Genomic DNA, 72,089 nt, shown 5'->3' on the forward strand with positions numbered 1-72,089 from the left:
TGGTTGACAAGCTGACACTGTTTACTTGCCTTTCTCAGCTTGTGGTATCTCTCTTCAGGAGTATCAAATGATCCAATTGACTCAGCATCCTTAGCATGAAGTCCTGATAATAAAATAATATAATAATCTGTACATACTAAATAATATTTGTTCAACACACGGGATCTTTTGTCTTTTCCACCCCAACAGATGTTACACATGATAACATTCAAAGTTGGTTTGATCAAACATTCTTTGTCTTTGAACACACTCAGTACCTGTAAGAATTATTTATCATAATTCATCTCAAATCCCTGTCATACAATGGATATAACATTTACCCTAATGATCAAATCCAGTTTTTCTCTTAATGAGAATTTCCTCACATAACTGTATTCCCAAACAGACTGATCATGCTGATACTTTTAAGAAAGTAAATATCCAGAACAGATATATTACCTCAAACTGCCAAAATGATTGACATGCTTGAGTACATAAATATCAAGCTGCACTTTTCAATTAAATATTGTACTGGTCAATGTTTTATTTTGCTAAATGAAACACTGTATCAAGATCATATTATCCCATCTATGCTCTTGCAAATATTCTAAAGTTATTCATTTCTGAGTAAATGCACTCTGTTCTGATGTCCCTGTATTAAGAATACAATGTAGAACTACACTTACAGTACTGGTTAGTGACTAGTTATTGCCGTACACCAGTTATCGCCAATACATGGCTGAAACGTTTGCGCAGAAAACTTAACCTGTACTTCCATAGTATTTCACACATTGACATATCCAAAAGAACAAAGGTTACAAAAGTTAGAATTACTGTGAGTATTTCACATTGTATCCGTTACAAATATGAATGCTAATGAAGGAGAGACCCAAACACGTCTGTGGTATGTCACATGACCATTAGTGTGTTGACATGAAATTTCATAAACTATGAGAATTGAATGAAAATCATCCTGGCTGTGTTGTGAATCTATGACTTGACAATTCAGTCTACAAAAAGTGCAGATTTTACTTTGTCTGAACATACCCATAATGCCAACAGTCAATGAATTGACCCAAATTTCCATCTCCATTTTATGGACTCGACAGATACCATGCAGATGATACTGACAAAATATAACTGTCAATTTTCACTTTTATCTTTACATTTTTCCTCGAGAAAACAAACATTGTAAATTGTAAAAATCGCAAACAACTACTCAAAATGTCAAGTTTGACAAGTTCAACCCCGTGTTGACATTTCCATATTCCCCTCAGCTTAGATCAGCATCCGTCAACATTCACAGTGAGAGCGAGATTTGTTCTTTTAAACTTCCTTTTTTTAAACAAATTCCAATTATGAAATTTCTTCAATATGTCAAGGTTTGAAACAGAATAGTTTTATTACCAAGTTTATGTCAAATTAGGTCAATAACATAAAAACTTCAGAAATGGCGATAATTGGTCTTGTTAGTTGTAGGCAAAGCACAATCTACACTACCGCGCTTCCTGTTGACCGTGTTTAGGACAAACACGATCATCAACTGTAAACAAGCAGAAAACATCGGTGAATAGCTGATCTATCACCAAGATAAATTTTTATTTCATTCTGTTAAGAAATAATGGAGCAAATTGTTAAAAACTGCTTAAAAATGGCGATAACTGGTTGCTAGCCAGTTCACTTACAAAGAATGAAAAATAATAAGGGCAGAACAAATGCTGAGAGAATGTACACTTTTGCAGTTTGTGTTGACTATCTGTGGATATTACATATGACATTCCCTACCTGTAAATTCTCCATCAATAGCAAGGAAATCTGCTTCACTGATAGCTTCTTCTATTTGACTTAAGCACTCCTTAAAGTCTGAAATTAGCCAATTTAGAATAAAATTATACATGAACACATAATAAATAACAACAATCACCCAGAAGAGCGTTTCCCCTTGGCAGTTTTAGCAGGATGCAGCACCCTGTCCTTTGATTCCTAAGGCACCTTGCCCTTCTGACAAAAATGTTGCAAAATTCCTGTCCTGAGAGAACAGGAGAATATGAGACTCAGCTCTTTCGGCGCGTTCTTCAAAAAGTTCCACTGTTAAGTATTCCTGTAGCGCAGGTGATTAATTTTTGTAATGGATGATTACAATGCAACGCATTGATGTGATAGCTAAAGCAGAGCTCTGTAATAGCAGGATGCTAACATGATGTGCCCAAATGTACAATTGCATTCGAAATTACATGCCGCGAAATTTGATTTCTCTTTTGAAAATGAGGGTGATTCACAGATGTCGGAGACTGACACGAAATAAATCACGAACAAAGCTATAAAATAGTTGAAAATGACACTAGCGAACGAAAGATGATGAACATAGTGTACTTTGAAGAAAATTTATTAAAAGCGAAAGTAACACTACAGTTCTTACTCGCTTTGGTGACCTCCATCTTGTTTTGATTTAAACACTTACAACAAGCACAAATGTTGAATTCGCAATCATCATAATTTTTGAGACATTATGTTATATACTACAATATATCCCACAATATAAATATATTTGAATCAAGTAAGTTGTTGAGCTGTCTTGTGATCTTAATGTTCGTTTTGTTGCAAGGGGTAAATTAACGATACTACTTCATAACAACACATTTCAATGAACGTAAGTCTTCATGCAATTGTCCACTTAAATGGATGTCTTTAGATCAAACATATTTAATACACATGAACATTTTGGGGAGTACAGCTTTTGTTCAGAATTGCAAGAATAAAATGAAAAGTGTACTCAAGAACGTTTGCTCAAAATGTTTACTGGCTGTAAGTGCATTGTTTTGGTCAACCAGAGACCATATAATATGGTCTTTGGGTCAACCAATGGCGATGTATAATCACAACAAGTATGGTATGATAATAGTGCAAAGATCAAGGTATTTTGTCATTTAATGAACTTGAAAACTTACAAAATCAAAGGCACAGTTCTTGATTATTATCAGGTTCTTACAAGTACCATGAAAATGGAAAGATACCATTAGAAATAATTCATTGATTGTCCATAATCATTACGTTAACACATCACTGTTAGCGGGGCTCCAGATAATTTTTCAACACGAGGAGTACGTACGCTTTATTTTTTCAATATGAAAGTATTGGGAAAAGTTAGAGTACTGAATGGAATTTAATGGCGTGTAAGTAATCTTGTGTTTTGTTTCGTATATGCACCACATCATTGCTGCTCTTGTGCAAACAGGTCAATTAACAATAAAGCAATACTTTTTCAGTAAATGATACTAAGACCGTACACAATTGCTGTGATGCGTATGTGCTACGTTTTTTTCTGCTTTTTTCCCTACCGTATCGTGAACATTTCTTATCCGTACGTACGCTGATACGGGTCCTATGTGGAGCCCCGACTGATAGGTCTACATGTAAAAAATGACAACTCTTTGACACTGTAGTCCCATGGGAGCATATTTTAAAAAATATAGAAGATGCACATAAGATACTAAATTTATTTAAATGCTTGAGTTTAAATGTATTTGTAATATTATATATACCAAAAAAAAAAAAAAAAGAAAAATTGCTGAAAATGAAATTAGTTGATGATGGACTTTGCTCATTTTGTAACTTAATGTTTGAAAATCCGATAAATATTTATTGGGAATGTGAATATGAAAACATTCTGGCTGAAGCTGTAAGAATATATCGAAGATAAAACAACAGAATAATATACCCTGATAAAATATACAGTCTTAACTGGCGCAAACAATACCGGACTAATGAAATATACTTCTTGCCGGTAACAAAATACATCCATGCATCCAAAACACCAAGTTATCATTGAATACTTTTCTAAAATATTAGGTGATATTTTCAAAACTGAAAAGTTTATTGCTAACAAGAATAACAAAATAGTACAATTTGACCGAAAATGGGCATCCACTGTTGCCGTATTTTCAGCATGTGTAATGTCTACCCATGTGAACTGATGTCTTATTATTTACTGGTACTTTTGCATTATGTATTTTGTGTATTTGTGTCTACTGATTTGAATGAATAAAAGAGTGTGGTACAATACTTATCAAAGCAATCTACCGCTTTGTCAACTGGGATGACATAATCTTCATATAGCAGTTATTAGGAAATCACGAGTATTTCTTTCAGTTTTAACTTTTAATTTCCTGATGTATGTCGGGATAGTCTATGAATGTGGTTCACTTTTGACAGAAGCTTTTGAGCTGTAACTGAACATATTTGTACAGAAAAAAAACAGTTCACAGTTAAAAAATCAAATATAATGAAAAAGAGATTCTGAGACTTTCGTCATTTGAAGCTGTGGAAATGTAGGCTTGTCACTCTTCTGCTTCAGCAAGAGGATCTTGAGAAAAGGGATGCCTCTCATTTCAGGGTTTGATCACCAGTAGGTCAGTGGTATACATTGTCCAGCTGTTGCTCGACTTGAGCATTCAGGCTTCTACGAACATACATTTCCATCAGTTGTTAATCTTGTCAGTTGAATTACTTACCCTGAGTCCAAAATAATCAATTTATACAAGAAATGTAAATGTTCATATGTTCACACTGCTGTAATTGCACAGAGCCTCAACACTTCTTCAACATATAATAGCATTGATGGTCAGTTAGTGAACATGTTTTGTATTGTCTGAAATGCTTATATATTCACGCTGCTCTAGCTGACCAGAGCCTCAACATTTTCACAACACAACACTGAATGTCAGATAGTGAACATGTTTTATAGACATTTTATTTTCAGTCTAACTTTTTGACAAGATTAATTAACAACAGCTCCAAATTATACAAACATTTCATTTTATTCTTGTAATTCATACAAAAGCATGAATAACAAATAACTGGTATTACAGTGTTATCTATACATAAATATTATTGTTCCTTTTATAACTTTACTAGCAGAACATATATCAGATATATTACAATAGCTAATAGATGGATAAAAAATATCGAAGTTGACAAAGACTAAGCATTTATTGCATATATTTAATCAGTTTAAATAAACTGAGCCTATAGACTACCACGAGGGCAATCTGGCAAAAAATACGGGACATTTTGACAGTGTATGAAATAGTGTCTGCACGGAGGCCTGGTACTTGAAAGTGTCATGACACGCTTACAACTTTATTTTATAGGCGGCACTGTGCGCCAATGCATTTTCCAATAGTATATATTTGACCATGTCATTGACTACAGCAAATATTTTGAAAATAGTTAACATTTGTCGTAGCTAAATGATGTCTGTATAGTACACGATCAATCAAACCGTAACTTCCACAGATCAGCCTACTCATTTATCTAACACCAAATGTGACTGGTATAGAGAATGCTTTCAGCAAGTAATTCATTAAATACTTTATTTCAACACCATATCTCAATTTCCTATTTTTAATACAGGGCTGGTTACATGTTAACAGGTCCGGCATCATTTTTTAACAATCAGCCCTGTGTGCTTCCTGGCATTTGTTAGGAGTTTCATACACTGATTTTGACCAATTTCCCACGGCAGTTTGTAGCTTGGGCTCTATGACTGACATCCATACGAAGCGTGTTTCCCTCATCGCATACATTGATTGTCGTCGGTATGTATTATTACCAGGGATGGCCTGTTCGATCGGATCAACGGAGGGAACGGTTAACTATTAACTGTGTGTCACTTGCGACTTATACAAATATCAGCTAGGAGAATTTACGGTATTTTGTGGCAAAAAAAAATACAGCGTCATAATTAATGGCGGCGATAGCCACAACTTAGTTTGGTGAAAATAATGTAAGAAAAAAACTTATATTTTTGTCGTTGTAGCATGCGACCAATCATGGGAAAGAAAACAACTGATATTCACGTCACAGGTTATATACTGAGATCTTTCAGGGGCTTGACAGGATGGTGAAACAAGGTACATTGTCGTCCTACTTTAAAGATAACGAACTGTTGGTATCAAATCTACTAGACAGACATATTGTCAGTGAGAATTTAAGATCAGCTACATCGGAATTCAAACAGGGGACGTTGTTTTAAAGTGGTAATATGCGTCCAAATATGCTAGTACCAAAACATAAGTTAGTCACGGTCACGTTCTACACCTCGTACCGGTTATGATATTGTATTGATGAGAATTTGTCGGCTAACTGTTCATAGGTTATCATGATGCTGTGGCGTATATTGTACGATGCTGTCAGTGCCAGGAACCCGAGTAACTACTTATGATAGTGCTCACGCCAGTAAAGAATAATAATACATCGTCAGATTGTCACATTAATTTACTATGCATATAAATGCCATATGATTTTAGTCCACATTTATTGGTAATGGCTTTGAGGGTAATTGTATACTGGTCATGAAGCCTATTTCCTTTATGTAATGATTGTGCCAACAAACTGAAAGTAGGGTTTTTATACGCAGTTGCATTCTGCAACCAGTGATTTGACCATGTTTGTTGCAGTTAAAAGCAATAACCAACTTGTATAACTCAAGGATTCCAATAAGTTGTCGAAAAAAGTGCTCTGTTCAACTGTGTAGTTACAGTCAAGTTATTCCTTTACTTAGTAACAGTTTGAAGTAGGTGGTTAACGCAGTATAGATATGCTTGCTTTGAAAGGCCTTATATATTGGTGAGCTCAGACTGTGTATGTTTTTGCCTAATTTTGGTGATTAATGAACTTTTGTATCAAGTGACTGTGAATGGAAGGAAGTGCACGTCTGAAGTCGATGTCAGCTGCTAGAAGCTCCGACCAGCACTGACCACCACTCATCAGTGTTAGACCCACAAGTCAAGTTTCCTGTTATTCTTGAGCCTCCAAACAATGAATATGCTGAACCCGTCTGATTCGGATTGTGACTTCATGTGTAGTTGTTGTTATGAGCTGATGGTTGATCCTACCACGCTGGTATGTGGACACAATTTATGCCGTGTGTGCCTGGCCCGCTGGTTCCTCACCTCCAACAAAAAAGAGTGCCCTACATGTCGCCAGGAGTGGCAGGGACACCCAAAGATAAATACAGCACTCCGGTATGTGACAGGACATTGTCCCTTGTATATCATGTGTGTTGGCATTGATGTTTGCTTTCAGTCAGTGTTTCGCCAGGGTCAAACTTATTATGTACAACATACAGTGTGCAAAAATACCCACTGGCTTGCTAGTCTGTGGCTTGTAAAAATCCAGTAGGGCCATTAAATCTTCACAATATCTGGTCCAACTGGCTAGTGATTTTTCATTAGGTCATTTTTTAAATATATACATGATACATATCACTCTCTCAGAAGTTATAGTACACTCAAGTATGTTCATCATACTGGCAGCTTAATTATGAAATCCTTATCATGTCGACAATACCTTATCCTCATCAATTTTTGTAATCTTATGCTTAGTTTCTACATTCAGATTTCAGACTAGTCAGTATTTTGGGGGGATAGTAACTTTCAAGGTAGCCCCTCTGGCTAGTAAAATATGGACACTATTTCGTTCACTGACAACATATGCTATGTCTTGGATAATACTTTCTTGTTTATTATTTAAAGTTTGCCATTATGTAAGTGAAATATTGCTGCTTGTGGCATGAGGCCATCTTTCACTCATTCATTGGGGTATGAGTTATCAGAGATGGTGTTTGTCATACCAAGGATAGTCTTGCTCAGATCTGAATGTTGCTAACTAGAGTGTAACATCATTCACAAACATGCTCATGATGAACCATTGACTGATGTCAGTTTATGATGAATTATCTAAACATATTTTATGACAATCATCTGGATGTTTTCAGAAACATGATGAAGAAGATATATCAAGAGAAAATGCTTGAACGAGAAGCAGAAGTTATGAATACAGAAAATATAGGCAAGGTTCAGGAATTTGACCGTCGTCTGGCTGGGACAGAGGGTCATCTACAGAGAGTAAACCCAGCAGAGTTCTGTAAGGGGATTGTCATAACCCTGGGTGTCATCCTGGTGAGGGCTGTTCATAGTACAAAACTACTTCATCTAGAGTAGCTTGTAGAACTTTTTAAGTAAGTTTTATCCCAAATAATTGTTGTAGAGATGAAATAAATTAGAGGAAATTGGGATTTGATCACACTATCAGCAGATCATGGTAGACATAAAGGACATTGAAAAGGAGACAAGAAAGAAATTTACAGTGATCAGTTAGGTTTATTAGATTATCCTGATTTCCTTTTCTGTTGGTCTAATATGATTTTCGTATCTTTCTGTATAGATGAGCAATGGTCAAATAGTGGCAGAAGATACTTATTCTTTGTACCTGTGTTCAGATAGCGTACTTGGTTTGGTTCTGGAGGCATTCTGATGATGACCTCCTCATCCACAAGCCGGTTGTGCGGTGGAAACCAGATGATGTTGCAACTTGGCTGACAAACATGGGCTGGGCAGAAGTATATGCTGATGCAGTCCACCAGAAAGACATCGGTAGGTTGGGGAGTCAACATCTACACGTCTGTGTGTCTTTGTCTGTTACTCTTAGACATGCATACTCTTGCAGGCAGACTGACATCCAGCCAAGTCCCAGGAATATGTATGTGAATGTCTTAAAATGACCAAACTGAATTTCATAGTCTAGGAATTGTTTTCACATTCTAGTAAAGTTGCAATTGCTGTTATTCAGTTAAGAAAACAAGGAGAAACGGGCCTGTATCAGTGTATATTTGTGTTTTTCTTATCCATGATTACAAGGTGATAGGTTCAAAGGTCTGGAGTCATCAAAACTCACACAATCAGTTTCAACATTGTACAGTCAGTATTTGTGTGAAGCTGTGTGTTGATCAGCAATAAATGATGAAAGGACAGAACAATTTATATGTTTGTTAGCTTCACAATAATGGTGAGAAAGTCTTAGAGAGGTATATAATTCAAGACTCAACATACTCCAGTTTTTCATTTTGTTAGTTACTCCAAAAAATATCACAGCAATCATTTTGTAAGTATTATGTGAAGGGTAAACAAAATCCTCTCTCCTCACAGATGGCGCAGTGCTTCTCTCACTGGATGAGGAGAATATTGGTGAAGTGCTGAACGTGACGAATCCTCTCCATGAGCGGGCGCTGATCATTGCTATAGATGATGTCAGACTGAAAGGAGTCAAGATGCCATCTACACTGTGGGAATATAAGGTATGGAGAAGACATTACCTAGCACATATGAAGACACTTGACACAGTACACAGCTGTTTGCCTCATGTTAGGTTGCTGGTAACTGCTGATCAATGTCATGCTCATGGGGTTCTGGTTTAAGCTAGCTTCCCAATAGGCATATGTGTTTTTGGAAGTTAGTTACATGGTAAAGTGGCAGTCAGACTAGTACTTGTAGCCTGATAGAATGGGTCATTGTTCCTACTCTCATTCACTGATTTCTGGCAGTGTTTCAACTAATGTTGGCTGGTTGGTACACTAAATTACTGAGCTGTAACACAATCTCACAAGTAAGATTGGTGAATACTAAATATTTATGCAATAGCTAAGTTCAGTGAACTCTGAAATAAAAATACTGTGCATACAAGCACAAATGAATGAAGCATATATCATGTAACGAAGAGAAGTCCTGTTAATATGGGGACTGTTGACAGGCGCTGTACCCTGGTCGCTGTTTGTTCCTGTTGTACGGCATGAAAGACTTCCCTCGGACAACACTGCTTTATCTATTCCTTTTCTACCATGAAGAAACCTTCCTGCCCTTCCTCCATCTCACTACCCCAGCACAGGTTGAGGACATGCCCTTCAGGTGGTCTCAGGTACGTCTTCCTGCCATAGTAGAAAATGAGAGCAACCCTTTATGCTTTTTCTTTGTACACACAGCTCTTTAAATGACTGATGTGTTTCCTTTTGGTAAAAAGCTGGTCATTTGTTTTTCAGATTCCTCCCCCAACTAAACAACAATGGGTGGTATTTCTGAGCAATGCCGTCCTCCTCCCCTATTGGCTAATTGCAAAACTGACATGGTCACTTTTCAGTGGTCAGTTCTGGACATCTTTCTTCATACTCTTCAGCTGTGCCTTTCTCTCCATGCAAGAGGCGTCGTTACTGAAACGGTATATCCTGCTCCGGCAGTTTGGGTGAGTTGATCAATGACAAAGCCTTGGCTGCAAGCTAATAAAATGGACGAAAATACTGAGCATCCTTCCTTTTCCATATTTTGGGTTCTGTAATTCTCTGGGCATGGAGAGACATGGAGATTAGTAGCTAGAAAAGCCCCACATGTGTCTTGCTTGGAGAGATGAGTTGTTTGGAGAGATGAGTTGCTTAGAGTGATGAGATGCTTGGAGGGATGAGTTGCTTAGAGTGATGAGATGCTTGGAGGGATGAGATGCTTGGAGGGATGAGTTGCTTAGAGAAATGAGATGCTTGGAAGGATGAGATGCCTGGAGAGATGAGATGCTTGGAGAGATGAGTTGCTTAGAGAGATGAGATGCTTGGAGGGATGAGTTGCTTAGAGAGATGAGATGCTTGGAGGGATGAGTTGCTTAGAGAGATGAGATGCTTGGAAGGATGAGTTGCTTAGAGTAATGAGATCATTGGAGAGATGAGTTGCTTAGAGAGATGAGTTGCTTAGAGAGATGAGATGCTTGGGGGGATGAGATGCTTGGAGGGATGAGATGCTTGGAGGGATAAGTTGCTTAGAGAGATGAGATGCTTGGAAGGATGAGATGCTTGGAGGGATGAGTTGCTTAGAGAAATGAGATGCTTGGAGGGATGAGTTGCTTAGAGAAATGAGATGCTTGGAAGGATGAGATGCTTGGAGAGATGACTTGCTTAGAGAAATGAGATGCTTGGAGGGATGAGATGCTTGGAGGGATGAGATGCTTGGAGGGATGAGTTGCTTAGAGTGATGAGTTGCTTGGAGAGATGAGTTGCTTGGAGAGATGAGATGCTTGGAAGGATAAATTGCTTGGAGGGATGAGTTGCTTAGAGTGATGAGATGCTTGGAGAAATGAGTTGCTTGGAGAGATGAGATGCTTGGAAGGATGAGTTGCTTGGAGAGACACATGTGTTGTTCATAGAGACATTTGGGCCACTTCCTTGGAGAGACATGTTTGTGTCCTGCTTGAAGTTCGAATATGGTGGTCTTGCTTGAAGCGACATGTGTATCATGGTAGGAGAGACATGTGGGTGTCTTGTTTTAAGTGGAACATGGATTTCTTGCTTAAGTGGAACATGGGTGTCTTGCTTGAGGGGGAACATGGGTGTTTTGCTTGACAGGCAACATAGATGTCTTTCTACGAGAGGTATGGGTGTCTTGCTTGATGTAGAACGTGTGTCTTTCTTGATGGGGAACACGATTGTCTTGCTTGATGGGGAACATAGATGTCATGCTAGAAGAGACATGTGAGGATCTTGCTTGAAGTAGAACATGTGTGTCTTGATTGAGGATATAATGAGCATCCATTCAGCTACATAAGAACCTATTTGACTATTGCCAAAGGTATTGCATTTTGTTTCGCAACTTCATCAGAATTCTGCATGCTTTGTCACTATAGTAACATTGTGACACAGAAGAGGTGCAGCAGTACTGCAGCAATATAAAAATGTTTTATTTTAATGATCTTATCACAGTCTTCTTTTCAACTCTTTGACAGTGAGCTTGTGAGTGTCCATATATTGGTGAAAACTCATCAACAGTCATGAATCAGTTTCTACAGATAGGTAATGTTGTCCTTATCCAGACTCATGCTTGTTTTACATGTCTCTTTCTTCTATCTGAACATCCTAGTGGAACACTTGAATCCTTTGAAGTTCCCTTTACTGAAGAAGATGTAAAATCAGCACTCACTCACAAGTAGCCTCCCTTTAGTCCATGCATTGGCGCGCAAATCGGTCACATTACCATGCTTGTCATTCTCTCCCTCAATGCCCTAGACAAGGGATGTGAGGGCACTTGCGTCCCGATACAGCACCGTATCATTTCAGTTTTTGACCTTATGTCATTAAATTTGACACCCAGCTGTGTCCAACTCTTGGTCTGTTATACATAGTTTGTGTCTTGTATTTCATCATTGTATGTTTGCTAACATTTGATGAAAACTTGCTTTAGTTGTAAATACCGGTTGTCTGCAGTTGTTCCGCATGTATATTGTCCTTCTTACACTACAGTTTGCTCTTCAGCTCCCGTTGTATCCTTTGAGAAAAATAACAAAAAAATTAACTATTATAGAGTTCAGTAGTTGTGTTTTTGTTGTTCCATGGCGTGCAAAGGAGCATATTAGAAGGCATAGCCAAGTTGTGTCAGTTAAAACACTGATGAAAGCACTAGTAATTGTGTGTTAACTGGTGCTCATATTCATCATTTTAGTAACTCGCCTAGCTGCTCCCAGGGGCAGTCCTCTGCTACAGTGGCTGTGGCAGAACTCAAGACCTACAGCCACCGCAGACACAATGGTCAAGACCCTATAGTAGTGTCAACTCCCCTTCATTGCAGTCACAAGAGCAGGATTCTTTGCAGAACTTGGACATGGGCCTTTGCCCCCTGAGAAGATGATGGAGCAAAACTTTGCCAAAGAGAAGGCCTCCGGAGTCTTCAACTCTGATGTGAGCGGCTCCACACAGCAGTGCTACAGCTACTTCGATGCACTTGTTTACAGTCTTCAAGAAAATCTTCGTGATGACCTGCATGAAGACTTGACGATGACTAGTTGAAGATGAAGACCTGCACTGAGATCTGTGTGCAGGTGCACAGTCCATGGTTTCACTGCATGCCAGCAGTCTGCCACAAACACTAGCTCGGCCATAGCTACCATCCATGAAGAGTTGACTCACCAGATGGCAACGCTGCAGGATTTCTCCATAACAGGTCACTCCCCAGTCCCATACATACATCGCAGACATGATAAACGTCACCGTTGGACCTAGAGGATCGTCATGACCATGAGTGCAGGGAGTATCACCAAGACTACTCATCACAAGGCCAACTTGCATGATGGCATCAGACGCTTTGAGGGAAATTTATCAAGATCATTCACCTGCAGAAGTCACCCTCTCGCAGAGGAGGACCTGCACGAACATTCACGTTTGTTATCCGTCTTAACTATTAGAAGTCTGAAGGATGCCTGGAACAGAGATTCCATGAATGCAGCAAGTTTAAATATGCAGGTTCCACGAAAGCAAGTGCAGTCATCGATGGAGGTTCCATGAAATTACAGCTTCAGGAAGGTCTAGACAGCACGTTTGCATTCTCAAAACGCTTCCATTATGTCATGTCAAGTTTTGGCTCACATCATAGAGCTTTGTCCCAGACATGTTCATGAAGCATGTTACAACGTAGATGTTGCCTATGTTGGATCACTGGATGGCTACCAGATCGTGTCAGGCCATATTTACTTTGGTGGATTCACAGGGATAACTTCTGCAAGGAAACCTACTTAATAGAGCGAGACTGTAATGTTCATCTATATGTAGATGCATCTTTGCAAGGATAGGGTGCTCGAAGTAGCTCTATATCAGTCTCTTAGAGATGACAGCAGTGATCAAAGCAATGCAACACTGGTCAAGCCTTCTCAAGAATGCCAAGCTCAGAGTTCACACAGACAGCTCCACAGTGGCACTGTACATCAACAAACGGGTCAGCTAGGTCACCAACTTTGCTACATCTCACATTTCAACTGTACAGCATCGATGACAGGCTGAACAGCTTCATGAAGGCATGCCACGTTCAAGGAGCAAAGAATGTCATTGCTGATGTACTATCACAACCACTACATCAGTTTCCAACAGGATGGTTGATACATCCAGAGGCGTTTTGGCTCATAGTACAGACATTAAGGTCCCTGATAATGGGCTAGTTTGCAACCAAGTTCAACAAACGTTTACAGACATTTCTGTGTCCAATACTGGATCCACAAGCCTGGGCTACAGACGCTCTCAGGATGTCATTGGAGGGACTCAATGCTTACGCGTTTCCGCCTCAAGTACCACTGCCTCAAGTATTACAGAAAATCAAGCATACAAAACCTTGGAAATTCTGCCTTAAAACTTCCAGAATGGTCAAATCTGTTCATTCATCCACTCACACAACAAGCTGGCAGAAGTCTGTCTTCATTCCAGTGACACACATGGACTGTATTAAAGCTTGTTTGAAGAAATGAGGATGTTCTACTCGAGTGGCGAGGGGTTGTCACGTTTGCCTTACATCTACTTGATCACTATACGATGATAAATGAAAGAGATACAAGTTATAAGCCAGGTGGACAGGCTTTACTACAAGTAAAGCATCTCATCCTCAAGTGGCTGACTGCTTGTGTCATTTATGACACCAGACATTTCGATGGTTGTATGTTATCAACTGACTTAGTACAGTCATCACTATGAAAACTGGCATAACGTACCAGGACTACTAGCATTGCTACATTCGTTCAAGTTGAAAGATCAACAAGGTCAATTTCAAAGCTCCCACATGGGATCTCAACATAGTACTACATCTCACAAGCGATGCTTCTGAGCCACTAGATCAGATATCCATAGACCTGCTATCGCAGAAAACTTTGATGCCTTAGCAACAGCTGTCTGGATGTCAAAAATACATGCGTGTGACAAATGAAAATCTACCTGCAAGGGACACAGAAAAGGAGAAAGAAATTTAAGCTCCTGCAGTAGTTACAAGGAATACTATATTGGTGTGGATGATACAAAGTAGCAGGCCTTGTGCCACCACAAGCCTCCAGTACACTTGAAGTAAGAGCCATAGTGTCCACTGCTCGATAACAGCAATTAAGGAGGGCTGCTTTTGGAAATCACAGTGTTTGCCAACCACTGAGATATTACCACAATGCCATTGCTGGAATTCACCAATTTGGTCCACTACAACAACTAACAGTTCCTCAAAGGCGCTAAGAAAAATCTCACCCTTTTTGTCATGTGACTTGCTGAAGCCAAACACTCTGCTGAGTAAAATGGTTGAGAGTCCATGCACATGTCTCAGAACAGATGAGTGATTGTATCCCTGTACATTTATGCTATACTTCTACCTGAAGAATTGCATCTTCACTTGAAGCATGTGTCAAACGTTGAACTAGTATATCTAAAATCACACGAAGATGTCACAAGACACTTTCATTGACAAGTTTGTCAAGTGGTGCCCCCCGCCCCAAAGATACAGAACAAAAGTTGAAAGTTTGCAAGTCTGCAGTGCCATTTTCAAATTCCCAGGGGGTTACAGGATGTGACAACCAGAGAACCCAGGAAGTGTTCTGACCCACCACTGATTCCGTCGGATTCTGTCAAGCATAATAAGCATGAGTCAGGATAAGGAAAAATATGTAATTCGCTGATTAAAACTGATATTTTATAATTATCCTGGCTCGTGAGGTCAGCCCTCTTATCCCCACCTCTCATGACACTCTGGATTTCACTGTTAATCCAGGTGTTGGGCTGTTTGATTTGAAGAGAATGACAAGCATGGTCGGTCATGTGGTTGATTTACATGCCAATGCACGGGCTAAAAGAAGGCTTCTCATGGGTGAGTGTTGATTTTATGTCCTCTTCAGTGAGGGAATTTCAAGGGATTCAAGTGTTATACTATTTTCGGAGAGAAGAAGGAGACAAGCATGATAAGCATGAGTCAGGATAAGTATAAAATATCGATTTTAATCAGAAAGTGACATTATTGCAGAATGTCCCTTTGTTTAAGAATTAGCTGTGGCATAATTAATCATTCATTTTATCTTGTTTCTTCCAGGTCAACATGGAAGAACTTAAAGGACTTTAGTAAGACATTATTGACTGTGTTTCTAACTTCCATCGCTTGGCCCATCATACCTAGAGTGGTGTGTGACTTCTTCTTCTACGCAACACTCTACTTCACCCCATTGCAACAAGCTAAACACCTCTATCTGTCCTGGAGGAACAACCAGCGCTTGTGAGAACCAATTCAGCACAAGTCTGGACAGAAATCTGAGGGTGTCAGCAGGAACCAACAAAAGATTAAATCATGTGCAGTGAATGTTTTTCTTGGCTGTTATTTGACCTGATCGACAGAATTATCGACTAATCCAGGATGAAAACAAAACACTAATCAATATTAACTCTTTTATATTTATTTTTATTCATTTATTGATATGTGTATTTCTCATTATTTGGTGTTTTGGTCGGCCTAGAGTACAACTATTGTGCCATGATGGCAGGATCAGCTGGGTTTGTCCTGGAAAAGCCCATCCAGTATTCAGTATGGTAACTACAGGTATTACTTTTAGTTACATCTGCACCATTAATGCCTATCAATAAGTCATTTCCCTTGTCTTTGGCAAGGGGAGTGGTGGTTTATAGGGTCTAACTCCGTTAATCATTTCTGTAAAGTTTGGTAGCGTTAGTATGTGGGCACCATGGGGATAGCAGAACAGCAGGTGTCAGCATGGTAAATGATCAGTTACAGCAGTACTTTTGGCATGTTTTGGCATGGACAACAGCTTTCATACATATTTACTAAACATATGGGTAAGAGGACACAGGGTAGTAAGTAGGGAGGTTACACCTTTTGGTGAACACGGATTGGCTGAAACTGCATCCCATGTGTAGGGATATAAGGAGCTGGTTTCCTATTAGAGGAACACTTGAGCATTTTTTCAGATCAGAAAGTGATATGGATAATGAAATCAAAACCCACCTTGTGACGGGGAATGACAGATTATCTTTCCTTCTTATATTAATTATGTAAATCTTTCACCAAGGTTTCAGAATTATGATGAGGGGAAGATAATCTGTCATTCCTTGTCCCTCGTTAGTAATTGTCCAAATCCCACCTTGGAAACATTTATGTATACAGCCTTCTTTTTTACCTCAAGTCTACCCAACCATTTCAGGTTCCATGTACATATTAAAGCTTGTTCTCCTCAGTATTCACCTACTGAGCCTTTGCTTGACTTGTAACATAGTTGAGTTCTACTCAGTATTCACCTGCTGAGCCTTTGCTTGACTTGTAACATAGTTGAGTTCTACTCAGTATTCACCTACTGAGCCTTTGCTTGACTTGTAACATAGTTGAGTTCTCCTCAGTATTCACCTGCTGAGCCTTTGCTTGACTTGTAACATAGTTGAGTTCTACTCAGTATTCACCTGCTGAGCCTTTGCTTGACTTGTAACATAGTTGAGTTCTCCTCAGTATTAACCTACTGACCCTTTGCTTGACTTGTAACATAGTTGAGTTCTACTCAGTATTCACCTGCTGAGACTTTAGGATCAGCCCCACCAAAGTGCTTTCAATACACTCAGGCAAAACATTTCCTGATTTTGCTAAAGTGATAAAATAATAATACATACGATTTGATTGAAAATGTTTCAGAAACCCCTTTTTACTCCTACTGTAATAAAAAGGAGTTAGGTTTAAGGACCCAAAGCTAGAATCAACGTTTCAAGTATAAAGTTATGTTGGAGCATACAGTGTCTGATGATGTGTATTTATCTGTAGAGAGGGTTGAGTGTTATATGTGGGTGTACACAGTGTCATTTAGTGTCTGATGCTTTTGTATAGGCTTGTTCTGTACGTTCCATTGCATCATATGAAGTTTGTGATATACACTGTTGTGTGATGTTGAAAGAAAGTGTCAGTAAAACTTCACAGTACGCTGGTTATGAATATAATTATTACCATTAATGTCATGTCATGTCATGTCATGGGATTGTGATGTGTGCAGATCTCCAGATAAGCTTCATATTTGCGTATAATACATGGATGAAAAGTTGATATACATAAGATAAATAAATGCCAGCATATGAAAAAAACACTAATTATTTACATGAACACTGTCAAAATAACATTACGTTTTTACCCACTACGTCAAGATCATGGTATGTGTGGTATCAGTTCTAGCCATTTGAAATAATCCTAAGTTTTTCTATCTCCAAATTTTCATGGTTGTAAGAATCAAGAATAATTCTAAAAGTAATTTAGATGCCCAATACAGATAGATTACCCGTCATGGTTTGTCAACCCTTTAGTGACTGGCCCATTTGTAAATAGCAAACAATCAAATAGCTGTTTTCTTTCTTCATGTGCTGTGAACAATTGATAATGTCGAGCAAACGTGATCAAAGGCTTAAACGGGGTGGTGGGGTAGCCTAGTGGTAGACCATGGTTTGATCCCCTACATGGGTACAATGTGTGAAGCCCATTTTCTGGTGTCCCCTGCGATGATATTGCTGGAATGTTGCTAAAAGTGGCGTAAAACTGAAACTCACTCACTCAAAAGCAAACACACTCAAAATATGATATCTAGTTATTTTACCCTACAATTAGAAAACCATTTGATTAGAGGAATGCTTGATAATTTTATAGGCAAGTTCTGTGTTTCACAATAAAATTCAATTGATGGTGATATCTTCAAAGAACTTGTAACATTAGCTGTTCACGGAATGAGGAGAGATTTAGGTGAAGGCCTGTTTGCCTGTTATTTCTTTAGAACAAGTAGATAAAACCATTTTAGCTATTAGCTATAATTTGTCTTTATTAATTAACCTGGAGGATTTGTCTTATTTGTATTATTAAATACCAAAATGATGCACCTCTTAAACATATTACTTGAAATAAATACCCAGATTTAAAAAATATTGTAGGTTACAAAAAGTATAGATACCCACTTGAAATTGGAAGTGCCCACTTAGTTTCAAATCTATGGGTATCATACCCACATAGGGGTATCATACCCACATAGGGGTATCATACCCACATAGGGGTATCATACCCACATAGTCAAAAGCTTATCTGGAGCTCTGTTGATGTTTTGGTATGATCCTCTTACATCATGAATTTCCTGATGAGGAATTAACTTATCCATAGTAGCTATGGCTGTTTGTTTGCTGTTTAGCTGGACATCAATGCCTGTCAGTGTGTAGACCCTCTGTAGAACTGTTTGTTTACAATGTAGGTAGTAAATTTTCATCAGTTGTTTTGTAAATATATCAGTCTCTTGGACCTGTTAAGTTATCACACACACTTTTAAATCATGCAAGATTATGGCCTGATAAATATGTTCATCATGTTAGCATGATGATGAAACCAGTGTCTTCACCCAGATTTCAGACTAGTAAATTATTTTATCTAGCCTCATGTCAGAATGCCGAGTTTTGATTGGTCCATGTGACTCTGATAAAATACCATGTACCTTCATCACGATCTACGAGCGGGAGTATAGAAGTCATGTAATCCCACTACGAAAGTCATATCTCCCCGCTACGCCTTGGTGACGATGCGAAGTGAGAAAAGCGTGCATCGACAAGCCTTTAGTAACGTGCGGTGCATTGAGGTCAAACGATCAGCTGGTGTAAACATGTCAGCAATGAAACATGTTGTGTTGCGTGTTGTTTTGTTTTGATTTAGTGAAAACATTCAGCTAGATAAATGCATTATCACATCCTGTCAAGGGAAATACAGGGTTTTATCAGTCCCGAGTAAGGTTGTATTCCCCGAGGCTTGGGGAATACAACCTTACTTGGGACTGATAAAACCCTGTATTTCCCTCGACACGATGTGATAACTTTTTATATTGTGGGCTACTAACTTGAAAGTATAGCTAACCTGATTGGCTTGCAAAAGTTAGAGACAATTTCGCACACTGGCCATCAGCCATGCACCCTGTATCATATTTTCGTCTGCCATCTTTGTATGGTAGCATTCAATATATATCAATGAAAGCTCAAACATATGCCGATATTTCCATTACCTGAGATTTGCACCTTGTCCATGTAGATAGCTTAAGTCAACGCTTTCCTCACTAATTTATACATGTTGTATTTTATCTGGTAGACATCATCACCAGTGTATATATGGAAACATATTATCTGAGTAAGTGATAGCATGTATTGTTCTGTATTTAAGTTGACTTGATCGTATGAGAGCAGTGTTTCACCCATTTCTCCATGAAGACATTCCAGTGTTGTTGATAATGACATTGTCTTGGATGACACTTGTTCATTTGCCTTCAATGATGGAAATTATGAGAGGAGATAAGCATATATATCTTCTTGGCAGATCAGAAATCCATTTCTATCAGAATTCATGAAAATATGTTATAAAATCTGAACAAGCAAACTGGAAATGAAATGATTTGTCTTTTATGGATAGAAAATTTCTTTATTGCAAATATGCTTGATTTCAATGCAGATCGTATCACTGTTATCAAGCAATGATCACGTTCATCATACCTGCTTCTAAATGCCACTTAAAGATGTTGATGTTTTGCTTACTAAAAATGTTGACTGACTGTCAAACAGTGTGAAACAATCCCGACTCTCTGTCAACACAGATGCAGAGGTGATCCTTAGGATTACAAATACATGTATGTTCAGAGGAGGATTTTATATATGTCTTTCACATGTTTCTCAAAGTGAATCACTTGATTTTAAGTTTATATTGATGTTGTATAAAGAAGAGAGCACAAAATCCTTTACATGATATCTGTTCATGTAGCCATGTCTGGTGTCATGTCTGTGGTGATGTCAAGAGGTTTGCAGCAGCTCGAAGCGTTTATCGCCCTTCCAAAAATGGCGGAGTAATTTTATGGTTTGCTTGTCTGGCGCTAATAAGGAACATGTTGACAGTGTTTAAAACTCCCAAAATTCCAAGCCAGACATCCTGATTGGTAACTTTAAAAAATTACCAGTCCGGACACAAACGTGCCTGTCCGGTTTTCAACAATAAACAACTACAAAGAAATCAGGTTTCTGAATATTTTACTGCAAGTATGAGTCATCATGGTCATTGTCATTTTTCTCAGCTGCAGGAACATTAACATCCTTCAGAGTTGTTAGGGGTAAAAAAAATCTACCAGACCACTGGATAGGCTACTCTTGAAGTTTGTCCTTCTGAGATGAAAACAGACTGTTCCTGTTGGGCAGGCAGGAAGTTTAAACGCTGGTGTAAGGAGAGTCTTGATGAGTGATGAATTTATGATTGTTGATGACTACATTGAACCTGTGGAACAAACTGTGGATGTTGGGATGTAAGCTGTATATTGCCAATTTGGCAGCTGAAATCCGAAGCCAAAAGCTGAAGCCGCCATATTGGTTTGACAACAAAGCAACCTCATCCAGCGATTGATGCGATTGCAAGCAGCTGAAAGTCAGCGCTCCTTTGTGAGGGGAATTGCTGTACATCGCTTGTAATCGATTGGTTGTTTGCAACACATCCTTAGTTTCAAATGTTAATAAAAGGGAATGTGTGCATGGGTAGTTCTGTCAACACAGGTAGTGTCCATGATGTCTTGTCTATGTCTGTTCATGTAAATGTATGCATGTAAATGTTTGTGATCCATCGTTAAACAGGGAAGTCTAGTCTACCTTCTCATCTCCTTCCCAGGTGTTCATCTTAAGATCTATTTGGGATATGATGTTCACAGTACATATGCTCATTATGTACAGATACATGTCTTGTCCAGTATGAGCGACTTCCTGTAACTGTTGTTGGTTTTGTAATTACAACTGTCCAGACTTGGCTATTTGATGTATTGTATCTTGTCATGTACAGGAAATATGTTGCTTCTGTTGAATGGATCCAAGGCCTACAGGCTGATGATTATTGTTGGGAACATCTTCACTACAAACCCTGCGATGTAGTCATATACTTTGATAATGATGGTCCATGAAACTACCTACCAATTTGCAAATAAATATGTTTATAACAAGCTTTGTGTATGATATTCAAAGTTACTTTTCATTGAATGTTGTGCTGTACTTCAGAGAGATCTGCAGATTCCTCTTCAGAACAAGTGCTGGCACCCAGCAGTATTCCAGTCATATGACATCTGTCTGTCAGTGATCAAGTTGAGGTCAAACAAACCAGTGATTAATAGCATGAGCATATATTCCCCGTAACTTAATGTGCACTCAATCTGTACAATCATCTGTCCTTGCACATTTCTGGAGCAGAATTTGAAAACTGTTCACTATTTCTTCACCAAACATGGCACATAGATAGGTCTGGTGGTGTACTGGTGCCTTTTGGCACTTTTGGATTTTCTGAATAAAATATGATTTTGCGTTTCTATGGCAACATGTTTGACTTTGACTGAAATTGGTGGCTGTGCTCTTTTTCCAAAGCAGAACTTAAAAACCTGGTCACTATTTCTTCACCAAACTTTCCACATAGGTAGGTCTTGTGTTCTACTGATGCCGTTTCTTAGTTTTGGAATTCTTAATAAAACATTTTGTTCTTTCCATGGCAACTTCGACTGAATTTAGTGGCGTGCTCCTTTCTGGAGCAAAACTTAAAAACGTTTCAGTACTCTCCTTCCACTTTTGTAATATACACACCAAAAATTTGACATAACTAGTAGATATATTCATGAGGAGTATTTTGCCATTGCTGGGGATTTTGGTGTCTTTGTGTCCTTATTATTCCCCCTAACACGTAATGAGGAGAGTGGGGGCGGGGGTATAGTCATCGCCTCATCCATCTGTCCACCCGTAATAATCATTTTGTTTCCAGAACAAAACATGTTCAATGTCTTTCATTTCAATGTCTTCCCAAGTTCATTTCAATTGGGTAAGGTAGATTTGAATATGGATTTAAACCCACACGCCACCAGAACATTTGTGCATTTATTAAGCATATAGATAGATATGCATTTTAGTCCTGACATGGACATTTTCTCATCAGGAAAAACAGATGCCTATTGCATGGCCTTGGGATCTGCCATGTTGCATAATTATGTTGTTTCATGACAATTGATGATAGCTGCAGTCAGTGAATAAGAGACACTTGCACAAGCTATTGAGGGCTGACCATGATGACGTCAAATCACACAGTCTGACCACTCTTGCCAGCTCTCTTGAGATATTAGGAGAAAGTTCTAACCCAGCATCCCTGCACAGCATAGGTATATGTATATGTATCTCCAAGTGATCAAACAGGTGTCCAGCCCAGCATCCCTGCGCGGCATAGGTATATGTATATGTATCTCCAAGTGCTCAAACAGGTGTCCAACCCAGCATCCCTGCACAGCATAGGTATATGTATATGTATCTCCAAGTGATCAAACAGGTGTCCAGCCCAGGATCCCTGCACAGCATAGGTATATGTATATGTATCTCCAAGTGATCAAACAGGTGTCCAGCCCAGCATCCCTGCACAGCATAGGTATATGTATATGTATCTCCAAGTGATCAAACAGGTGTCCAGCCCAGCATCCCTGCACAGCATAGGTATATGTATATGTATCTCCAAGTGATCAAACAGGTGTCCAGCCCAGCATCCCTGCACAGGATAGGCACATGTATATGTATCTCCAAGTGATCAAACAGGTGTCCAGCCCAGCATCCCTGCACAGGATAGGCACATGTATATGTATCTCCAAGTGATCAAACAGGTGTCCAACCCAGCATCCCTGCACAGCATAGGCACATGTATATGTATCTCCAAGTGATCAAACAGGTGTCCAGCCCAGCATCCCTGCACAGCATAGGTATATGTATATGTATCTCCAAGTGATCAAACAGGTGTCCAACCCAGCATCCCTGCACAGCATAGGTATATGTATATGTATCTCCAAGTGATCACACAGGTGTCCAGCCTAGCATCCCTGCACGGCATAGGTATATGTATATGTATCTCCAAGTGATCAAACAGGTGTCCAACCCAGCATCCCTGCACAGCATAGGTATATGTATATGTATCTCCAAGTGATCACACAGGTGTCCAGCCTAGCATCCCTGCACGGCATAGGTATATGTATATGTATCTCCAAGTGATCAAACAGGTGTCCAACCCAGCATCCCTGCACGGCATAGGTACATGTATATGTATCTCCAAGTGATCAAACAGGTGTCCAGCCTAGCATCCCTGCACGGCATAGGTATATGTATATGTATCTCCAAGTGATCAAACAGGTGTCCAACCCAGCATCCCTGCACAGCATAGGTATATGTATATGTATCTCCAAGTGATCAAACAGGTGTCCAGCCTAGCATCCCTGCACGGCATAGGTATATGTATATGTATCTCCAAGTGATCAAACAGGTGTCCAACCCAGCATCCCTGCACAGCATAGGTATATGTATGTGTATCTCCAAGTGATCAAACAGGTGTCCAGCCCAGCATCCCTGCACGGCATAGGTACATGTATATGTATCTCCAAGTGATCAAACAGGTGTCCAGCCCAGCATCCCTGCACAGCATAGGTATATGTATATGTATCTCCAAGTGATCAAACAGGTGTCCAGCCCAGCATCCCTGCACAGCATAGGTATATGTATATGTATCTCCAAGTGATCAAACAGGTGTCCAGCCCAGCATCCCTGCACAGCATAGGTATATGTATATGTATCTCCAAGTGATCAAACAGGTGTCCAACCCAGTATCCCTGCACGGCATAGGTACATGTATATGTATCTCCAAGTGATCAAACAGGTGTCCAGCCCAGCATCCCTGCACAGCATAGGTATATGTATATGTATCTCCAAGTGATCAAACAGGTGTCCAACCCAGTATCCCTGCACGGCATAGGTACATGTATATGTATCTCCAAGTGATCAAACAGGTGTCCAGCCCAGCATCCCTGCACAGCATAGGTACATGTATATGTATCTTCAGATGATCAAACAGGTTTTAGAATCCCTAAAACACACCTGACATATTACTCCTGAAGAATTGTTTACTGACTCGCTGGTTACTCACCCAAACTTCGAACAACTTTGTGTCTTCATGGGCCAGAATAGATAAAACACTCAACAATAATACCATTGAGGGCAAATTTAATTTTCTACAAATCAATGATGCAAACATAAATATCATGTATGTAAAACATTAGTATAAAATCCATTCAACTGAACAACACATGTGAGTGAGCTATGACAGTGACTGTAGTCCCTTCCTTGCCACTGTTACAGCCATTCATAAACTATCAACAATATAACAAAGTATGTACATAGTCTATAAGCAACTGTTTACATTAAAATACATTAAACAGTCAATAAAATTTTGAAAGGAATTCTTATCTTCAACCAAACCAATTTCTCTAAAACCTATGCAAATGAACTATTTACTTAAGGACAGAAACAAATTTCCGTACAAAATGATTTTGTCATAAATCTAGTTCATAATTGAAATAGGTTTCATAAAAATATTTAGACTAGATTCATTTGCAAAATAAAATAATGGTTTGTGATGTCATATTAAATTCATTAAAAAATAAAAATTTGAATATAATTATTTTTTTAACAGGCATTAAAATTCCATATGATAATTGTATTTCAAAATAAACATTTGCTGCAATGGTGTTTTGATTACAAAACTTTCACTATATACCACAATGGATCAGCAGTGAACTCAGTTGAAATGCATGAACAAAAACATTGCAGAGATCAAAGTACAAATGTACATCCTAATATAAAGCTACATTCAAGGTAAGGCTATTTGCCAGTACAAATAGTGGATATTTACAAAGTAAATTCAAAAGGTCTCGGCATGTACAAATGTCCACAGACATACTGGGTTCTGGTCTAGCCTTATAAACCGTCTGTCCAGCAGAGTGAAAGAAGGGGGTATTACAATGTACGAGGACAGGCTGAAGTCGTGCACATCTCAGCATTGTTTGGTAAAAGCTGTGAGTATAGGTGTGTTGCTGACCACAGGGGTGTGTCACGCTTAGAAACGGTGTTAGAAACATACACACATGTATAGTAATGGGGTTGTTCTATGTACCTATATGTCGTTCTAAAGCTGTTTCTCATCGTGTATTGGAGACCAGCCTAAAACACCAGGACAAACTGGGATTTAGACCAATGGTGATTGGGTTTTGTCATGTCCAGGACACTGAATTAGATTAAAACCAAGGCAGTGATCTTTATAATGAATTTTGAGTTTTAATTAAAGTTTCAAAATTTCTTAAGTCATTTTACACAACATATGCATTTCAAGCGGGGGAAAGTTATAATCAACAAATGTTGATTGTATGTGATAATTATTGAGCTTAACCTTGAGGTTCAAGTTAACTGGGCCATCTGAATATGTGTGAAATAGTTCCATCAGTCCAAACCTATTTAGCGTGTGCAATAAATACCTGTGCACAAGCAACTTCTATTGTAAGACAGGTGATACATGGATATAAATAGCTGTGACACACTTCCCTAAAGCCCCCAAACAGGAAATGGTGCTCCAAATATGACACTTCTGATAACCTGCAACAGGTGGACTTAAAGCATGAACAAAAGCACTAGGAACCCTCAGAATCCAGGCATGATTTGTTGCAGAGGTAAAACTGATCCAGCTCCTGAGTCACAAGTTGACAAATATTGCAGACTATTTCACAAGGCATATAAATAAATAATTCTTAATACCATGAAAAATAGTAATACTCTGTTTCTGCGGTTGTTCAGTAATTGATTGCCCTCTGAAAAATACTGAACAGAAAATTATGATAGATATTCACAACAATAACTGTATGAAAACCGAAACTTGAGATGTTCAGGTAGCAACATAATCTTCCATCTGTCATCAGCAGATGGACACACCCTACTGATTCTACAACCTGAGTCTGGTGTGAAATCAAAGTATACTGTATCAAAAGTGAACAAAATCGTGCACAGCACGACCAGTTTCCTACCTCCTCTGCTAATTTTTCATACTCTGCAGCAATACCCTACTGTCATCATGATACGAAAACCATCTTAGAAAAATATTTAAACCATTATGAAAAAAATCAAATTACAAAACGATCATGTCTTAATGAGGCATCAGAATCTGAGGCGACCATGTCAAAGGCACACAGGAGTGCTGTCAGTAAAACTTGTAAAACAGCCTGCATGAAGTGATAATGGTATATAAATAATAGACAGTCTCAAAAACTGAACGGAAACAGTCATTTGGTCTAAATTTACATCCCTTACTCTACTGATTTTCTTCTTTAGAGGTTTTTTTTATCATTGTTACAGACTTCTTCACCAGAACAAAATGCTACTGAGAGGGCACCTTTAGAATACAGCGCCACAACTTCTCATGAGGACGTTAGGGTTATGTGGACCTAACTAAACCTAACCTAACCTTAACCCACCCTAATCCTAACAACCTACAATTACGTAAAAGAGTATTATAACATGTTTTTAAAGTTTGTGGTGCTGTATTCTAAAGGTAGGGCCTACTTACAAACATTCATGTACATTATTGATTTTAAGCTAACAGACCCTAAATCTAAAATCACATAAATTAAAATGTCATGATAACTGTCCCAAATTTTAAGGCAAAACAATTTTTGAAGGGCTCATGACTGGCAAGAAGATATGGAGACATTAGATTCTATCCTACTTTGTAATCCGACTTGTCCATCAGTAATTTTACTAGTCCACTGGTGAGAGCGCAGTCTCTATGTGAATGACTCTCTAGTCCCAGTAGAAAGATAATTGGTTGAAGAAAAGGCACACTGTCTTCATGGTATCTTTCATTTATGATGCAAAACAAACAGAAACTTACATCTTTGCCATAGGTTGACAGCACAGATGTAGGGTAATGACGTTAATATGGAATGTGAATCAATTGAAAGAAGTGGACACATTTTACAAATACTTACAGGAGGAAAAGTCATACTTGTACATGTATAAAGACAATTTTACAATTTGATCAGCTAAAACATCCATTGCATGACAACACTGCTCCACAGAAATATCTTCCTCTAGGTAGTGTGTGTCTGAGCCATGTAGTGCTGCCTTAGATGAAACAATGTGGTTTGGTAATGTTTGTATGTACAGGTAACAGTGTTAACTTTCATTTCTGCAGCACAAGAAATAAAAGCATACTTTCCTCACAACTTGCCAACAATATGCGTTTATCATAATCCCCAACAAACGCTTTCCGAAACTGACTTAAATTAAATTGGAATAAAGAGTTCCTATTCATATTTTTTGTAAAACAAGGGCTGATCTTATTTCTTTTGTTGTCTTTACAAGCCTGGTAAATATCTGAAATAATAATGTAATAGTAAGCATGTATGATAATTACTTTGGATTTAAAGTTGTAAAAGTCTCATGACAGAAAATAATGTACCCTGGGCTCTGACTGAAAATAATTCTCTCCAATCTCACTACTTGTTCGACCATGATTTGCCTCCTTGAGGACCAACTACGTCCAGCCTAGAAACTAACACATACTATATTATGCACTATCAACAGTCGATACTGGTGACTATTGCCCGACATTCACACAATGATTTATCTGATCACAAAATGCTTTAGTATCTAAAACGTTTTTCACATTGAGCAAATAAAAATAGATTTTTCAATCAGCTTCAAATTCAAAGCAGACTATATGTAGAATTTCTCTTGATGGTGACGCCCATGTTTTTACAGAAATCAGCTGTGAAAGGAATACAATTGAAATACTGGCATCCTGGACAATTTGTGAGTGGGACAACATAAAATAAGATGACAAGAAGCACGAAGATTCCAACAGACAAGCATAGTGTGATCACAATAGTAATGATCTTCCGCCGCCGGTCTAGTTTACCAAAAGCCACATATGGCAGTAATGCAAATGCCAGGAGGAAGCCGAAGAAAAATCCGAATAAATGAGCCCAATTGTCAAACCATGGTAAAAGTCCTAGGAGGAACAGGATGATGATGGGAATCACAAGTTTGAGCACTGCCTTAGCCGGTTTCTTGTATCTCTGCCAACTCTGTAGCACCTCCACCAGCAGGCATGCCAGGATACCAAACTGGGAGCCAGATGGACCAGCCTGGAACATATTTTATTCTATCATTATTATTACATGGATATTCATAAAACACTATAGTGCATCCTCTATGCATGCTCAAAGCAATTCTTTGTGTCTCCCTCGATCATTGGATGTCAATCGTAACGGCACAACACATTATCAGTCTTTAACATGTGGCACTTCCACTTCCACAACCAGTATCAACCTTTATGTTGAACAGTCAAGAATTTTTTCAAACATGTTAGTCCATGTAATATGACTTAAAAAACATTTATGCTGGTCAATAGTTTGGAGAGTAGGGGTGGCTGTAGGTTGGGTGATTGAGTTAGTAGTCTTGCACCTCCTTCAGCAACAGTCCCAGTCATCATGGGAGCACATGAAACAGAGTTCACATATCATCCACATGTAGTAATGGAACCTGGGCATTTGGTGTGACAAGTGAACACTTAAACGCCTGCTCTGTATAGAGGGAAGCAATGTTTATAACAGTGCTTAATAGCACAATTTCACACATTTTCGACAATATTTTGGCCTATATCATATATTTTGGGGCATATGCACTCACTTTAGCTTCCTACTGATGCAATAAAACACTTATTATCCCTTAAGACTTGCCTGAACAGCTTCCAGAGACCGCTTTTATGAAATAGGCCATACATGAAATGCAAACAATTGCTCTTTACATCAAAAACTATCACACAGTGTGTTGTTGTGTTTGTCAAACTGGTTTCAATCACAAGCTATGCAGATATATTGGAGCCAGACTTTAGAATCACTTTGATCATTTTGATTGGGTTCTGTTTCCAAAGAAGTTATAGGCTATATTTGTAAACTGTACTCCAAGGGACATAACTCTAACGGGTTTGCTTGAAAATGTGTTTGCCCACTAGAGTACTCAAGAGTCACTTTAATGCAACGTTGCATAAATTCATTTGAACTTTTTAATTTGATATTGTAATCTAAATACATACTTTTGTGGGGAACAAATTATATGGTAGCATCCCTTACGGCTGATAGATAGTTGATTTAGAGAAATGCATTATATATTTTCAGAGAAATGCGGTGTGAAATAGTGCCTTTCTGATATAAGGGGGGATATTTTACAGAAAATTGTATGTAACATACATATTCACAATTTTCATTTCTGAAAGTCTTGTTCTCTTTTTATAAAGGTTTGCAGTGGTCAGGAGCTGAATGCAAAGCATTTTATTAATCATAAGTTCAATAAATGTAAACAGTGTCAGATAATTGTTGCAGTGTGCTACATGTTAATAGCTACCAAAATTTAGGCATAATACATGTATTTGATCTAGTCATTGTGTCACATGACAATGTGGAAGTGATGATGGAGTACACCAAAACATTGCCTCTTTATGAACAGAAACTGACAGCCATACATTTCCTCACTTAGATTTGATATATTTCTCTTCTCTATTCTGACAGTTTCTTGGCTTACTTCTGGTGAATTAATTTAACTTCAACTTTGAAGTTTGCCAATCACACACTGCCAGAGCCATAGAATAACATCATCACTAAATAGGGAAATTATCGAAATCCTGTGTTAAGCATTATTGACGTTTCATATATTGGATACAGAGACAGATCAAACTCCCCATCAGATATGCCCTCAATTATCAGAAAGTGCATGTTTCTGGGAACCATGTTCCTAGATGTTCACATGAAGGCAAGTGAGGCTGGGTCAAGTGAGAAGTAGAAAATGATCTTACCTCTACAACATATGGCAGAAAGACACTGCTAGCCAGGTTGCCACAGATGCCAGTGCCAAGGTAGATGATAGCCATGCGGATAGCACCGGTCAGCTTCTCCATGTCTCTCATAACCAACACTTGGAATCCTACTGTGATAATCAGGTGAATCAACCTAAAGACAACAGGTGAATAGTCAGTATATATTTGAGGCAGATCTACCTAGAGGGTATAGGCTAATAGTCAGTATATATTTCATGTAGATCTACCTACATGCAACAAGCGAATAGTCAGTATACATTACAGGTAGACCTTCCTAGAGGGAAGAGGTGAATAGTCAGAATACATTACAGGTAGATCTTCCTAGAGGGAAGAGGTGAATAGTCAGTATATATTACAGGTAGATCTTCCTAGAGGGAAGAGGTGAATAGTCAGTATATATTACAGGTAGATCTTCCTAGAGGGAAGAGGTGAATAGTCAGTATATATTACAGGTAGATCTTCCTAGAGGGAAGAGGTGAATAGTCAGTATATATTACAGGTAGATCTTCCTAGAGGGAAGTGTATTGGAATTTTAGCTTCTATGGTCATAGTCTTGATCACAGCTCAGTCAGTGAACCTGTTTCACTTTTACATTGCACTTGCTTACTCTATTGTTTCTCCGGGTCTCTATTGTCTAGCAAAAGCCTGGCAAGCCCTCATATTCAGTGGCAGGGTGCCATCGGTCAGCTTACATTCACGTTGAGGCTAGAGTCTATTTACTGTTTTTTCTGGGCATGATTGTTAACTATCAGTTCATCTGAGACTACAGTCATCCCTCGCCATAACGTGGTGGGTCTTGGGGTCCAAGGATGACCCCGCATGTTATCAGACATATGCTACATAGTACCTATTACATAATGTGGAACAAAGGCCGCGTAAAATCGCATTTTCCAAGGACATAACTAAACTGCTATTATGTGCATTGTGCCTTGTCAAAACTATATCGTATCTTTGAAGGTGAAAATAAACAAACTTTAAAAATGAAAACATATATATGTACGGTAAATTTGAAATAAAAAATCACTAGACATGGTATTTTAACTGTTGTTCCCATTATTCTACTAAGCCAGAAATAGCAATCAGCTGTGCACAGATGTTTTGGTCCAATGTACCGATGATTCAGATAAAAACGATCAGATAATATTACATCAAGTAATTTCTATTCCATTTTCTGAATATTTTATATATTAAGCAGTTAATAAATATACATAGTTTATATTGCTATCGGATTAGTATATAATGTATGTTTTCTGCAAATGCAGAAATGTATAAGTTACTACAATATTTCGCTGTTGGTATAATTATTATTGAGAAATCCCTGCATGTTTTAAGCATCTGAAAAACAATGGATATGTACTATAAACACTGTCAGTTGACACCCGCACTGAATTTCACTAGTTATTTATCAGAGCTCAAAAGCGGATTTGTTGATGATCTATTTTTGATTTCGTGAAGGGGTGTGATTGCAGTTCAACTTTTTTTATGGGAGCCACGGATTACCCTGTGGTTTAACCGAATCCGTGGTATCGCGAAGCGCGTTATTACGAGGGATGAATGTATTTATTTGTCGTTTCTCACTGTTTGTGGTGTTTTCAGCGTATACTTAAAGCTTAGACGCAACCCAAAAAATAAACATAATTAAAACACAATTATCATTCATTCATGACTTATAATATATGTCGCTGATAATGAAAAAACAAATAAACCAATTTACAAGCGTACAATCGCAAATCAAATCAATATTTTGTACTTGGGTACTCGAAATGAAGCATGTGGGATACCGAACCCAGTAAGAACAGGTGGGCAAGCACTCAAGTATAATGAAGACTTTCATTGGCTGGTTCATCTGCGGATACTCTCTGGGCTCTTTGTTTATGGCATATAGCCCGACAGGTTTTAAGTTCAAATTGCATGATGTCATTAGCAGACAGACAGGCAGATGCATAGGTGTCAATAAAACAGACATTGAGTTTTGTCTGTGACAGAGGCTGTTTATCACAACAAACATCTTTTTTACATGTAACAAGTTGATTATTTACTTGTTTGTGCACACAACAAAGATTATACTACTCCTGCGCATGACATTGTAGTCCGGAATATGTGTGCACTATGCAGTGTGCAGTGTTGAAACCACTTTACATCCCAGCTGGAATGAAATCAGTGAATCGTTTGAACTCTGATTTTGCAGGGTTTTTTTCATTATTTTTCAACTTAATTTGCTGAATTTGTATTTTGGATAATTTTGTTTCTGTAAGTCCATACCAAGGTATCAGAATCTGCAAAGTTCTGCATGCATGTAAGCTTTAAGTTTATACATATTACTTTTAAATTTCTTCATCAAGTATGCAAGATTTGAGTTGCATTAATCCCTTGACATTTCTGTATGCCCTTCTAGTTTCTCCAGGTAGGGAATTACCTGAACTACAGGCTTAACCCTCGGCATTCAGGGATATATATGGCATCTACATGTAAGAACACAAGCCCTGTGTTGAGATGAGGGGGAAGTTTGATATACACATTTGACTGACCCGCCATGAAGGAAGAGAGATGTCCACAGTCTGTAGAACTGGTCCGGGTGGTCCGGGTGGGAGAACACAATCATTCCACAGATCTGCTGCATACACTTCACCTACAACACAACCAAAGGGAGGAACTATATACACATTATATTGATTATCCCCCTTTATCGTGTTGTGGTCCATGTTCCTGTTTGCAGATGACAAATAACAGGAAATTAAGCAATAGTGCCTGAGGACAGAAGGTGGAGGTCATCAGAGGTGGGTAGTGACTCTGTTTTTCTCTACATGGGTACCTGGAAGGATGAGATGGTAATGTCATGCGACTGTTAACTTTGAACTTCATATGTTCCCATGGAAACTAGGAATGAAAATCGACAACCCACTGATTCACAGACTATGAAACATTTCTAGCATGCTTGAATAACTTTCAGCCTCTTAACCTTTATTTCCCTTTGGTTCATAAGCTGTTTGTTTCCATACATCACTGGGCATCACATAATGTCAGGAACAGGCAAACTGTAACGCAAATGGGTTGCGCAGCATAGAGAAAATTACCAGTCTCCTTATATGCGAGTGAAGCGAGCAAAGGTTGGCAACGTACTTCCTTCACTTCAGTTCGAAAAATATTTTTCATGTCAAAATAAAATATCACCACCATCAAAAGTATATACCCATTTCTTCACTGGGTTGTGCTCTCACATTTCCAACCCGATGTTGAACAATTACTCATGTGAAATACATTTTATTCAACAATTTAAGCGAATCTTCTGGTAAATCAGACTGTTTTTCGCCTCCATTCCCCCTCCCAGCTTCTGTTTCAATGGAGTGAAGGAACAGGAGGGTATTATTCCATATGGAATACTTACAATTACCTCCCCTGCTGCATCCGACTATTACCCCAGAAGTGTTTTTATGCAGAATCAATGTTACGGAAATTCTAACAATAGCAACGACAGAAATGACAAATAAACTCCAACATGTTGATGATAAAATTAGACAATAGGGTATTTCTTTTTAATCTCTGCTTATTCTTGTTCCGTCACCCCATTCAAACGGAAGCTGGCAGGGGTAATGGAGGCAAAAAACGATCTGAATACCAAGCGTGGTGCTTAAAATGTTTAATAATTACAGCATATTTCATGTGATTAATTATCAAACATGGTATAGAAAATCTGAGAGCACAACCAAGTGAATAAATGGGAGTGTACTTTTGATGGTGGCAATATTTTATTTTGACATGAAAAATATTTTTTGATCCGAAGCGATGGGAGTACGCTGCCAACCTTTGTTTGCTTAGCTCACATATAAGAAGACTTGTCACATTCTCTATGCTGCAGAGCCCCATTTGTGCTACAGTTTGCCTTTGTGTCAGGTAAGGGCCTGTTCTGTAATGTAACTAGGAGCTAGATGTATGTCAAAAATAAGGCCATTACAGATTAATTTGACAGTTTCATATATGCCCCATGACTTCAAAACAGTCTGCCTTACATCATTCTGTTGACCTGGTCAAGTGAATACTAATGCTCTGCATGACCCTGTCACAACTGGTTCAGTCCATTATTGTGAAGGAGTGTGCCTTTGTCAGTTGATCATCAAGATATCCAAACAGCTAAGGCAAGGTTGCCCTTCAACATCTCAGTGTTGAGAAATCGTCAGCAATATCCAAACTTTCTTAAAAAATGGTTGAATGTTTCGGATTTACGCAGTCTTCACACAAATGCAGCATTAATAACATTCTCTCTTCCCCTATTTAGTGAAGTTAACTCGGCTTCCTGTTTGTGCCATTTGACCTCTCCGGTCATGCATATGTACAGTAGCTCAGGTCAAGCTGAACAAGCTCTAATAATCTACACTGGAATCAGACCTGAAATGTGAAAGGGGGAAAAAAAACAACCACAAAATACAAAAATCTTTTTTAAATCTGTGAATAAATCCTCATGTGGGAATATCATCCACTTACAACTGTAAAATGGTACTTCTTTTCTTGGTAGTAGATATTACTTCCAACACAAGAAAACAAACTCCTGGCTTGAGTACAATGCATCAGCTGACGATACTAGCTGTTCATCACACTGTGACAGGTAAAGAGCACAAAAGACATGAGTCGCGAAAAAGTAACGGGTGTGTTTTGAGCAACTCTTCATTACAGATGGAGATATCACTATCTGTGGCTATGGGAAATGTCCCATATGAAATACATTCTATACAAGATCCTAGCACACACACACATACTTAAATTACATCTATTGATGCCTTGATTTGATACCATCTTGACTTTTGACAAAGGATACAGTGAAGTGAGTTTGGTTTTTCTGCAGCTTTTAGCTATATTCCAGCAATATCAGAGAGCACACTGTACCTGTGTAGAGAATTAAACCAGGTCTTTTGTGTGAACACTTTACCTGCTAGGCTACATCTCCGCCACGGGCACAGTTAAGTATGGTAGCTGCTATGGAAGACTTTCGTCCATTCACAAGATAATACCACTAAAAAGTTGAAGCCAGTATGTTACCTGTGAACATAGGAATGCCTCTTCATGGTAGTAGCCTCGCTTCAGATCACAGTGTTCTCTTGTAGTGATGAAACACTCTCCCTGGATACCATGGCAACAGGGATGACCTACCACTTCACAGGTCATGTGCCGATTTTCACTACTTGCTTTGCTTTGGTTCAGTTCTGTTGTTGCCTTGCAAAGCTGTAAAACACACAATTAGCCTCTAGCTCTGAGACCACTTCAACATACAGTGAAATAATCTTAATCCTGGCAATAATGTTTCCTTCAAAATTTAACACATTAATGAATACAAGAAATGGAATAATTTCTTTTAGCAAATCTGTGAGTAGTTGAGTAGAGTTTCAATTCTTTGAAGAAAATATTCCTAGGGGTTCATAATGTAATTCTTTAAGTAAAATTGACATTTTATACTTATCCTGAATCATGCTTATTGTGCTTATCTCCTCTATTTATGCGAATGATAGTGAAACACTTGAATCCCTTGTAGTTCCCTTGAAGAGGACATAAAAGTTGCCTCATTAATTGCCTGCCTTGAACCCTTTCCCACCAAAAGTCATGACTTGCCATGCTTGTCTCCTGATTAAGCCCTAGCACCAACAGACTGATCAATTAGACTTATCAAGCTACTCTACAGTTGTAATATTAAGCATATAGTTCTTCTGGGAGACCCGACGAGTCTTATTACATGCATTGAGGATGGCCCCACTCGGGTAATTAATCCCTGGAGTTAATTTTCAATGTTGTTCAAATGAGATGTAGATTTTCATCAGAGTAAACCAATCACTCATGCTAGTCAGGTGTAGATAGTACATACGGACTCTCAACCAAAACTCTCCAGAGTGATGGTATTCAAGAAGTCAACGTGATAAAGGGTGAGATTTCCAACTCAGCCCCTGTGTGGAACCATTAGTTGTTGTATTAAAACAAGTGACCCAAACTGCTGAAAGCCAGTGGTGGTGATGCCTGTGAGGTAGTGTTTGGCGAACACTTTTTCCCATTTCCATGCAGAGCGAGTGTGGACACCCATGCTGACTTTGTGTGGATTGGAAGCTCTTGGGGGTTCATGTCTTGCTGTTTTGTAGGCACTAGTATAGTCTCATACAACATGATGTTGTTGTTCTCTCTGTTTACAAGGAGATGAATAGGTGCTTGAACTTTTGTCTCCTTGTTTTAGTGTTTTGAAGATATATCCTCAGGGCTCTGACAGGACACAAGGAGAAGTCTTAAGTGTCCTCTGGTCTGAGGATTGTAGATAGTGCTGGGACCTGAAACTATTTGTCCAGGTAACCGATTCTTTGCAATGACGTCCCATCTAGTTTATTCAAAGTCCACTGCACATATCTCTGACATACAGGCTGTTGTAGGGAAGTGGAAGGCAGAGTTGCTTTCACTGTTTGTTGCCCAGGCTTGAGGATCTGGTACTGGTGAAATGAATGTCTGTAGAACTTTGTTGAACCTTGTGGCAAACAGGTCTATGAGGGGGGGTCCTATTTTCACAGTAATGAGCTGGAACGCCTCTGGATGGAGCATCCATTCCATATGTGATAGATGAAATGGGCGGGATAGAGCGTCTGTTCTATGTTCTTGGCTCACAGGATTTGAAAAGCCTTTAGCCAGATGTTTAACTCATCTACGATGTTGAACAACTGGAAGGTGAGTTAAAGCAGGCTTAGTGATCTTGTTGATCCCTGTTGATATATGTAGAATGTATGTAGAATGCCACTGTGTGAACCGTTAGCATTCAGTTGATCGGTGAGCTTGACCTGTGTTGTATTGCGTTGAGCACAGTCTTCATCTCCAACTGGTTGCTGTGAGGATGTTGTTCTCGTTTCGACTACTTCCCTGATGCCACTTAATTGTGAAGATGTGCTCCCCATCCTTGTAGTGATGCATCTACATAGAGATGCGAGTCAAAGACAGGCTCTTCTAAATAGGTAACTCCGCAGACATTTGACATGTGAGTCCACCAGAACACGGATATCTTGAGACTGGTAGAGAGATCAGGCCCCTGTTGTCCATGTGTCTTGCCAGGAAACACTGCAGTGGACGTAATTGTAGTTTTCATCTGTGAATCAAGTCCTCCGCTGAGGTGAGAGACCGTGAAGACATTGCCATGTTTGTAGTGGTAATGGAGAGATGACTGCTTCTAGAATCATGGCTTAGATCTTGACCCAACGATCGTCTGGGACCACAATATCATGAAATTATTTTGACAATTTTAAGAACAATGGCAGCCAATTTGAAATTGGGTGAAGGAGAGAAGTTAAAGCATGGCAAATCACGTGACTGTTTGGGCGGGAAAGGGTTCAAGGCAGGCAACTCGTTAGTGAGTAAACTTTTACGTCCTCTTCAATTTAACTACAAGGGATTCAAGTGCTCAGCTATCATTCACACAGAAGATTTCCTTTCACATTTCCTTACCACGCATGTGCCGCCATTCAGGTACATCCCTATCTACAAATCACCATTCCTTCTGCTGATGACATACAACCGAGAACAGAATTGTGGGCAGCTGGAGGTGTTACCCCAAGAAAGATTCTCTTCAAAACATTAAAAACCTCTGCAAGTTAGGCTCATTCTTTTTCGGAAGAGATCTTCCAAGGGGTACATATATACATAAACACAAAGACTCCCAAAGACTTGGAGGGAAATTGTGTTAGCGTACAAAAACAAAACAGTGAAAAAACATTGCCGAATGAGCGGTAGTTCACCATTACACTTGCCTAGTCACGTGACGTGTGGCTTGAAGGGAGGCATGCCAGGAGGTGAACCTTGAGGGAAGTTTGAATAGTGTTCAGATATTGGTTGTGGTGCGCTGCTCTGAGTCAGAATGTATGGCCATAAAGGTAATAGAACAGAAGGTTGAGTCAGAAACCTAAGAATCACTGGAAACCAGCTCTGCGATGGCTACAGAGGTGCCATTAGCACAATTAGCGAGCTGGATAGAGGTGGAAACGCCAACAATATCCTGTCTGTCCAATCCAGTTGGAAGGTGGCAGAAACACTGGTATGTTATCTGAGAACTGCGCACACACAGGATGGCACCTCTGCCATTCTTGCCCTGCAGTCACAACGCGCAGGAAAAGTGGGACATAAGAGGACGTCACCACACGAGGAAAAAGACTTTTTAATTTTGTGTAGCATAAAATGGGTAAATGTACCCAGAGAAAGATCTGTTCTAAAACAGACCATTGTATGTGAGATATGCTTACCGGCCACTGAGTGATGTCATCTGGCCACTTGAACAGGGAGACTGAGGCAGGGTCAGTGCAGAATCTACAGACAGGACACAAGGAATTAGTGCAGCTCTAACAAAAGTATCTGTTTCCTCTGCTTATCAGTTTCTATGCAATGAGATTTGAAAGCATACATTTTAACATAATTCATCTTCTTAAGGCACAGAAGTTAAGCCACTACAGAACTAAGCTAGAAATTTGTTGCTAAAGTGCAGCACCCCCAGTTGTTGTTATGAATTAATGTGTCACTTGCATTTGATTCAAAGTTCAAACTAAATAGCGGGCCTGATCAAGATCCATACTGTAATAAACAGGGTGTAATCAACTTGCTTGAGTGCCTTGGTTGAAAACATGAAAATGGAAAACATCTGTCAACATCCAGTGGACAGTACACATGCTTTGCATATCCTATAGTTGATAAAAATCTGCATTGAAGATCATGAGCTGGATCTTAATTTCTTTAAGTGATTCTGACATGACAATGCACAGACCATTAGTCCAGCCAGTTAGAGTGTAAATGAATCATTTGTTGTCCACTGACTCCCATTCCTTGGGAATATTAAGAAACATCTGTAACTGATGGGAAAGAAGCATTTCCCAAACACTGTCCTTAATGTGTGTCAGTTGGTTCATGTGGAGGAAAGACTGAGGTGAGGTCAATGTAACTCTGTCATTACCCCATGTACTGTAATGAGAAACCATGAGTGATATCAGGGAAAAAAATCTTCAAACCCTGATCACTTAATCCTGGAACACCTGTACACACTGAACTGATGGGGACATATATATTTGAAGCCCTTACTGAGGGTCCTGGCCACATACTGATCCAGACGTTCTTTTGTCAGCTCCAGGAGTGTTGTTGTCCCACTTCAGGAATGTTGATAATATACCCTGTAAAATAAATATAGCCATCAGTGGTGGGTGGTAGAATCAATACATGGTGGGGTTTGGGATGATGATGGTGAGGTGGGTGGTGGAATCAATACATGGTGGGGTTTGGGTGGTGATGGTGAGGTGGGTGGTGGAGTCAATGCATGGTGGTGTTTGGGAAAAGTGGGGTGGGTGGGAAATTGGTGGATAATTGTGACTTGTGACTGGTAACTTGAAATCATATTATTCACTGCATTAATCTAGGGGAGAATGTAGTAATATAGTTACATAAACACAAAAAGATCCAAAATGTCCTTTCAATATGTAACATGATACAGGAACCTTCAAAACATGTCTACATACACTACATCTCTTCTCTGTCATCTGAGCACACCCTGAGCCGTCGTTCCTGACACAGCAGGCTGAAGTCCTCTCCTCTGCAGTATCCAGTGCCAGTGCCCGGTTCAGTGTTTCGTCCCAACGCATACACGGAGCGTACTTCGCACCCAGGTGGATCAAGTCAGCCTGGCAGAAGGCAACACACTGCATTACTACAGATCCATTGTCAGCGGCACTCGACTGCGCCAGCAGTGCAGCCTCTGACTACATTTGAGCTGATCTCTTAATGTAACACATTGGATTCAACACGTTCCTTTGTCAAGATCTGTCATTTTGCTCTGAACAAGGATTGTTAGGTTAGGTTTTTTGTTTGTTTTGTACCTTAGACTAACCGTTGGTAATTATTAAATTTGGCATTTTATTTAAGAATTGTATTATGATTTTTTGTGCATTTATCAAAGGATTATAGTCACAAATTGTATAAAATCATACAGTTTCCCTAAACTTAATATTATGTTAAAACATAAGGACATTTGCAAGGTTAAAAGACTAGAGCCCCGACAATTAAGAAACCTGAAACAAAACAGTTTCTATCTCTATCTAGAAACAACGTGGAAGTTAAACTAAAAGTGCTTTATGGTTCAACTTCTTTATTATACAAGGTCACAACGTTTCGAGACAGATTCTAGTCTCTTCTTCACCTCACCTGAAGAAGAGACTAGAATCTGTCTCGAAACGTTGTGACCTTGTATAATAAAGAAGTTGAACCATAAAGCACTTTTAGTTTGATTCCTCCAACTTCTAAATGCCTTTGAAACAACTTAAACGTGGAAGTTGTTTTATAAACAACTGACCTGCCGTGGTCCAATCCACAAGTTGTCTCTCTCCCGGTGATGTTCCAGCTGCATGGCTAGGTTTGGCATGCGCACCTACAACACGAGGCATGTAACTTTCAGGAGTACAGCAATACAGGGCATGTAACTTTCAGGAGTACAACAACACAGGGCATGTAAATTTATAGAAACCTGTAGAGGTTATGAATTCTTTGAAGAATGTCCTCCTTGGGGTACATATAAGCATTTTTATATCCATTTAAAATTCCTACAACAGTTGTAACTATTTTGATAATAAAATATTTACAAAACAAAAAACTCAATTTTGTGTTGTTGGACCACCTTTACAGGGCCCCCCTGGCCCCCTACAGCCAAGAGCAGGTAACTCTGGCCGTCTACCTCGCACCTCACTTTTCATGCTGAATGTATCAGACAGAATGAGGGGAGGTGGGTGGCCGTACCCCAAGGAGGACATTCTTCAAAGAATTCATAACCTCTACGGGTTTGTATAATTCTTTTTCAGAAGACGTCCTCCTTGGGGTACATATAAGCATTAAACAGACTCCCGAAGAGAAACAATTGGGAGTGGTATTCTGTCTGACAGCAAAGTCTATTCGATCGAAGTGCAAATCTACAACCACACGAAAATAGAAAAGGCACTGACCTGGTCACCTGACTGCTTATGCCAATCAAGGCGGGGGCGTGACAAAACTGAGGACCCGCTTGTCAAAGCTTACATGCCCATTGGTTAGAATTTGGGAAATCCCAAATGACAAACCCCACCAACCCAAATCAAAGCCACCCACTGAATCCTGGAATTGGGGTGTGGCTGGCTGTTCTGGGATAGTGGGTTCGTAGTAATAGTAAAGGCGGCTCGCACAAGCGACCTGAGTATTACCAGAAACCAGCGTTGAAACGACCACAGAGGTGCAAGAAGCACTAGTAGCAGCACTGGTTGGGTGGCAAGCTGAGGCAGTAATTCGGAAATCAGGGAGATTGTCGGACATGCCCACAACACCCTGTCCGTCCAGTCCAACTGGAAGGCATCCTGGGAAAACGCTCTCAGACCGGAATCTGATTTGCCACCCGGGAGGCAAACAGATCCACCTGGAAACTGCCCGAACAACTGGGAGATAATACCTTATATCTCCCGATCGAGCAACCACTCATGGGGCGCTATGACATGTCGTGAGAGCGCATCTGCACGAACGTTGTCCACCCCAGGCAGATAGACAGGAATAACCCGTATGCTGAACTGATCGCTCCATAGCAGAAACTGACATGCCTCCCGAAGAAGCGACGGAGATACCGTGCCGCCTTGCTTCAAAATGTATGACATCGTCGTCTGGTTGTCCATTTCCAGACGAACCACCCGGGTTCGAACCTGCCACTAAGTGTTCGAACACCAACCTGACTGCTCTCAATTCTAGCACATTGATGCGCAATGTCGCCTTGTTCTCGCACCATATGCCAGACACTGAGGTCGCCCAGGACGCCCCCCACCCTGTGAGGAAGTCATCAGTCTGAATTGTGAGTGACAGCACCAGAATCGCCAGAGGAAAACCTTTGGACAGATTCCGGCGTCGGTCCACCACAGCAAGTGGGAAATCAACCACTGGAGAATAGCCAGATTCTTCTCGTAGCTCTCCGATTGGGACCACTGCCGTGCCAACGCCTGCTGAATGGGACGCATTCTCAGACGTGCACGCCAAACTATGTCCATCGTCGCCGTCATGTTGCCTAGCCACTGAAGCCAAGTTCGTGCTGAGACCACGGGGATCTACAGGAAAAGTAAAACTATGCCCCGAACCTTGGTAATGCGCTCTTCGGACAGGGAAAACAACCCTCGGGTTGACTGAACCTCGTCCCCAAGAAAACCAGATCCTGTGTTGGCACCAGTTCTGATTATTATAATTATTCTTTAATTGATAACCCAACCTCACCTGGTGAGAATATCCATCACCGACAGTGTGGATTCTCGACTTAGGTGTTGGGAGAGCACTCTGACATCCAGGTGTGGGAAACAAAACTTCCCTGTGCCCTGGAGACCTGGGCTGGAACTAGCCTGAACTAGACCCAGCCATAGCCTACGAAGGCCCATCACGGCACACATCATCAGACTCATGCAAGCGCATGAGTCACCAGATGTGAATAGAACTCCGTGAGCTGCCACGCTAACGTGGACAAGGTAACTTCCTCGTACCCGTCTCCTGTGATACCAGCTGCCTCTGCAGGACAGCGAGGTAGACAGTGTATCGCAACCTTAAGTTGCTGCAAGGCATTTCGATACCGCTCCTCAAGGGAACGGTAAGCCGACGCCTGACTGTGGCCCGACGACCCTCCAAGCTCAATCGAGGTGTAGACACACTCGTCGACAACAGGAGAGTCAAATAGCACATTCTCCCCCATCGAGTAGCGGCGGTTGAGCTCCGGGAGATCAAACCGTGAGCGGCAACCCGACTGAATACTGAATAGGATAACGACTTCGCTAATGAGCAGCTGGATCTCGGCTACCCTGCACGGAGTAAATGCTTCCCAGGAAGACAAAACTCCGTGGAATCGGGTGCGTCCGATGGGACGACCACCAGCGGCAGTGCTACAGCGATCCATTCGCGTACATGCCCTGGGGACGATCTGAGCGAAAAGCTCCGAATTGGCCTACCGTTGGTTCGCCGAAGAGAGAGGCCGCGAGACCCCGAGGGATCGACCGCTAAAGCAGGGACCCCCGATGCACTGAGCTGAACCGATTCAGGCGGCAAAGTCGGTGCTCGAGAACCACCAGTTTGGTTGCCGGTAACCCCGACACACGAGCTTAGGTTCCAAGAGTACAACAACACTGGGCATGTTAGTTCCAAGAAGACAACAATACAGGGCATCTTGTTTGAGTGGCATTTTATTCATTCCTGCTTGACAACGGTACAAGAATCTGTACCGAAATGTCGCAATCACACAATAAAGAAGTTGTTATCCAGAACAATTTGTCATATTAATACAGGGCATGTAAGTTCCAAGAGTACAACAACATGGGGCATGTAAGTTCCAAGAGTACAACACAGGGCATGTAAGTTCCAAGAGTACAACAACATGGGGCATGTAAGTTCCAAGAGTACAACACAGGGCATGTAAGTTCCAAGAGTACAACAACATGGGGCATGTAAGTTCCAAGAGTACAACACAGGGCATGTAAGTTCCAAGAGTACAACAACACGGGGCATGTAAGTTCCAAGAGTACAACAACACAGGGCCTGTAAGTTCTAAGAGTAAAATAACACAGGGCATATAGGTTCCAAGAGTACAACACAGGGCATGTAGGTTCCAGGAGTACAACACAGGGCATGTAAGTTCCAAGAGTACAAAAACACAGGGCATGTAAGTTCCAGGAGTACACCAACACAGGGCATGTAAGTTCAAGGAATGCAGCTATACAGGCCATGTCGGTTCCAGAAGTACACCAATAGAGGGCATGTAAGTTCAAGGAATGCAGCTATACAGGCCATGTCGGTTCCAGAAGTACACCAATAGAGGGCATGTAAGTTCAAGGAATGCAGCTATACAGGCCATGTCGGTTCCAGAAGTACACCAATAGAGGGCATGTAAATTCCATAAGCACAACAGTGGGCAAGTAACCCTGGCAATGTGAGCATGAACTTTCCAACAACAACAGTGTTTGCAAATCACTGCCTGTGAGATGTGGCTATGACATAACAAGATAATAAACTTACTGTTTCTGAGTAGACAGTCTCACTGATGCCAATGGGAGCGATGCCATAGACAGACACAGACACGATGAAGACAACAATCTGGACAAAGGTGACCCAGTAAGTGAAGTAGGGTCTGAAACAAACAGTACATCTCAGCACAAGTTTCAGGCTGCACACACTCACACAAAAAGTACATCTCAGCACAAGCTTCAGGCTACACACACTCACACAAAAAGTACATCTCAGCACAAGCTTCAGACAGCACACACTCACACAAACAATACATCTCAGCACAAGCTTCAGGCTACACACACTCACACAAAAAGTACATCTCAGCACAAGCTTCAGGCTACACACACTCACACAAAAAGTACATCTCAGCACAAGCTTCAGGCTACACACACTCACACAAAAAGTACATCTCAGCACAAGCTTCAGGCTGCACACACTCACACAAACAGTACATCTCAGAACAAGCTTCAGACAGCACACACTCACACAAAAAGTACATCTCAGAACAAGCTTCAGGCTACACACACTCACACAGAAAGTACATCTCAGCACAAGCTTCAGGCTGCACACACACAAAAAAAGTACATCTCAGCACAAGCTTCAGGCTACACACACTCACACAAACAGTACATCTCAGCACAAGCTTCAGGCTGCACACACTCACACAAACAGTACATCTCAGAACAAGCTTCAGGCTACACACACTCACATAAACAGTACATCTCAGCATAAGCTTCAGGCTACACACACACAAAAAGTACATCTCAGCATAAGCTTCAGGCTACACACACTCACACAAACAGCAGATCTCAGCACCACCTTCGGGGCACACACTCCCACAAACAGTACATGCAAGCAACCAGCAATACAAACAATCAAAGAATAGTTACAGAAGCAGAAATTATCGTGGTGATGAATTATTGCTTGGACATTTCATCAGAAACCATCTGGCTGATTTACATACTTTAATAAAGACCTAACAAAACAAAAAAACTTTCCAAATCCTGACAAAACTAGGTGTGGTCTAATTTCCTGCCTACCTGTGATCATCCATCTCGTCTATCTGATGCTTGACATCATCTGTCTGTCTGTCACTCCTGAAGCTTCGGTTCATGAGGCGACCCACAAATCCCATCCCAACATTCCGCTTGTTCCTCTCCAGAACTGAGTCCATCACCTTCTGTGTAATCTGTCCCAGTCCAAAATCTACCTCATCCATGCCTGTCCCTGGGGTGGAGGGGTAGGCTTGGGGAGGGGTTCGACGCCACCCTGCAGCAGGTCTGAAAGGCAACATGATGGAAATGTCTCAAGGGTCAATATTATTGTCTTGTGAGATCACCCTTACAGGGCCCTGCCAGGGCACCATACAGCAGAGAGCAGGTAACTCTAGCCGTGATCCTCGTACCTTACTTTCATGCTGAACGAAGCTGATAGAATGAGGGCGGCAGGTGGCCATAACCCAAGGAGGACTTTCTGCAAAGAATTCATAACCTGTGCAGGTTTGTATAATTCTTTTTCAGAAGAAGTCCTCCTTGGGATAACAAATACATATTAGACAGACTCCCAGAGACACCTGACTGCCAATGCCAATCAAGGTGGGAATGTGACTAAGGTGAGGACCCATATTGTCAAGCCTATATGTTCATTGGCTGATTGGTAACACACCCATATAAAAGTCCCAGCCCCCAACCCAACGTTTATGGAGAGTAGAAACTATGAAAAACGGTAAGCTCCATGTCCGAAGACATTAGTGTGTATGTCCCCAAGAAGCTAATAGCTGAAGCAACAAATTAGCTGAGACGCGAAAGAGAGGACCGGACATCCAATCTAATACAAATGGTAAGTCCCAGGGAGGACTCGAACATTGGATGACTGGACACTTGCAATAAAAATGCTACACCAGAGGGTGTGGGCCTAAGAAAGCACCCTCGGTGGGAATGTGGAAGGTTGAATAGCCATGGATAGTTGACGCTGCCAAGCCAGCTTCTAACCGAGACTGTAAAAACTCAACTACAGTCGAAGAAAAGGGATTGAGAATTCCTCTATTTCCACACCAGTGTGCATAACAGACCCATCTATCCTCATACAGTGCGTTAGGCGAATATCACTTGCTTGGAGGCGATTCCCGACAGTGGCCAAGCCACCCACTGAATCCTGGGATTCGAGTGTTGCTGACCTTTCTGGGATAGTAGGTTTGGTTGCCAAAGTAATAGTACATGTGGTTGTATGAGCAACGCAAGTATTACCAGAAACCAGTGTTGAGACAACCACAGAGGTGCTAGAAGCACAAGTAGTCATGCTGGTTAGGTGGGTAGCTGTGAAAGGACCCTGGAGATCAGTTGTATCGGTGGAAATGTCCACAGAACCCTGTCTATCCAATCGAGCTGGAAGGCATCGGAGGCGATCACTCTCAGATCCAGGATCTATGAACAAAACACTGGAATCTGATTCATCACCCCAGGAGCAAACAGATCCACCTGGAATGACCCAAAGAACTGGGAGATAACCTCAAATATCTCTGGTCCAGTAACCACTTGTGGGGTGCAAGCACACAACGAGAGAGAGCATCTGCACGAACATTGTCTACCCCTGGGAGATAAACAGGTGAAACTCATATGTTGAACTGATCACACAACAGCAGAAACTGCCATGCCTCCTGAAGGAGTGACGGACGCACCGTTGCACCCTGCTTCTGGATGTAGGTCATTGCGGTTTGGTTGTCCATCTCTGGATGAACCACATGGTTCTGAACCTGTTCCATGAAGCGTTTGAATAACAAACCAGACTGCTCTCAATTCCAGCACACTGATATTCAATGATTCCTTGTTCCTGGATCAAAGAAACTGTGAGGTCCCCCCAACCATGTGAGGGAAGCATCCATCCTCCCCACCTTCTCCGCCAAATTAAAAAACCTCATCCTGCCCATATTGTTAAGCATGATTTAAAAATATTTTTACTTACAAAACTCCTGTATCCCCCTAGTTCATGTATACAAAATTGATGGATACATCCGCCAGTCCCCATCCACCCTGAACAAAGTGAGCGAGCCCCAAGACACCCTTAAAATCATCATCACCCATAGCCAAAAATAGCCATGAATTATTAATAACACTTAAATACGCCACATTCATGCCATTTTGAAATATGACTGACATGCCGAAAAATGCTTTTTTGAAAATCAAGACAACACATTTCAAGGTTGGACAGATGCATAGATGGGCAATGGACGATGACCCCTGACACATCCTCATTGTATGCCCAAGTAAGCTAACCAGCTGTAACTCATCATGTGCAATGGTTCTATACATTACCCTATATCACGGGCAGCCTTAGCATCTGCAGCATCGGACTCCTCCCGAATCCGGTCCAGTTTGGAAGGCTCAATCTCTGTCATGGGTTCATCATAAAACACATCATCCTCCAGGCTGAAGTGGTCTTCTGTCATAGGCTGCAGATAACATAGAATGTGAATAATCTCTGGATGAGACAAGTGGGTGTGATTGGGCTTGCACACTGATTACACATGTACAAATTACTGTAACAACAGTGGGATCTGGTCAATAATCAACTTGACATTATCAGCAGTGGCATCATGCAAATTAACATTTAAGCTTTCAACTTGTTTTCTTCAGTCAGTATCAAGTCTGCCTGTAAAGAACTGAGGCTTGGACACAGTGGCTTGTCCATTGCACTGAGTCAGTAAGTTTAGTTTTATGGCATTTATAGCAATATTCCAGCAATATTGCCATTCCAGTGGTCAAGCAATGGAGAGGAATCTGGGGACCTATTCTCACCCATGGGGTAAGTGAATGTTATAGCACGCCTGCAGTCAGCTACACTGTAATTATACCATGGTGGTGCACATTAATGATAGTGTCTGGTAAACAAATACTTCATAGCAAGAGCGCAAATCACACAATAAAGATTGTCAAATATCATGAGCATCCAGTCCTTATTTTTATCCATCCTAGGGTCATGCATGGGATGCTAATTGTGCCCATCACCCACCACAAGACAGTCTGTTGCCCTGCATGCATGGTCAAGCTGGTACAGCATGCAGAGGAAGACTAATGACGTACATATACCTGGGACGGGGTGTAGCTGGACGCATCCATCATATCCTCCGCCAGACTTGCTGGGGCATAACTTCGATTTTTCAAGCCTTTCTTAGCACGTAGATTTCTGCGAGCTCCCTACATGAAATGAAACAAAATACACTGACTGTGCCAATGTGTATTTCACATGAGAAATACCTCAGTGAGCAGAATCATGAAGTTTGTTCAAGGAAATACAGAACATCATATATAAAGTTGAATAATTTTTTTTCTGTTCAGAGATGCATTTTATATACAAACTAATATTAAAGACTAAAGTGTTGAGTTTGTAAAAGCAGTTTCACTGGCCATGTCAGTTTGTACTTGTCAATACCAAAAACCTAGGACAGGCAAACTAGTGGTTGATACAATGAGCAACATGCACTCAGCCAGATCACACTTTATAACTACCAAAACCTCATCAAAGGTTCTGAGAGCCAAAATACTAGGGATACTCTGGTCGACAATCCTCACAGACTACTTACCGCTAGCGTTGTGAGACCCCTCAGTGTCATCTTCATGACCGAGTCTTTCCGTGTCCTCTTGCGTGGCAACCCTTGAGTACTCCGATAGTATGTACTGATGCTAGACATGGGCGTGCTGCGCCGTGATGTCGGGTGTCGGAGGGGGTCCACAATGTGGGGTAGTCGTGACCCATCAATGTCATCCTCCACTGTCTTCTTCAGCTTCCCTATAGAGCCAGCGTACCTTTTGCAGCGGTTGTCCCACTTGGCTCTTGATTCCTCCATGTCATCTCCGACACCAAAGAAATCAGCAATGCTTGACTTCATGAATCTGAGAGCAAATCAGCCATATATTACCAAAAAGAGTTTCATTGTTAGATATGTGAACAATGACACAATGGTACATATGAGGCATAATTGCCATTTTTAAAAGCATCTCTTTCTCATACTGAAACCCATCAATGAAACTGAGTGCATTGTAACTTTGTTTCATAAAAACATCTTTGATCTGTTCACCCTAACATTAGTATAGAAATTATTATGATTAAGAAGATATGATAAATGTCTATCCAAACAAACTTATTTTTTGTAAGTGACTGAATTTTTCATGTTAGTTCAAATAGTATCAATATCACTTTCATGCAAAACTATGTACATGTGCAAGACTTTTAATGGTTCACATATATGTTTCTATACAAAACAGTCCATCTGAGGGGAACTTGGCTTATAAGAGAGTGTCTAGTGCAATAAAATGGACACAAACCTTTCTGGGGTTTAAAAGAAAGATGAAGTCTAAAAGTTAACATGCCCTTAAGAATATTTCATTCTCTAAATTCAGATCAGATGACATCCTTATAAAGTGAGTAAGTGAGTGAGTGGATGGAATGAGTGGAATGAGTGAGTGAGTTTAATTTTATGCCACCCTCAGCAATATTTAGCAATGGTGACGATGATCTGGTCTGCATCAGATAATCCAGTGAGAAACAGCATGAGCATTGATCTATGCATTGGAATCTGGTACAATGACATGGCGACCAAGTCAGTGAACCTCACCAACTGATCCTGTTGGTCACTTATTACGACAAGCATGGGTTACTGAAGATCAATTCTAACCCAGACCTTCACAGGTCCCTGATAAAGGAGAAAATGCTTTTAAGGAATTCAGTTACAGCATTCCTACCTTCCAAACCTCTGCATCTTGTTGCCGCCGGGGTCCATCGAACTGTTCATTCTCATGGGCGGAGCACTGACAGTAGTCAGTCTGGAAACCTGACGATCGTAGGCCATCTTATGTTTGTCTTAGGAATCCTTCAAACTGAAAAATCAAAACCTTCATCATGAAACCTGACATGAGCAATGCAGGTACATGTGAAATTTCTTCGAGTATATGTACTTATACTGGTATCAATAAACCTAGTTTCTGTGCATGATCAGAAGGCAATTTAAGGTTAGGGTTAGCTGGGTTACCACTTGGGTTAGGGTTAGGGTTAGGGTTAGGCTCCAACAGTTAAAACAATGGTACTGGCATAGAAAAGTGCTCCATTTCTTCTCATAGTGTTCTATCTTTAACAGAAAAGTGTAAGTACCAGCTTTGTGCTCAATACAGACGGTTCCTACTCTGGGTATTATGAAAGTTGAGTGGGTATTGCATTTTCTGTAACCCACTGCGTTCAAATATGGTATTGAGCAAAAAATATGAGACAAGTTTTGATACCACATCTTGATTTAATAACTGACATAGATTTATGAAACTTGGCACACATGTAGACAATGCATTGTTAAATCATTCATAATAAGTCAATAGTCAGTCAGTCTATGATTTCGCTCCAAACACTGTTCAATCCGACGAGGCATGAATTTACAAGATTGTCCATGAGTTCCTCAGATAGTTCTACCATGTTTCATGGATAACTTGTTTCCTGTCTGCAATGTCTTTCTGTTCCAACTTTTCCACTTTGTCCTTCATGATCTGCCAGACATTTTCATTGGGATTCAGATCCCAGCAGCCAGAAAATCCACTTCCTGAATGCAGTTCTGACAATAACAAACTCTGGTGTGGACGGATGTGTGTATGCAGTCATTATCTGGTTGCATTACATAAGGAATTCCACACTGTCCGATATTTGAGTTGCAGTCCCTCTTGCAAAAACTCAATGTGCTTCCTTGAATCAATGTGGCCTGTAATTTCCAAAAGCAGCCTTAACGAAAATTTTTCGATCCCACCCCACACCATCACAGAAGGCGAGAATTTGGGGCACATTTTTTCTAATCTGGTTGTTCATGCGTCCTACTGACGGTAAGCTTTATAATTGTTATATGAAAATTGCCACAAACATCTAGTTTGATTCCAGTAGCTCTGAGAAGCTCGATTTACAGATTCTTGGATTCCACTTAGCAATTGTTATTGACTACACTATCAAGTACCAATCAGAACGTGGGTTACATACCTGCCCCAAGGATGGGTTGGCAATACCCACTAGATTGTTGCCAGTTCAAATAGTATCAATATCACTTTCATGCAAACACTATGTACATGTGCAAGACTTTTAATGGTTCACCTATATGTTTCTATACAAAACAGTCCATCTGAGGGGAACTTGGCTAATAAGAGACTGTCTAGTGCAATAAAATGGACACAAACCTTTCTGAGGTTTAAAAGAAAGATGAAGTCTAAAAGTTATCATGCCCTTAAGAATATTTCATTCTCTACATTCAGATCAGATGACATCCTTATAAAGTGAGTGAGTGACTACACTATCAAGTACCAATCAGAATGTGGGTTACATACCTGCCCCAAAGATGGGTTGGCAATACCTACTAGATTGTTGCCAGTCCAATCATGATTTCAGAAAAAATTCAACACTGAAAACTGACTCACAAGAAAACACCTACAAAATCCTTTGTGATTGAAAGGTTGTCCTCACATCCACTAAAACAGGTGGTATCTTTGGGTTCTTAGAAATACAAGTTACCTCCCTTTCCCCTATGTCATTATTTAATTGGCTTCTAAACGGTTACTGAAAACTAAGGGCAGATAACTTGCAATCACAAGAACTACAGGAATGGATCCATGAGTTGGTGTTGCTTTACTGAAATGTGAGGCTCAGAGATACTAGTATAGAGGATGCACCTTGTCTTGAAATCTAAGCATCATATCAACACACACACACATACTGAGTGTGAAAATTTGTTCTCATGGCAGTACGCACAAACATTATGTAAAATTATGGATGGTCCTGGGGATGTTTGGTCATTATTTTTAAACAATATTTTAGTTTAAGGAACTCCTTGATCCTTATTTCTAACAGCAGGGCTAGGGCACAGATCTCTTCATTTAAACTCTTAGTTTTTGACACACCATCAGTTCTCACATTTCTGCTAATGTTATTCAGTACGAATATGGTTTAACAGCGAGTGTTTCCTCTCACAATGACAGTTTTGTAATACATAACACAGATAATACTGTGCATGATATTGCAACCTGACTGTTGAGATACATACCATCCTGGGACAAAGTATATTGACATTACACACCATAAATATGAGTACTATCCTGTTACAGCCCTTATTCCTAGTTCAAAACGAAATACTCATATAACATACAATATGAACTTACAAATTATATTTCCTACTCAAACTGTAATCATGCAAGTGTCTATGCCTTCTGGTCTGACTTATATTATTTATGTACAAACAATGATATACAAAAATATCATTAAAAGCTACTCAATGCACACTGAAATCTAAAACAGGATGGGACATTAAAATAAATATATCTAAACTAAATACCTACTGCTACCATGCTTTCAGATCTAAATTGGATAAACAAGAACTAAACATGATAAACTTGCAGACACAGTAGGAAGATGCTGAATGCTTTGATTCATGCTTGGCAGGGCAGGCACCTGGCCAAGTTTCTCTAACTGGGGCTTGTCATACAAAAATAGCATCGAGGTATATTTATCACTACCTGGGTTAAAGAACTAGTTGCATGACAAGCCCCTGGGAACCTTGTAACATCCCTTCCTAACCCTTGTGATCACAAAATATACCTTGATGCTATTCTGTGCGTGACAAGCCCCTCTGGAATCTCCTGTACACAAATGTCTATCTGTTGACAGATGATCTTCCAATGTCAATGAGTGAACAGAAATCAGTAATTCTTATAGAGACCTCCCATTTACCAATCTCTGCCAGAGACATCTAAACATTCTTCCCTTAACATTAAGTTATTAACAATATTTCATTAGATACTGGTCAAAGTAGCACATCTTTCTGGTCCAAAAGAATGTTACTAGAATCAGACATTAGATGGTTACAGACAGAAACATACTGGACACATTATTGATTGTAATTTTCTGAATAGCACACTACCAGCTAGTTAATCATAACACTTAGCTTAGCATCCACAGCTGTATATGTTATGGTCGGTTGTTGCTTGGTGCGCGTTCACTGATTTCATGACACCGGCCTGCATTTTATGTAATTAATTGCAAAATCTTTGTTGCTCACACCATCATTACATTCTCTGAAGATATATGTCGAGAAATTCACCAGGAAATAGGGAACCGCCATCCTCAACTTTAGACCTGATTACATTTGTCATTCTGATGGGGATAGTCATATCTTTGTTTAGGACACAACATGTTTATATGAAGGATAGTGAATACTAACCTCTCAAATGGCACATCCACAATGTTGCTTCACACTTAAGGTAGTAAGCATCAAGCTTCAGACGGCTGAGTCATTCGTTATATAATGTTACAGAGTAGAGGTTCTGGGCCAAACTGTATAACGAAAACCGGACTTCTCACTCCCTAGATACGAGAAGGCACTGAACCATGACACTTCAACCCTTCCATCGCATCTGTATCAAACATATGGCATCTAATGTCCCATTTGCACGATTCAACATAAACCAAGCCATAAAACACCACCAAAAACAGTGATGTATATAAAACAAAGACTCCCAAATAGATGCTTACATCGATCCAACCTACACCGCCAAATATTTCCGTGTTTTCTTTTCAATGTTCCATCTGCGCATGAACGGAAGTAAATTTTTATCATTCCACAGTAGTCAAAATATGCTTATGCCAATGAAAGAAGAATTAAAATGAGATTGCATAAGCAGTTCAGACCAAATATACTCGAAAGTTAGAAATTCTTTGACAGAAAACCCCTTGAAAAGCGTGGGCAACGTATTATTCTAAAAATAGTGCTGTTGTCAATATAAACTAACTTTGCATCATTCGATTGGACGATCCGGTATGCTGTTTTAAATCAAAAAGTGTTGGTATTGTTCAGCAAATGTATGACCAATATTATTATGGTCTTAAATATATATGACACTACCTATCATTTGTTTAAGTAGATAGCAGGAAAATGTTATTCAGTTGTCGCATAGAGAATGATGAATAGATTGCGTCCATTAGTATAAATTGTTTGTTTGCATTAATGATTTTCTTGACTGTAACAATAGCGGAACTAATTTTATACCGTGCATAATATGTTTATCGAAAGCCCTAGACTTCATCGGTGACACAATGTTACACAAGAATAGGGTAGATATTATCATTTGTATTATTATCACAATATCGTTTCTTAGGACTGCCAACCACACACAACTACGTACATATCGTGATGATACTAAACTGAAGACGAACAGAACAGGTACTGTGACGTCAAATAACTTATATCTTCTTGTGTTAAAGGGGCACTGATGCGGAGCAATTTCCGTGGACTGGTGTAAACTTTTGTTATTGTTTTTCTCCCGTGAGTACCCGGATGATATCCCAGAATTCGTGACTGGTTCGTGACCTCTGCTGCGCATTCCGTAAGCGCAATTGATAGTTTAATTATAGACAGATCAACCTAGGTGAAGTCATTTTTACTTCATAACAAATGTATGATGAAAACAAATGAAACACTTTGAACTGCCAATCATCTGCCAGTGGTAGAAATGGTAAAAAAAACTTTTAGGACGGAAAAATAACGAAGCCAATGTACGTCTCTATATTTTGCCTCCTAACCCTAATTAGTTTATTGTCATATTTGTATGATTCTGAAAATTAATAAAAGAACACACGATCTGCTTATACTCATAGTAAATTTCTAACATAACAGCAACATTTATACATTGTGTAGATTGCCAATGTGGATCCTATTTCACACACATACGCGATCTAGTGTGTGTTTTCTGTCATACAGATTCTGCTGAATGCTACAACAAATAAATTAAAACAAAATGCAAATAATGAATGTAAAACAGACTAATTTTATAGCAACAATGTCAGGCTACTACCTTGTTCAGGAACGTATCCATCAATATCCACGTAAAAGAAATCGTATTCCATTCATCTGCAGTTGGTAAATAATCCTGCTCTGTGTCGCGTGTCTTACACAACTGTCTAAAGCAACACATCGTTTCACGTCATTCGTTGGTGAAAACCTGATAAACCTCTCACTGGTCATCCAAGATAGCACACCTGGCAACTAATTGTATGATGTCCGCTATTCTAAGTAATTTAGTTAACCAATAAAGAGCAATCACTCAATCAACGCAAGGGTGGTTAATTCTTTGAAGGGAGGATGTTGTTTTTACAATCGCACTTTACGACAGGGTGTAGTCATCTACACACACTGCCTTTTGACTAAAGTAATTAATCAATCAGTGTGTTATCGGTTAATCTTTTGATCGATGTTTGTTTTTGTAACTCAGCTGATAAACCCTCTTGCATCACTTACATGCACATATTACATAACATACAATAAATTTGCCGTTACAGACCTTAATTTATAATGTTGAGTATTTACTCCAGACAGGAGAAATGCCAAATGGGAACCTTTGTTGAGTAACCTGAGTGGTGTTACAACTAATTATACCTGTTATGAATTCATTAATTGACCATCCAGAGAATGATGACAAATAACACGTGTAGGTTTACACCATCAAACGCGAGTTACAGCAAGGAAGATGTAATCTCTGTGTCGCATGCAGCCTGAAAACACTTATGGGCCGAAAGTGTTTTGAGGATACCAACGGAATTTCGTTACATAAGTAATACATACAGGCATTTGCTGTGTACTTGGGTAAATAGGTGAAATAAGGGGTTTTTTTATTTACGTAAGAAAATTTTCAGATTTCTCTACCAAAGGCAAAGTCATCGTTTATTGTTTACAAATTCAAATAAATCAACTATGTGTTTTTATTATCATAAATAATAAACCATTGTAGCTACCATAGCTACCAAAATTTACGTATGATAGTTGCTATCACAGCTGAACCAACACTCAAAATTACCTAAATATAAAGCTTTGCAATCTTCCGTACTGAAACAAATGGCTTGCTACGTGCCTGTAGACATCATATTTTCATGTAACATGATTGAATATCGAGGTTAAAAACAGAGAAATAGGATAAAATTGACTAACTATACCATCCAAACATCATATTTTCATGTAACATGATTAAATATCGAGGTTAAAGACAGAAATAGGATCAAATTGAGTAACTATACCATCCAAGCATCCGAAAAAAACTACACTGCTGGGATATTTTGTTACGATCAGACAAGGAATACCATGGATATTTTTAAATAATGACATATGATGGGCATCCTGACTCTTTTGAGTGAAGAAATTCTGCTAATATGGACAGGAGCCCAGTTCCTTTGTCCGTCACGGTTGAAGGAGCGGGCGCTGACCAATTTGCAGTTTGGTTCCGTAATTAGACCGTTGGCGAGAAACACTATTCGCTCCGCATCAGTGCCCCTTTAAGTAGCAAGCAGACGGACATATGCTTATCATCATCCCACTCCCTCGTACATGTGATACACTGAAATATAAAATATAATACACTTTTTATGCAGTTAAATACCTATCACCAATTGCTCAAGATGATGAAACACAATTAAAATATTCAGCTAGTCATGTTTAAATTTGTAAAATTGAAGGATAGATACCGCTTTATCAATTATTTGTGTAAAACATAACAAAGTATGTTTTGCCTTTCCCGGAATGAGAAATGTTAACTATCATGTTCTTTGAAATACATAAAACATTTTACTTGGTTTGCCATTTTAATAAAACCAAGTGTTTTGATAGCACCCACACTAAGAACAATTTCTCTACGGTCAAGCACTTCATCCTTGATTTCATTTATACAGTTAAAACAGGTTCTTAGGTATGTTTGGATTTGCTCCTATCAGCCAGTTTTTAAAAATGCGTGGAGGTGTTACGCCACACCTGAATAACTGTCACTCCTATATTATGTAATCCCAACACAGTTCTAATCGACAGTCATGACATGACCGCACTTTTCGTAAACTGTTTTGAAGACATTATGTGAATAGCAAAGTAATTCATCAAACTTTAACAGAACGACAGACTTTATAATATTTGACTGAATTTAAAATAGCGTCTGTCATATCCTTTGGATGTCATTACATTTAGCATCCATACATATTTCCTGTTCTCGTTTTTGACATGAACATCCCACATTATTCAGATTCAGTTATCACGAGAAGTTACATTGAAACTGACATTCATTTTCTAAGACATTAATAAATAACGTATGCTGATTAAAGAAAATACAATATCCACCATGGTACTCGGCAAGTGCAAGATAGGGATTGGCCTACCAACGGGTTTCGATACACACAGATAAAATAACACACCTCAGTTTAGCTAAACTCCTAACAAAACATTTCCGTCTCTTTTTCTATGTTAATTTTAAAAGGGTGTAGAATGCAGATTGTTTGGTTCAGTCTAAATGGTGTACTGATCCTGCACCGACTAAAGGTCAACTTGGTACACTTTTTGACACGTGTTTGAGACTACTGGTGACTGACGGAGAACATGCTCGCCCCTAATGAGTACAACATATTTAACGAAGTTCCTTATATCATAACACCTCACAAAAATGCCTGGTAATATAAACCAACTTTGTTGGAACGTTGTTCACACGTTGCTTAATAACTTGGAAAGCATTTTCCGCAAAGCCGTTTGATAACTATGGATTTGAGTATGTGTATGGGTGGAAATGAAGGTAAATCCCCAGCACCTGTCTGTCTGGCAGCAATAAATCCTGTGTTGTGGTGCATAATAACTAAGTAGCGTGAAGAAAAGCGAGATTTGGTCTTCGGTGTTAGATGTATCGTAATTAAACTTTGAAAGACCCAATTTTGAGCCGAGCAGTTAGAAGATATATTGAATATATTGAGAAACAGCGTATTAGTTCCTGTTACGAAGATTATGATACCAGGAAATCTATAAGTGTACGAAGTAAGCTGAGGTTTTCACTTTAAAGGAAAGCGCCATTGTTACCATGCATCACTGTAAAAATCTGAAACACAGTCACAACGCTACATTGCCATTACCATGTTCGGGTGTACACGGACTTAGGATAGTATTTAACAGCAAAACGTGCTTAGGCTGCTGGGAAAGCCCTCCAACCCACTGAAATTTTAAGTGGTAATGTAGAAAATCGATCTCCACCGTTTAAAGTGGTAGATACAAACGTCGAGGATGAGGGTATATGACCCCAAGACACTAGAGTCATCTACATTGTACATGCTTCTCCATAGAAATCATCATCATTCATAAAGTATGAATGGACACTAACTGACACCATGAAACATAATTAATAATTCGGTAAAACTAAAAAAACCTCCAAAAGAACAACAACAAAAAATTCCCCCAAACAGCAGCAGCAGCAGCAGCAGCAGCTGCAACAACAACAACAACAACAAACAAACAAACAAAACCGGAATATTCATGACTGGACAGGCGTCCTGTTTCGAAATGTGCAGACGAAGTATGTATAGACTAATTGTTTACTATATGCAGTAGAGCTCAACATTATAAGAGACATCTACAGACTAACTGTTACATGAATGTTTACTGTTTTATATGTTTACCTGTTATATAAACTGTTGACTGCATGCAGTAGAGTTAACTCCAATGCCTAACACACGGGTAATGCACTCAGGATATGTCAGAACCGTCCGACGTGGAACCACCAGTGCAATACATGATGAACAGCCTGTATGCATGCGAGTATAATAAGCACTCCATTTAATTAAAGCACATTTATTGCAGAGTCCTGATCACATGGTACTGGTGGTGAGCGTGCTAACATGATGTTTTGCTATGTTCAGTGGGACTTTGTGGAGAAACTGGCCTGATGCCGCCTACGTGTTTATGTTGCTCATTACTCAGTGTAAATGCTTGATTAAAATATACTTTCACTTGAAGTAAACGAAATATAACATGAAGGAACTGCATTTTCAAATATGCTTCGTTAACACTGTACGTAAGCATATCATTATTAACTGGAATATATCGAGACGGAAAAAGAATAAATTACTGAAAAATAATGACGGCAACCATATGATAACACAGATATGCATTTTGGAGATACACTTACACTATTTATACACTGTTTTCTTTCCGCCTAGTACACTAAAGCTTCACGCAAAACCCAATGACATGACATATTGGGTGATGCTACCGAGCCACCACTTGGTGGGCAATGGTTTTATGGCTCATTTAGCACTATTTTAGCAACACCACCACTCCATTTATAAACGTCACCCTTGATCTTAGATGCAAAGAAGAATCGAAACGGACTTTGGCGAGAAGACTGAACGCTTGAACCACTAGACTATCCCACCACATCGATGAAGATGAACTAAGGGCATGTAAGTGTACAACCCAGGTATTTCCAGACCATGCTAAATACAAGTACATGGAAGCGCAATGGTATGCGACACTGATCGTGACTACAACGCGCGTGCAAAAATAAGAAGCAGCTGATTTCACAATGGCATAACCAATCTCAGCTGAAGAACAAAAATACATGTATATACAGTATCAAATGCCACATCGCCAAGAGAACAATGCACAAGACAAATGTTCTGCCATTTCAGGTGAGTATTTGTATTACATTATATTTTGTATTAAATATAAGTCAACATTTCTAACAATTTGTTGTTGCTAAAAGCTTGATTAAATTTATGACGGATACCTGTACATGTACTTGTAATGAAGGGTGTATACGTTTCTGTTTTCATAATTTAGACGTGAAGATGACACCTTGAATTTATAGTGATACGACATTCAAACCATTATACCTGCATTTTTATGTAGTTCTACAATTTCTGTGAACAACATGATATGTAGAAACTTCTCAGGGTTTCATACAAATAAGGATAGCATAATATCGGTAAGTTATTTCTTGGAAAAACACCTTTCACTCCATATTTTCCATTTCATTTGCTCAAACATTTATATAAATATCAACATAACAAGACTCCAGGACGAACTCATCATGTTTTCGAATTTTCCTTTCCTGTATATGCTTACATTTCGTCATGCATATCTTTCAAAATTCTTAGCATTTTGCAGGATATTCTTTCATAAGAACTATATTGAATCCGATTCTGAAAATCAGTCAAAAATTGCACAGAATCTGTGTCCACTAATTCATTGTGAAGGTATTGCTTGTATAAGGACTTAGTAACTACACAGAATCTGTGTCGACTAATTCACTGAGAAGCTATTGCTTGTATAAGGACTTAGTAACTACACAGAATCTGTGTCCACTAATTCACTGAGAAGCTATTGCTTGCATAAGAACTTAGTAACGACTTCGATGATAAGACCAACAGGACAGGTTTGGATCCTGTCAAGGTTTATGCTTTTCTAAGTGAGGGGACTATCAGCATTCGTTATAAAGAACACCTCAATTTGAGGTGCACTTCCTGTACCTCTTGAACAGGCCATTGCGACTCACCTACTTGAGTAAGGCAGACAGTTTTCTCTCTCGTGGTTATGAAGACCCACCTTTTTTGACATCACAAAGGGAACGACCTGTTGGAGTTACCTATCGCACCGTTTATACAAGAGAAACTGCTATTGACCTAGCATTCGATATATCACAATCATGATTGCTTTGGGTGACAAAGCATTTGTTGGTTCTCATCATAACTCAGATCTCTCAGAGAGGGTATGCATGATCTTCTTGGATCTGTCCTTGGACCAATGCGGCCAAAATCGAACACAGATGGCCTCGGGATGTCCATCAGCGGCAGAAATAGTTTCTGAGTTCTATATGGTGATTTCGGGTTTCCAAATGTTCCCATCACCCTATGCTTGCCGTAAGAGGCTTCTAGATAGATCGGGAGGTGATATTCATTGACGTGGATGGTAGCGTGTCATTATTCCCGAAGGTGTGGTACGTACCTCATAATATCAATCATGGGTTTCTCTGGTGAGGACTTCATTCTTTAGAAGGGGTCGTCACCTAGGTGGAATATTTATTGACTGTGGCATTATACAACACGCTTACTTACACGTTCAAAAAGTGGGTAAAACCTGCTACAAGAAAAACCCCGACATAATTGAAGACGTAGCCCTAACCATACAGGCCTTTTCGTACCGTAGAGACTTCCAGATTATGTCTGAGTTAACAGGTGTCCCGTGTATTGTGTCTAACAGAGCCCATGTATCAGACATTTTCCGGTTGCTGTCAAACTAACTGTTAAGAGGCACGTATTCTTAATTTATTCTATTTGTTGTGTGTTGTTGTTTTTTGCCAAAAAAAGCGAACAAGAGATAAAAATATCAACGACCTGATTACGCACTAAACGTTCTGTCGTAAGAAAAAACTCGCAATAAAGACGAAGCGCTAAACTTTCGTGCCAGATGAAGCGCAGTTAACAGATGCAATAGAAACCTGTTGCGAGAAGCTGCTATGTAAAACCTTCACTCTCAGAAACATTCAATCCTCGAAACATCAGTCAGGTTCCCCACTTAACACAGAAGTGAGCATGACATGATTCCGCTCATAAACTCATTAGCAAACAGTAAACAATACGTTCGGAACGTTACCCATATGTACCTGTATTTACTTGTGCACAAAATTGGTTTGGCTGTCATTATTTTTTTAGTTAATGTTTTCAACACGATGGATACATTGTATAACCTTCGATCTTTTCAAAGAAACATACGTGAGTATTCTACCGTTTCAGTCATGGGAGGCAAAGTTTTAACCTGTTCTGAGTGACTTATTTCACAAATGTAAAGCCGATGTATCTGCCGACCGGTGTTGTCGTCAAGTCACAATGTTTTTGTTTAGTGAATCACTGACAAAAGGAGTTCGCATCTAATAACGAAATTTCATGTGTTATTGTTCTTTGTTGTTTTAACGCCACAGTTGTCCAGCCTGATGACAACGGTCTGTAAACAATTGAAGCTCTGCTATGATTACACAATGCCACCTAGAAAGTGGTCAGTTGTAACATGTTATATTTGGGATTACACTTTCTTAGTAAGGTACAAATTCTAGTACCTTTTTTGGGTTGAGCGACATCCGGGATTCGAACCCACACCTTCAGAGTCAGGCTCCTAATCGCCAGCACACAGTCAGTCGCCTAGCCCGCTTAGCCACCGCGACTACCAGACTGGACAATTGCGGCGTTCAAACAGCAACAAAACTTCCACACCTTTTACAGGAAAAGGATGACGTGTATATGTGAATTGAATAAACTATTTTTACGCCAAAAATGATGAAAGCTCTTAGTTGGATGATAAAACTTTAACAAATGTTTTATGACATGTCTGGCAGAAAGATAACATAATCTATACCTGCAATATATCTTCCATAACTGCAGGGTGCTGATAAACTGACACCGTCTCTCAGCAGATGCTGTGGCTCACTTTGGAATGCAACACTGATGTCATATGTTAACGTGAACATAAAAATGCCATAATTTGTAGTAAGTCCTCTAAAGCACCTTTCGCCTACCACATATTATATAACTGTTTCAGATGAAACATGCAAACTGTACAGTGAAATAAACCATTTTTTTTCAACACGAAATGGGTTTCACACATTGTATCCATCTGGGGATTGCGGCATGACTCACTTGTTCACTTGGCTACCCCATTGCCTTTGAGGTGAGTGAGGAGTTTAGTTTGACACCACAATCAGCAATATAAACGTTTGCCACAAAAATAACAACGATAATTGAAAAGTGCATGCAGTAAAAGGCGACTGTGAGTGTCGTAAGAGACGACTAACGGGATCAGGTGGTCAGGCTCGCTGACTTGGTTGATACATATCATTGGTTCCCATTTGCGCAAATCGATGCTGATGTTGATGATCACTGGATTGTCTGGTCCAGACTTGATTATTTACAGACCGCCTCCATATAGCTGGAATTTTGCTGAGTGCGGCGTAAAACTAAACTCATTCACTCACTGAATTTTCAAAGAACTCTCCACTTGATCGACTTGAAGGCAATAATACATATGTCGAGAATAACGGGATTTGACAGAAACCCACAGATGTCAGCGTTCCCTACCACAGGGTACAACAGAATTATGTTTGTTCAAATAGTATGAATGGTGTGGCAGAAAATCTATGAAGCAGTCATATAGTCCTGAGAACAGATACGGGTCATAAGCATAAGAGTCGCTTTATGTTATCAGAACACAGTACTAAATGTGAAATACCGATGCGCATTTCTCTGGGAAAAAAGAGTAATGACACCAGTTTTCGAACTCAGTCTTGTTGTAACATCAGTAGTTTCAGTGAATACACTATGTTCTTAGGTACTTCCTGACAACCCGTGACCCAATTTCTCTATTTCACTAAGTACACTCGAAGTTAAAAGAAACAAAAAAACAAAAAACAACAACAAACAAACAAACAAAAAAAAAAAAAGTCTTCGAACTCAATTTAGATCTTGACAAGTTACATTGCATACTTTACATACAACTTTGCACTGTTCTTAATTCACTGACCTAAATAGATTTATTAGAACATGTGCCATCTCATACAGTATGCGCCAAACTACATCAGTTACATCAGTGTATGAACTTTTATTACTTAATCTTAGAGTTTGTGTTTTTGTTCACACACACACACACACACACACACACACACACACACACACACACACACACACACACACACACCTCAGCACTAGTATCCCAACCTCAACACCAGTTACCCCCCACCTCAGTTCGTGACGGGGGATAATAAACTATCAGCAGGACAATCACCCCTCCTCTGGAGTACTAGTATTTGCCGTACGAGTTCCTGCATCTTCAACAGTCAACATAAACATCCCATCCTTCAACGACCCTGCAGTGTGACGGCGACGGCCCGCCGAGGTAGACACAGCTGACACAGACATTACCGATAATATTTATGTTTATTTTATCCATATCGTTGATGGATGTGTGTGGGTTTTAGGCTTCAGTTTCAGGCCAACTACACAGAGACAACTGATATGTATGTGTCGAATTTGAGGAGAGTAGGCCGTACATTGAAACACGTTATTAACATGATTAGGTGTTATTCCTACACAACTGTGTTTATTACATACAGGTTCTTAGACAACTAAGAGAGGTGGCCCATTCCCACTTGACATGTACAACCAATGTCACAGCAGAAAGTGACATTGGTTGTGCCGCACGAATCTGTCCATGGGCCGAGGTAGTTTACATCATATTATTACTTAAGTCTCGAGTGGTTACTCAGGAATGATGCATATTTTATCACTTTTAAAAGGATAACAAGAAGACACAGTCATCAATATCCCCCGCATTACCTCCACTTTAAGTCTAAGTCGGACTTGTTGCCATGGAGAGGCGATTAGGTAGCCTAGTGGTTAAAGCGTTCGCTCGTCACGCCGAAGACCCGGGTTCGATTACCCACACGGGTACAATGTCTTAGGCCCATTTTCTGGTGTCCCCCGCCGTGATATAGCTGGAATATTGCTAAAAGCGGCGTAAAACCAAACTCACTCACTCACAGTTGCCATGGAAACGCGAAAACTATTTCATTAAGAATACCCAAAACTACAGAAAGGCACCAATACACCACCAGATCTATCAATATGCCAAGTTTGGTGAAGAAATATTGAATGGTTTTAAAGTTCTGCTCCGGAAAAGATAAATGTGCACGGACGGACGGGGTTTATTTTAACACACCCCACAAAACGCGTTGCAGGGGATAAGTAGCTGACACTGGTGGAAGCGTGGTTCTCCACTGTGAAGAGTTTGATTCTGAGATGCATGGGACAAGTTAACAACATTAAGCGTGTTATTGTCTGTTGAGAACGACATTTGATGTTATATCACCATCACCCACAGATCATCTTCCAGTGAGGAATCTGCTTGTTTACATGGGTTCACACCTTCTTACGAACATGTTTAGAACATGTCATGCTGCTGCTGGAGGACAAAACATCAGTTTGTCAGGTCCAAGACGCTGTCCATAAACTGTAATTGTTTCTCAGAATTGCCAGGCATGACTTGCTGGTCAAATTGTAGCTGGCAGAAAGAACAGCTGTTAGTATAATCAACCATAGCAGCGATTTTTCAAACTCACATGTCTTGAAAAACGTCCGTCATGCTATGGATGAAAACAAGATCCTACACTTGATCTATCGACAGAACTATTTCATCACACTTATGACGTTTGGCTAAGGAATACATTCATTCAGTATATTCTCAGAGAAGTAAGTGATGACTTCACCAGCAACATGTGGGAGAACATTCATCCATAATCGTTTCTCCTTCACGCCGTCTCTGTTTTGGAACAGCTCGCCTCCCCCCATCAAATGGAATCTACAGTTTGATGTGAAAACATTTACCATGTAACACCATGTCTTGAAATATTCAGCTCATTTGTGATTACAGTTAAATAAGCAATAACTGCTGTGTGAGTAATTGCCACTGGTCCGCTAGCCCGTATCAATTAAAATCCAGTCAGGACATTAAATCTCCTGTCATTGGCCAGTGTGGCTAGCGAATTATCATGGGATCATTTTGTAACTATATCACACTCTCAGACTTGTTAAGTTATAACACACTTTTAAAACATGCAGTATTATGGCCTGGGTAATGTTCATGCAGCTTTATGATGAAACTCGTTTCTACAATCAGATTTCGGGCTAGTGAATTATTTTGTGGGCTAGTAATTTATAGGCATAGCTAGTCCGACTGGCTAGCACAATTTGGAAACTATTTCACACGCTGAGTCACCGCTCGCTTATACCTTGGGTGTACCCCTGAAAAGCACGGACATGGCGAAGATGGAAACGAGAGGGGAGTTGAGGAGTGGTACTGAGCAGCCAAGAGAGAGTCTACTGTTTGCCTCCTCAGGCCAACCGACATCATCCAAGCGAAGGAATCTGTTGGCTACCTGTTATTCTCAACACACTGCTTGTAACTACGATGAATTGATCTTTCAGCGAGAATTCCTTTCAAATAAATAACTGACACAGAAAGCGTTTGTTGACAATAATTTCTGTAACCTCAAGCTATTACAGACCCATCAACAAGATCAACACAAGTTATGAGAGATAGTGTACAACATCCTTTAAGAAAAGCGTGGAATGCCTTTGTTTCCATCAGCCTTCTCATGCTTCACTTGAGTGGGTGATTAAATATGGTTTTATGCCGCTATTAGCAATTTTCCAGCAACATCACGGCGAGGGACATCAATAATAGGCTTCACACACTGTACCCACATGGGGAATCAAACCCGGGTCTTTAGCGTGATGAGTGGACGCTTGAAAAATTAGGCTACCCCACCGAGCAGCTTCACTAGAGAATCCTCATCCACAAAAAAACAATGCGCGCCACGTATCGTGAAGTGCCTCTAGGTCAGTCAAAACACGCCCATGTCCCCATTAGAACAGACAAACAAACAAAATATGAAAGCTATTATTTCAGAGGGTGACACGTGAAGAATAGGTCTTCTGCAACCCATACTGCCACAAATGGCGACTATGCTTGTCGTAATTAAGAGGCTACTAACGGAATCGGGTGGTCAGGCTTGCTGACTTGGTTGACACATATGTCATCGGTTCCCAGTTGCGCAGATCGATGCTCATGCTCACTGGATTGTCTGGTCCAGACTAGATTATTTACATACCGACGCTATATAGCTGGAATATTGCAGAGTACGGCGTAAATCTAAAGTCATTCACTCACTCCTCAAGAGCGTGTAGGTGGGGTTGCCTAGTGGTTAAAGCGTTCGCTCGTCACGTCGAAAACTCGGGTCCTCCACACTGGGTACAAAGTGGGAAGCCCATTTCTGGTGTCCGCCGACCTGATTTTGTTGGAGTATTGCTATAAAAGCTGGGTTAAGTCAAACTCGCTCACTCAGAGAGCTTAGATTTAAACTCCTGCTTTTCTTGTGTCTACTTTTGGATTGTGCTCGAAGAATTTCTTTCTTCGGACATTCTGGACCTGTTCCCGAGTGCCCGAGGCGAACATATTCTTCTTCTTCATCCTTTCCACGTTCAAGATAAAGAATAACGCATATGGCGAGCCCGAAGGACATGTCCATGTCACTGGAAAGCCTCTCTAATGGGAAACCTGTTTTGTGTGCGGATTCCCTTTTGGCAAGTGGTTCAAGGGTATCCATGTAAAGAAGGTGAGCGGTGGTGGGGATCTGGAGATCTGGGGATCTGGAGATCTGGGCATCTGGGGATCTGGGGATCTGGGCATCTGGAGATCTGGGGATCTGTGCTGAGCATGTCCAGGATGATAACCTTCCTCTTCGCTAAGCAAAAAGCTGACAGACAGATAAACAAAGGACTGGAAGAATCGCACAGGACTGCTTTGTCTAATGCTTTTTCAATAATTTGCCATTTGTTTGTGTACCACCCATTTGCTATTGCACACTCACGAAGTGTTGATCTGTGTTGGTGCTTAAAAGGGGCATGAAAGTTTAAAGATCAAGAGAAAAAAACCCTTTCGTTTCAAGTAAAGAGCAGTTAACGGATGCAACAGAAGCCTTTTTCCAGTACCTGGAAGCTTTCAAATGGTATATAACATGCATTTCCGCTAAACATCAGTCAGGTTCCCCACTTAACACAGAAGTGAGCATGACATGATTCCGCTCATAAACTCATTAGCAAACAGTAAACAATACGTTCGGAACGTTACCCATATGTACCTGTATTTACTTGTGCACAAAATTGGTTTGGCTGTCATTATTTTTTTAGTTAATGTTTTCAACACGATGGATACATTGTATAACCTTCGATCTTTTCAAAGAAACATACGTCAACATTATACATACGCCTCTACAGTCAAAGAATGCAAAGTCTTAACCTACCTTTTCTGCGTGAAGTCGTTGTATCAACTGACCGCTACTGCAATCAAGTTGCAGTGCTTTTAATGAATGAGTGACAAAGGCGTTCGAACCTGATAACGAAATTCGATCTTTCTTCTATTATTTGTTTTTAAGCTTGAAGACGATGGTTTGTAAACAACCGAGGCTGAGTCAGACAAACAGGTGATTGATGCTGTATCAGCAAGTTTAGGAGGAAAATTAGTGATGGACAAAACTCTTCTGCATATTGACGACAGATGACCACTATGATACAAATGCTGGTGCTATTTGTAAACGGCTCTGTTAAATACAAATAAACGATGGCCCGGCAGACTTACAAAACAGACATATTATCACGTTGGGCAGTATTCCTATGTACTTTTAGTAGTGTTACTGAACTCTCCATTGTCAGGTGTGAGGCATCTATTGCTCTGGAACTGATAACCATTTTCAGTGTTACTTGAGTATCTGCATGCTAACTGGATATAGATATATTACCGTCTGTGTTCCTGCTGCCCTGGAGAGAGGTATTGACAGGCTACAATATTTTAATACATTAAAATCATTCATTTGTCTAAACTGAAAAGTGCGAATTGAGATCCAGACTGGATCTGAGCGAAATTTAGGTTTTCTCTGACAACGATTGGTGTGACGGACAAAAAATATGTTAAAGCGGCTGTCAGCCTATCATCTAAAGAATCTTTTATACGTTGGTAGCTAGAAACCCGTTATTTTTTCACCAAACCTTTTCTTCAAAGCGTGGTGGTATGAGGGTCTGTCTGCTTGCAACAAGAAATATTTTGTGCTTAGTTTAATGGTATGTATGTAGCAAGTGTTTGGTTCCATGAGAGATGATGTGTTGAGTGTTTGTTTACTTGGAGCCAGGCCACACTTCATTAACACCGGATCCATCGTGATCTATAATTACAACTAGAAAACTGGATTGTTTAAAGTTCAGCCTTTGGCCCACATAAATGCATATAACTTATGTGCAGAGCGAATGTGACTAATGTAACAGATGATATGTACTAAAACAGAGTCATGGTATATTTTCATGATAGACAAATATATAACTCCTCTGTTAACAGGCTGTGGTTTTGATGTGTTTTATTCAGGACTAATGTGTGAGATGTTACATAATGCATCACCATATCTGCAATCTCTTTTGTCATTTGAATAAACTTAAATGATGTCTTTTATCCAACTTACTGTAGGTCCAAACTGACCCAGTTAGTTAGCAAAATGTAGCTGCTTGACATGTTAAAATATTTAATGCTTTGTTACTTGGTGGCATAGGCTACTGTGATTTATGTTGTAGTAAATGTCGGTGGCAGCAGGTGACTGAAGTGGTGGTAAAATGTAAACAGCAAACAGCTGCATAACTGTGAGTTATTTAGCCATAGTTACATATGTACAATGCAGGCTTGATAGCTTCACCTATCCAGGAGTTATGGATTGGTACTTATTCTAGAAGGCTGGCTCTTACATGGTGTGGTTCTAGACCTTTTATTCTCTTGTTCTCATCCACTTCCCAGAACGGGCTAACAGCCATGTTTCAGGACATTCGAAGGTGAGAAAGTACTGCACATTTATCCTGACTTAATTCTTGGGCTTGTGACCCATTTCTACTGCAGCTGTAAGTATCTGACCCAAGTATCAGATATTGTCTTATTTGTTGATTTTAAATAAAAAATCATGAGTGTTAAGGTGTGCTGTCAGTAACAGTTTCGGGGTTAATCGTTGACTTGGAAATGACTTCAAGAACACGGTCTGATTATTATTTGAGGATAAAATGACCATTCAGCAACATGGACAGCTCAACGAGATAATCTGCATAGGGTTCTCAGACAAAACACGTAAGAATTATATCATTCGTTATTTACTGGAAAGTCATGATAAATGGAATATTGTGCACGCTATACTGACAAGTATATTTTTCCGACACAAGGCTAAGACAATATTCGACAATCCTAACGTGATGGACCAAGTTATTAACCACTCTGTGATTCCCCTGAACAATGAGCAATGTCAGCTATGGTCATGTCTACTGGTGGATGGAATGAATGGACTTACTTCCCGGGCACTTAACCTGTCATCAAAACATGCACCAAGAAAGTATTTATACAACATGCCCACTTCAGAACAATCAAAACAGATTCCACCCTTTAAACACACTTTAACGCTGTGACCCGTTATTTTCAATACGGCTTTTCTGATTGTTGAGTGATTTGAAAACAATGGAGAACGTTTGTGTTGATAACAGGATGTCATACAGTGTGCGACCTGACAGCGGTGGGTCAGTGCGACAGTGAGTGTTGGCTCTGGCTGTTGAATGGGTGTGTTAATTACGCTTTATCAATGTTCTCAGCCCATGGCACGCTACACCAAGTTTCAGAGTTACAGTACAAACACGAAATCGAACCTGGACCGAGCCTATGACGAACGAATATTCCTGCGTTGTTCCTGTGTGTGCACATGTCTAGATAGTTTAATGTTTGGGCAATATATCAATGACGGACCAATGCAAACCAATCCACAGAGCTTCGTAAAACATATGGTAGAAATAAACATCTCAGGCGCAACAAATCAATCTGTAGCAATTTCGGAATTGAACCCGTTAACTGTCTTTCAGTTCTTACCGATGCCAGTCTTCCGGTTTATTCCAAGAAACACTGAACACAAATCTCTTTAGCTTAGTGCCCCTCCTTTCATGTAGTAATATAATACAGTGGTGAAACTTTAACTTACCATTGTACAATATTGCAGTTCCAAGCAATAAAATTATGATGATAATGAATGAATTGGGATAACTGAGATCGTGTTGAAGTATGACAGGAGATGATATGTTCCCCAACGATCTGAAGTAAGGTGGAAAATTTGTGGCTATTGCTCATTCTGAAAGACAAAACACCGTCCCACACTTATTTCAGACGGGATAACAAGGGTGTTTGTCTGTTATCCTCATAGTTGTGTCTAGTAACCAAAGTCGTTTGGTGCTGTTTTAATGAATAGTGGGGCGATGAAATAAAAACAGGCAAGACATTGGCTTCCCATTCTTACTGTTGTATATCTTCAATATACTGAAACGACTTGACCAGGTATCAGAAAAGAGTACATAAAAATAAACCATTTTTCAATTTTCTAGAGATATGCCACACCAACACGTCTTAAATCATCATAGAAAACGAGATGAGGTTTGAATAATATGCTTATATTGTTATACAGGTACATGGCACACATAGTTTAAAATAAGGATCCAATACTACCAACATGACATTTATATTAACTGACCCAATCACTTTAACTTTGAACATATTTGTATGTTGATGAGAATTATTGAGAATCTGAAGAACAGCAGGGCGTTTCTTTCTTCAGTTCAGCAACACCATCACGGGGATAGGTACGACTTTAACCCTATTTTTGGCTCCCCTCTGATAATGAGTTGATACAAGTGTCAGCACCCATAACGATTCCCAGCGTGCAGGAGGGTATGAAGCCATATCACTTAGGCCCCTCGTTAACTACTAGACGAGGGCGTGTATACCGACCGTTACGAGACACCACCAACTAATCACCCCCATTTAACCCCCAAGAACCCATGTGGTCATTTCCTTAACAGAGATGGACAAAGTATGGCTCTGATTTTTGCCTGCAGTGTAACAGGATTTAGTACTTCAGGTTACCTAATTATTTGTCATGCCCCTTGACATGAACCGCAATTGTTCCCTATTGTTGATAAACATCGACCTATTGGTGTGTTTCGGACAAGTAGAATACTGTCATTAGTATTCAATTAAAGATTATGTGAGGAGGATACAGTGTAAAATGATACTAATGTTATTCGAGTTAAAGAGGTTACATTAAATACATGTCTTCAGTAAACACGGTCAGTGTATAAAATGTAAAATACGTTTATAACGAACATACTGGTAAGGAACTAACGGATGTTTGAACTGCATGTTCGATTCGATCATGATCCTCGTATTGACAACCTGTG

The 72,089-nt window shown here is 39.9% G+C and overlaps 3 protein-coding genes across 6 annotated transcripts in view; 1 reads left to right on the top strand and 2 right to left on the bottom strand.

Moving 5' to 3' along the window:
• The window catches only part of LOC137284307 (poly(A)-specific ribonuclease PARN-like), a 21,343-nt gene extending 18,883 nt beyond the window's left edge, over nt 1-2,460 (bottom strand). The window contains exons 1-3 of the mRNA XM_067816074.1: nt 2,399-2,460; nt 1,765-1,842; nt 30-103 (exon numbers count right to left, since the gene is read on the bottom strand). Coding sequence (XP_067672175.1) covers nt 30-103; nt 1,765-1,842; nt 2,399-2,417 — 171 coding nt within the window. The 5' untranslated portion in view covers nt 2,418-2,460. The remainder of the gene's footprint in view (nt 1-29; nt 104-1,764; nt 1,843-2,398) is intronic.
• Nucleotides 2,461-5,794: 3,334 nt separating this feature from the next.
• Nucleotides 5,795-15,926, top strand: LOC137283732 (bifunctional apoptosis regulator-like). Of its 2 annotated transcripts, XM_067815398.1 has the most exons (8): nt 5,795-5,891; nt 6,668-7,004; nt 7,757-7,940; nt 8,261-8,414; nt 8,967-9,115; nt 9,568-9,732; nt 9,854-10,053; nt 15,666-15,926. In XM_067815398.1, exons 2-8 carry the CDS (start codon nt 6,799-6,801, stop codon nt 15,847-15,849), a joined length of 1,242 nt encoding a protein of 413 aa, XP_067671499.1. In that variant the 5' UTR covers nt 5,795-5,891; nt 6,668-6,798; the 3' UTR covers nt 15,850-15,926. The 2 variants fall into 2 exon arrangements, with proteins under 2 accessions (XP_067671499.1, XP_067671498.1); XM_067815397.1 differs by having other exon boundaries at nt 5,804-7,004.
• Nucleotides 15,927-24,650: 8,724 nt separating this feature from the next.
• On the bottom strand, nt 24,651-53,995 carry LOC137284308 (inactive rhomboid protein 2-like). 3 transcript variants are annotated; one of them, XM_067816077.1, is made up of 15 exons: nt 53,623-53,995; nt 50,129-50,263; nt 48,970-49,279; nt 48,476-48,583; nt 47,702-47,838; nt 45,431-45,670; nt 44,400-44,511; nt 40,699-40,773; nt 39,869-40,030; nt 39,438-39,526; nt 38,612-38,675; nt 35,397-35,579; nt 32,894-32,994; nt 30,345-30,498; nt 24,651-28,638 (listed from the first exon to the last, which is right to left on the bottom strand). In XM_067816077.1, exons 2-15 carry the CDS (start codon nt 50,233-50,235, stop codon nt 28,198-28,200), a joined length of 2,283 nt encoding a protein of 760 aa, XP_067672178.1. In that variant the 5' UTR covers nt 50,236-50,263; nt 53,623-53,995; the 3' UTR covers nt 24,651-28,197. The 3 variants fall into 3 exon arrangements, with proteins under 3 accessions (XP_067672178.1, XP_067672176.1, XP_067672177.1); XM_067816075.1 differs by having other exon boundaries at nt 27,805-28,638; nt 48,470-48,583; nt 53,623-53,980; XM_067816076.1 differs by having other exon boundaries at nt 27,811-28,638; nt 48,470-48,583; nt 53,934-53,965.
• Nucleotides 53,996-72,089: the final 18,094 nt, after the last annotated feature.

Source organism: Haliotis asinina, chromosome 5 (assembly GCF_037392515.1).
Source record: "Haliotis asinina isolate JCU_RB_2024 chromosome 5, JCU_Hal_asi_v2, whole genome shotgun sequence".
Lineage (NCBI taxonomy): Eukaryota > Metazoa > Mollusca > Gastropoda > Lepetellida > Haliotidae > Haliotis > Haliotis asinina.

What these genes read in the sequence shown, in the direction of transcription:
- LOC137283732 (XM_067815398.1), top strand. Translation starts at nt 6,799, where the DNA reads ATGAATATGCTGAACCCGTCTGATTCGGATTGTGACTTCATGTGTAGT. An exon ending in AAGATAAATACAGCACTCCG is followed by an intron (nt 7,005 to 7,756) that starts GTATGTGACAGG and finishes GGATGTTTTCAG; the next exon opens with AAACATGATGAAGAAGATAT. An exon ending in ATCCTGCTCCGGCAGTTTGG is followed by an intron (nt 10,054 to 15,665) that starts GTGAGTTGATCA and finishes TGTTTCTTCCAG; the next exon opens with GTCAACATGGAAGAACTTAA.
- LOC137284308 (XM_067816075.1), bottom strand. Translation starts at nt 50,235, where the DNA reads ATGGCCTACGATCGTCAGGTTTCCAGACTGACTACTGTCAGTGCTCCG. An exon ending in ACACCCCGTCCCAGGTATAT is followed by an intron (nt 47,839 to 48,469) that starts GTACGTCATTAG and finishes TGTTATCTGCAG; the next exon opens with CCTATGACAGAAGACCACTT. An exon ending in AGGCATTCCTATGTTCACAG is followed by an intron (nt 32,995 to 35,396) that starts GTAACATACTGG and finishes GTTGTGTTGTAG; the next exon opens with GTGAAGTGTATGCAGCAGAT.